The sequence below is a fragment of the Mya arenaria genome, chromosome 7 (genome assembly GCF_026914265.1).
Source record: "Mya arenaria isolate MELC-2E11 chromosome 7, ASM2691426v1".
Taxonomy (NCBI): domain Eukaryota; kingdom Metazoa; phylum Mollusca; class Bivalvia; order Myida; family Myidae; genus Mya; species Mya arenaria.
In genome coordinates this window covers 43685040-43757128 of record NC_069128.1, presented here as the reverse complement: position 1 = coordinate 43757128, position 72089 = coordinate 43685040, and the positions used below count along the sequence as shown (strand labels likewise).

Here is a 72089-nt window from a genome sequence, read left to right as displayed (position 1 = left end):
CGACATTACAATTGTGAAAATGAGAAAGTACGATGGCGTTTTCAACATCGTACTGTCGCGTTTCACTATTGTAGTTTAATGATTTCACGATCTCATCATCGTACTATCGAGTATCGCGTTTCAGATTAACACATTCATAGGCGATGGCGCAAACGGCATTCCGTTTGTTACACTGTTATACAAGAATACGTTTAAATTATATGTGGTAAAGTTATATGATGTTACCTTAATTTCACTTGTGATACTATTTTACGAGATTACCTTTTATTTGCATTTGACTGGGTTTTACGTGATTACAATCAATTTGCATTTGGCATTGTTTTAAGATATTGACTTCAAATCGCTTGTGATACTGTTTTATAGAATTACCTTTAATTCGCATGTTTTAAGACGTCAGTACACATAAACGATGTAATATAATAAAGAGTAAATCAGATTTGGGTATTATAATTATAGAACTAACTGCATGTTATGGTTCTTGTGCGTATTCACTGTATCAGAAGGTTTTTCGAAATTTTCAATTCATGCTATTCATTAGTTGTCAATGACGTTTTGGGGAAACAAGGTATTCAAGATGTGGTTAATTACGTGTTTTGTAAAAAAAAACAATCGCGTTAATTCTTAGTTTTACAGACTGACATGAAAACGATTCTCTGCCTTATACATAAATATATCTTTATTTGTCAAAATAATTTAATTACTGAATGACGGGGACAACCCCAGAACAGAAGTGACTGTTTCGGCGTTAAAATATTTGAAAGTATTCAACAGCATCTGCATATTTCTTTTTTTTAAATGTTGTTAAAATTAATGACATAAAATTAAATAAGGCCTACTCTGTTCTTTCGTTCCCAACGATTTAATTAAAAAATATTTCAGATATATGTTTTAAATACAATGTAGCGATTTAATCATGAAACACTAGGGCCGAGCTACGTACTAATATTTCATGTTAAAGTTTAACATTTTGAGTTAGATGTTACTGTCAAAGTGTATAATGTACAGACGTGAAGGAATGCAATGGTAAACATAATAATCTTAAGTAAAATCTTTTACATAATTTTAATAACACATTATTTTTTTTGTACATACTCATGACCGTTAGATCAGATTCTAAATATTTGTCAATATACCGTGGGCCGATCTTTAAGTGCACTTGAGCCTCCATAGAATACTAGATCCGTGTTCGTACATAAAATGACCTGGTAAGTGACGTATTTAATGGATAGTTTGCAGGTTGCGATCGTTAAAACATGTGTTTATGCTTTCATAACAACTGTGAACGGTAAATGTTCAAATTAACAATATATGTTCTGTCATGCTATATTCTGTTCTGCTATTATAAAGTAATAAAAGTAATAATATAGACGCACGTGTTTGTATACGTCGATTTGAATATGTTGACCAAAGGTCATGTGTCTGGAATTTTGCACATTTACATGATTTGATTAGTTAATAGTTATTCTTGCTTAAAAAATTCACCAATACAAATATTCAGTTTTAACAATTGACAGTCAAACACTCAAGTCTGTTGAAAAAAATGTTTGGGGGATGGGAGAAGTATTTACCTAGGTATTTCAGAAATAACACATCTCATGTCAAACAAAGAAGTATTTGTACCTGTGTATCGCTATGTCATTGTCCTCAATATAAAAGTATACAAAGTAAGAGCTTTACAAACTAAGACTGAATGTTTTGGCCTTCATCTTTAAAAGTGGCATATAGTAATTTTACGGTCAACAGTGCATGGTAAATCAGTAAAATCCCCTCAGAATGGGATCCCTTGGTTCTTTTAGGGTTTCACTGTAAATCACCGATACACGGAGTACAACTTTCCTGGTTTAATTCAGTACTGAGTAAACCAACGACCCAAAGACCTTACGTTTCGTGAGCGACCTAACCACTAGGTCACAGACACGATTTCAATGAATGTCATCGCTTGTGGATTTGGCTTGGGCGCATCCATTGTGCTCCACTCCCTCCACTAAAATCATCCATATTAGCTTTCAATGTCAAGATGGGAGAACAGAGAAATAAAATAAGCTGATAAAGCAACATGACAAACTGGGAATTGTTAAAAAGGTAAAGGGGGCAACCCTTCCAACATTTTAAACCATTTAATTATTGGTTCTGAGGGCGGGTATATGTCAAAAGGTTTTGTCCCTAAGTTACGCAACCTCTAGCGTCCATACCTGGCTCCAACCATCGATTGTTGAGTCATAACTGCCTAAAACCTAAATAAGGCTTTATGGTATCAGACATCGGAATAAACAGTTTTGGTTAAAATTTGGTGAACGTTCTCTTTAAACAACGTAGTAAAGATTTTATTAACAAAGTTATGATCAATTTGGTAGCTGGCAAACTTTTTTTGTTAAAGGATTAAATCACAATTTACGCCTTAAACAGTTTTTTCCCGTTATGCGTCTAAAAGCACTAATATAATAACCATTTGACTCTTTGATACCAAAATTGTAGACAAAACTAACAATTTTAAGAAAAAATCCTGGTGACAGTGGAGAGCGAACCCATGCCGGTAGAGTTAAAAAAGTCATTTGGATTAATATATTTACTGAAAACATAATAGCTAACCTGACATTGGTCATCTTAAAAAAGCTTTATATATCTTTAAAACAAGTAGGGGTTATGAAAATTCAAGGTCAAGTTGTCACTAAAGCATGTAAAGCAATCTATATTTTCTGATTTACATGATGTACTTTTAAAAAAAAGAAAATATATAATAACACGTAATACAAAGCATTTTTACAATTAACATTAAGTTTGCAAACAAAGTAAAGAAATGACTACCTTCAGGGTTTATATTATGAAACGGTTTCTGGCAGCGCTTCCAAAACAAAATTGTACATTGTAAGATCAGATAAGACAATATAAAATTTTAACTGCATAGCAGTACGTTTGTTTTCTATAAAATAGTTTGTCACGCTATATTAACCTCGCAACTAGTTACTAGTATCACCTAACGAAATGTTTATTACAGTATTACGAGTTGACATAGATGATAAAACTATAGTACATCTAAATCTCAGTTTAGGTGAATTACAACTGAAGTAAAAAGTAGTTTATGTTTGCTAATGTAAAAACATCGTTCCTAGAGAATTGACGTTTTGTTTAAGTCATATACAAATGAATACATGCACTGCATATAGTATAACAAATTATGTATACATAAAACACATTGTTCAATAAATATCTTTGAAAATGTTGATACTTATAATATGATTGTCCTTAGCTTGTTTGTAACATAACAAATCTACAACTTTTCATCTAGTGTAATGCTACCACAAGTTTCACTTTAACACGAAATCTCTCTTTATCTAATTGTACTAATACAATGCAAACTTCAGGGCCAAGTCTTATGGTCACACAATTGAACAAAAACTCTGAATAGGCAAACAGCTAGGTCCTAAAATACACTAGATACACAAAACGTACAATCAACACGTTTTGACCTTACATGCACTAAACACTTTTAACAAAAAGAATATCACCACAGAAACAGTTAAATCACCCTAGAAACAATTCACACAAATCAAAATATTTGTATAAATTATTCTAGGTTACACACGTAATGGATTAATATTCATTTAAACTATTTCAAAACCAAGTATTTGAAAAAGAAATCCACTACATACGACCTCGAACAACAGACAGACGACCGTGAACATCTCTTTTCAATATTCAAGTTCTGCATTCGCCTCTGTTATTAACTAGTCTGCAAACTCAGCTATCATCGTACTTATGAACTGCGTGCAGCTTCGAGCAAAAATAAAAATAAGGTAATGAAACATTTTATTATACCGCAATAATTAAACAAATGTTTATCAATAGTATTTATCATCTTTGTTGCATTCACTCAAATTGTCAAACAATATGAAATCAAAGCTATTACATCAATTTTGAAATATTGAGACATGGAGACATAACACAATAGAACAGTGGTAAACAAAACGGGAAACAAAATTGTGTCAAGATATTATTAATTGTAAAGGATACAATGAATTTTCTTTTATCAATGTAATATTATACCTATTCTGATTGTGTTTTGATACACTTCAAAAATAATTGTTCACATGTACATTGTATACTCAAACCAAAACAGGAACTATTGTGACATGGAAACACAATATACCTTTTCATTTATTTTCTTAGAAATGATAAAAATAATGATAAAACCCCCCTGTTTTTATACTTTTACAAAGAAATACAATTAAGTGAAGTATAGCCATTTTATTATTATTATTATTATTATTATTATTATTATTATTATTATTATTATTATTATTATTATTATTATTATTATTATTATCAATAAGGGTTTTAAGATGTAAACTGGACACAATAGTTCATCGTATTTATGGAAACCAATCATGCCGCTATGAATATTTTAATTTAACAATTATTTTATCCTAGTAGACATAATATTAAAAATTTATCTCAACACTGGCACAAAAGCGAACTCGATACATGTGAGAATGACACCAGATTGGCATTAGTGGTAAGACTTTTGACAACATAAGACTAAATAATGTTACAGACCATCAACAGCGAAAGTCTCTTCCAGCCTGCCCGTCTCAACTACGTTCGCCGCTGTGATGCCTTTGGATGCAAGCACCACTTCCAACGACTGTTTGTATTGAGAATAACGACACCGCCCTCTATAAGTAGAAGTTAACTACAACACTACAGACATAGCATATTTATAGGCACGCAACTTCTGAAGTCACCAAACTCTGTCCGCCTAATAAAAGACGAGCAGATCACATTTGTTTGATACTTCCGTTAAAAATATAATCATTATATTTAATTTTTTGCTGTAGTGTTCAACAATAATAAATATCACAGCAATTGTGACAGTAAAAATATGCTGGTCAGCATTTTTTATTTTCAAGGATTTCCAAGCAAAACTTACATTAAATATGTATTTATTTTCGTCAACATTTCAATTAAGAGCATGAATTAATTATGTTCGGATTCATTCAAAACACTTTTAAAGCGACCGAAATGAAGACAATATAGTTTTCTCAACAAAATGGTGAAGGAGTGGTATTGCATTTAATAAAAGGTTCCATGGTACTAATGACACTCGATAAATTATTTGCATGAAGACAACACGTAAGTCAAATGCTTTAATGTGTCTATAGATACAACAACACAATTTATGTTATTTGCAAAATATAAAGTACCATTTAGCAGACAATATATTATACCTTAACATACGGTATCCAAGCAATATAATTACTAAACAAGAGCACTGTACTTGGATGTTCAACGCTCATCCGTTTCACTTTGAGGTCACTAAATTAGAGGGGCATAACTCAAACACTATGTTGTGATGCGACTTCTAACACAAGCTCATACATTTTATGAGAGTATGTGTAAAGATGTTCTTGCTAAAAAAAATACGGTTGTCATGAATAACCAAGAATTAAATGTGCGTATCAAATAGTTAAAAACGCATTATGATACATGCATTTTGACATTTCTAACAAACATTGAATAAAAACAACAAAATATTGTGAACATTGCATTGCACTCAAAATATAGCATGAACACAAACACATTTGCGATATTTCATACATGATTATAAAATTGAATCAGCAATTTTGAACCAGTGGTATTGCTTTTTTGTCAAAAGTTCTTCTTTCTTAAGAAATAAAAAAAAACAATCTCCAATGTTCTAAATATATTGTATTATCCAATCGTGAACCTGATCCTAGAAGGTTAACCTGTGATTTGTGTTTTAAAGGTTTTGATAATTAAACTTATTGTGATAGGGTTGTCCAACGCAATTTCAACTAGAAGATGAAACAAACGAAAAAAGAATATTCATTTGAACTTCAATAACGAATCAAAATAACTTATTACTACTTATAGAGAATGAATTATTTTAAAGTCATAAATTGTGATATGTAAGGAATTTCAGCATATGTGTCTTTATGCATATATTTAGCTACGTTTCTTACTGTTTTTACAAATATTCACCCGACTGTTTATACATAGACGAACAAGCGTTAACGTACAATTTGACCAATTGAAAGAGCAATTTAAACGAGATATAAGACCTTCTGCGGAACACACCAAAAATAAGTCATGCATGCTAATTAATTCCCTGTATCGCATTTTATCTTTCTAGAAATATCATGCAAAAGCAACTGCTATTAAGGAATCACAATTTGAATAGCTGTATATCAATTTCCTATTACATTTAAAACTAATGTTTATATGTTAAGGATTTGACTGCAAACATTCAAGAATCCATGGCGTCAATTGAATGGCGTCATCACTGCCGTGCTTTACGTGCGCCTTTGTTTAATGTATAATGCAAATGTGAGTTCGCTGACTAAAACTGTCATTAAATACAGAACACATTTGGTGGAATGGGTATGCTTTTTTCACTGATACGTAGCTCGTAAATACTTTGAAACGAGCGGAAACTTCGTCATTATTGGTACTGTAGGAAAATCACTATATGATCCAACTGACGCTTCAGGCTGAATATTACGTAAATAATATCGACTTCATTTTATACAAGGACAACATAAATACCAAACTCATGGACGTCGACGTCGTGCTTTGTGTACACTATACATGGTTGTTTTTTAAACTTTAAACCCCTTTATAAACAAAAAAGTTGATGGAACTATGCATACATGTACTAGATAATTTGAGATTTGTTTTTGAATATAATAATTATATTGCTTGAATAATTTATATAAAAGTCCAAACTTAAATTAGTCTGATATCATCCGTATACTTTGCATCGTACACTTTCAATGCTTAATACAGAATATTAGATGAGTACGAGAATTATATTTGCATGTTTCAGAAAATCATATTTTACCTTTTACACTACTTGTCGTCGGTGAAATGACGATGAGTGGGGTATTTCAATTTATCATTCTATTGTTTTTTGCATTTCCCGGGAAGTTCGTATTAAAATGTGAGACAAATATGAAAGAAGATTTTTTTTTATTGAATACATGGTATAACATTGTCGTAAAGTTCGAACAATAGTTTCCGTCTAATGTTTTGTACAAAAGAAAATGTTTTGAAACAAAACGTTCGAAAATAGGGAGTGCCATTTCCCTAATAAGCGATTAGTTGTGTGGTTTTTTTCTAAAAATATTTTTATTGAAACATATGCAATCTGTCTTTACGATCAATGATTATTTTTCATGAGTTACAGATTATAAAGTGCCGTATTTTATAAAGGGAAGTTATTACAATTGCTTTAATAGTTCTTGAATTTGATTTTGTCACTCCTAAGTTTGAAGTTTTTTTTATCAAATCTGTATTTAACTGCAGATCTTTCACTCCTTATTTTCCTCATCTTCATACTTTCCTTAAATTATCCGACATGTATACCTAACTAATTTTACCTTTATTGAACTCCACCATTGGCCTATGGAAACTGTATATGCTATCAATATTGGCTTACCCAGACTACAACTTATAAACTGCTTAATATATGTGATGCATTTGATTACTGTACGCTAAAAAGTAATACTAGCCTAAAACTTTCATGCATGGATTCCTTAACGAAACGGCATTCAGAACACCTCCCCTACTTCACAACACTAAACACTGAACACACTTTGCTGATTCTTATTATACCTATAAGATTATTCTTACCCGTGAGTATACACTGAATCATCATACAATGAGACGCCATTCAAAACAACTTTTCCTTCCTTCCCCAACATGAACATCAACCCTCTCCTAAATGCTGCCTTTAACATTCTACATAGCAGCTCGCCCTCATAGTCCAACCTCAAGCATCCTTTGAACGTGCAGCCTGTTATCGGGTTTCCCGGGGACGGATGGTGCATCTGCAAGTAGGGAAGACAAACGTTGTATAAGACGTGATGAAACGGATATAACTACTTAGTACAAATATAACATACAATGTATTGGACAGGAAAATGAATACATGGTACAAAGATACATTAGTACTTTGATATTAATTTAAGCATCCTTGATATGTCTGTTCTTAATGTATGCTTTTCCGTGTATAATAATCACTATACTGTACAACAAAGGCAGGTGGAATAATATTAATGGTTTAATAAATGACATTTAAGCAAAGGCACAGGCATTGTTATTTATATTTAAATAGGTTTTATTTATACGGAATACATTGTGATATCTACAAGTTTATTTGTTTTCAAAAAAGTACACGCAAAAATGTTCATATTACGTTACTGCATACAGGCTATATTTGGTGAATTCAATTACTTAAAACAAGGCAAATGTTATGTTGCATTACTAAGCTGTTTAATGGACGCTTATATAATATATAAGTATAATAAAATCGCCCATTCTTTGAACGTAGCATATTATCTTGTTCTGTGGTGATTTATTTTTATAAAATCCCGATTTTGGGATATATTTTAACCAAATAAAAAAAAACACAACTATATTTGATAAGTGTGCTGGTGTGTAAATCATTTTACCACAATAGTACATATATCGATTAACTTCTATAGGACAATAGATAGTATGTGAATAAATACAACCCAACGTACTTGAACATATGTATATATATATATATATATATATATATATATATATATATATATATATATATATATATATATATACCGATATGGACGTTAAAATGGGCAGTTGTCCTTGGACCGACGATATGGGATGATGGCTTTCCAGATATCTGTAGATGATATATTGTGCATATATATATGCATTTTAAGTACCGTAAACAATATATACTAATATAGTTTGATTCTGCGAAGAACAAATGTAATGGGTTGATTTGACGGGCAGATGACCCAATACACTATCCTGCCCACTTTCGCTCTGCAGTGTGGGCTGATACAATATATATAGTTCGTTCTAATGCAGGGTCGTAGCTAGGGCATAAAATACTTGTAGGCCCGATGATGCTATGTGAGTTTGGGGACTTTTATATGCACATTTCACACACTCAATTATACTTGCAATGATTACAATCATATCAAGCAATACACCCTGCAGGTAGTTTAATAATAAACACCAAATTGCTTTCCTTAAAATAAAACAATCTTTTGAAGTGTTTGATCGAGTAGCTATTATTTTTTGTTGCATTTTTGGAGTTATTCAAATGTGTCATTGCCCATTAAAGTTGTAGGCCTGGGCCTACAAGGCCTTTATGTAGCTACACCACTGGTAAAAATGTCTAACCCTTCTCCAAACCTTCTTAAACATCTGATAATGGATTACTTGCCAGACAGGCAGTGTGTTAGATGAGATACAGCGACAGGCAGACATTTATTCGTGTCGGCCTGTTCAAATGTCGAATAACTTTAAGACTAAGGACGGCATTCTCGAAAATTTCAGTAACTGCAATTATATTCGCCTGTATGTTAGTAAGCATCTCGATCATTATACTAATCACTAAAACTTACAATGCCGTCACGATTGATTGTCTAACGGTTCTTAACCAAAATCCGTTCTGAGAACCTTCCAAACGAAAGTTTTTTTCATACTTTTTTTTCTGAGTCGATCGACGACTTGGCTAACTTTTGAATATCTGTTTAAAGTTCATTCAGATTATGTGCCTATGTTATGTCCCACGTGGAGAAGGGGTTGGGGCACCAGCAACAAAATAAAGATAAAATGATCAACGAACACAGTTATTCAAAATCAATTCTGGCACAAAGCATGTATACTGAGCTTGAACTCGTTTTTTTTTGTGCGTGTTGCAATGGGGAAAACGGCATATTGTGCATCTAAATTTCTAAAAATGCATTACTAAGTTACAAAATAAACAGAAAAAAAGAAATCTATCACTACCAGTAGATTCACGCACAGAGTACCGGGAAACGGGGTAATGTGCAGTGGGGTCGCGACAGTATCAATTAAAGACACGAAAAGATAAGCTTTGTAACGCGGTTTGGTAAATTTCTGATACACACTGTACAATGGAGACGTTGTTCACTCAGTCTGCTACAGTATTGTTTTCTTTCAACAAAGTTCGTGGACATATATATTCACCACATGCATATTTTCATAGATACTTGCACACATAATGCTTTAAACAATTTGTATTCATTTGTAAAAAAAATAATTAATGTTCAACTAGTTACAACCTTGCTTTTCCGGTCACCATAGCAACCCGCTTGGGCTTTAGCGGCGCAGGTCAAATAATAGCCTTACTGTTACTTATATTTTCAACAGTATACATTCCATAATTACTTTTTGAATTAAGTCCATTTCAGAGTGTTTTCGTTCTGATAAACACGCAAGCTTATTATGTACTCTACACTTAGCAATCATGTTTTATTTTGTTGATAAACTCATTGAAAATACTCTTGTGCGTGAAGACAAAGACGGAAATTTGACATCACGCCAAATTTTATTTGGACACACACCATCTCTATGCATGTATTTCTCCCTAAAAAGCAAACCATCTTCATATTATATCATATTTGTAATATTTGTTCATGTACGTTTGTGTCTTGGCCATATCAATATTTATGCAATGTGTAAATCACAGGCATCTGGATCATTGTTTGTCACTTAAATGTTGTTTAAAACCATTTTGGGTACATACAATGAGATAAACAACACATCTGAAGATATTTAGTCTCTTTGATATACAAAAAAGAAACAAGGTATGTAACTCAAACTTACCCGAGTTCACGGTAGAGTCCAGTTTTATGCAAATTTCTCAACCAACATATAAACAATCCATTTTTAGATAAGTGATATGGAAAGAAGAGTCAATTACCTTTAAAATGGTGTGCGATATGTTGGTAAAACTATATTGTCTTTAGACAAACAAGCATGATTCAATGTCCAATTCTCGTGTTTTTCTTTAGTCGGACAGAGTACAGCAAATTCAAAACTTTCTTTTTTGTATATCAAAGAGACTAAATATCTTCAGATGTGTTGTTTATCTCATTGTATATACCCCAAATGGTTTTCAACAACATTTAAGTGACAAACAATGATCCAGATGCCTGTGGTGTAAATGGCCAAAGGCAAGATGCCGATTTGCCAATAGAAACTTGTAACTTGTATTGAAAACGATATATTGAATATATATTGCGGGGATGATCGCATTGTCGTGTTTGCATCTTTTTCATAATCTGACATATTATATATAATAATTACGGAGGTGATGCCAACGACGCCACGGACGCCAAACAAAGCGATCGTATTGGCGACCAGTTCGTGACATACTACGGGCCACCGAAGATAACAAATTATTTGTAACCTACACTTGAGGTCTAAGTATGTTTAAATAACATTTCAATGCATCACTTTTAAATGTCACTTCCCCTATCATAGCACGTTGAGTTTGGGCCTGATACAGTGAAAGATGAGTCATCTCTGACTGTAATGGACGGTGAAAGTGGTGGCTCTTCTGCTGCACTGTATGGTTTACCGGTATTTCGACGACAAACTACGCATGAACGGAGAACACTCTTTACGTAATGACGTATGCTTGAAATCCGGTTTTTAAGGCGTAAGCGCGTAACGGTATGTGCGAGACGGCATTGAGCTACTGACGATGACCATTCAACACAATCAGTTTAGTAAAATGTTGTTGTTTTTGTGGCAACAGGTAAGGAAATCATGTTGATTTGTGTAGCCTGTCCATATATTTCAAATGAAGCATACATCGTTACAGGTTGTGTCAATTGTAAGCCTTGTAGGTTCTACAATTATTTCACGGCCTGTCTTCATCTATTGTCAATAGGTTTTGCGATAACTGGAACAATCAAGACCCGGATAGGTAATCTTTCGCTTAAGAAGCATTGACGGGAACCGTTGCGGTTTGAAGATGTTCTGGCGATGGACAGGATTACCAAACGTCGAAGTATGAATGACATCAACTCCTTCAGTCTTGAATTGTTGCTTGCATGCCATTTCAGACGTAATGAACGAACGTTGGTCACCTTCACCCATCTATATGTTGGCATCGATCACAAACGATTCCTAACTCACTTTCATTACTGCTGTTTTCAGCAAAACGTCGGACTTGGGCTGATTCGACGAGGAATGCAAGGTAGACGTTTAATTGTTTGCACTAACATATGGGGACTGGTCGTTTTAAGTAACCGTTCCTGTAGATGTCGCTGTAGCGGTCTTCTCACAGATGCTTGTATGGTGTTTTCCATTGCACTGGCGACATCTCTATCGAGACTGACAGCTGACTGAATGTGACGATTGCTCATACAGTTAAAACATGGACCCTTAGATTTCACAATGAATTTACGTTCGATTACCGACGTGATGGTTTTGCACTCATTGTCGTGAGGAAAATCGCTGAAAATGCATTTCTTCCTTTCGTTGTTTCCGACTTTCCGGTTACCGTCTGATTCACTTCCATTACGTTTCGTTGTGTGAAACACTGCAGTCAGGATGAAAGGTTCTCTTTCGTTGTGTGTCTGTCCCGCTTCGGTAATTTCAATTTACCGGTAGATGGCGTGGCGCAGCTTCTGTAACTCCCATTGCGAATTCCCCTGCTCTCGTGTGAGACTTCTTGGGTTGCCGGGCGGCAATTTCCTGAAAATTAGAGGCGCTAGCATATCGTCGTATGTGTCCTGACACTTACCAAGCAACTGCAGTCCCCGTATGTGCGTCTCCATTTTGTCGTGGAAATTGTGTATGCTTGAGACACAATTGTCAGGGGCTGGTAAATCAATGATAGATTGCATATATATGTCGATAGCCTTGTGCGATTGGCCATATCTCTGTTTCATGAACTCGATAGCGCCAGCATAGTTGGCATTTGTCAGTGGAAATCAAGGTAGAGCTGATGCGGCGGAACCATGAAGTTACCAGCGTAAGTAAGTAAACTACCAAACACCGGGTATAGATGAATTGCAATGTGTTCATGTCTCATACGAGTCCCAGAAAGTTTGCCTCTGGGTTAAATCTTCATTAAATGTAGGTAGGATTAGTTTCGGGAGGTTGTGGTTTGAATAGAAAATTTATTTTTTTACTTGCAGTATTCGTGTCATCCGAACCTGGTAATGTTAGGGTGTGTTGAGGTCGGTCTGGTTGTAACTGTAGGTATTCACGTCTCTTCTGGGTTCGCTTTTTGCAGTGATCCGAGCTTTAGGTCCAGGTCCTTTTGTCCATGGCATATTCTTCTTCTTCCACCAGCTCCACTGTAGTGTCTTCTACATTCCGTGTTTGACATTTTTTTATTAAGAGAACGAATTGTTGCTGCTATTTCTTTGAAATGATGATAAGCGCCGCCGTTTTCGATGGTAGTAGCTGGTCGATGTTTTCAAGTTGCAAAAGTGGAAGAAAACAAGCGCCGAAGTCCAATCCGTCCATGATGTGACCCAAGTACACGATCACCAGACTGTTAGTCAGACATACTTCCCACTATGCTGATCGGACTGCCTCTTCTCCTCTGTTGAAGAATATCCTCTTGGAATCTGTCCGTAAGCGACGATTAGGTCTACATTGTACCATATGATCTTGAAAAAATGAGCCAACAATGAATGGTGTTGATGACTATGGATTGTAAACACTGTTTCTGGTATATCAAACACCAGTTTGAAAGAGTAGACAAAATCACTTAGGTTTGTTTTGGAAACATTTTTGTCTGCGTTTAACAGTCCTTATCAAGTACACTTACGAATAGTTCAAAGATCGGGCAGTCTTTTGACGACCAACCAGATTGGAATAACAAGTTCAATCCCAACACATGCAAAAACAATTTGTAGGATTCAATGGACACACAATCAGGTACAAAAGTGTACCAAACATTGAATACAGGTAATAACTAGAGCTCTTTCGTAACGCGATCAAAGATGGTGTCAGGTGTGTGAATCCCACATAATATTCATAGCTCACGCCTTCCAGTACTTCGATTATCCTATAGGCTGTATATTAAAACATTTCCTATAGGTTAAATAGTAAAAAAATAACTAAGCCCCAAAACTGTTGGAGAAAACTAGTCGCATCGTGAATTAATGCCTTTAAAATCATCTTTGTTATCTTTTTTACTCTTGCAAAACTGAAGTTATCAATAAATTAAAAACAAACGCCGCAATGCAACGAAACGAGTTTTCGTTGATTGAAAGAAAAACTTCAGCCTGTGTCCGTTTTTCTATTTTTAGTAAGTGACCTTGACCATAGGGACCTCGAACGCAATCCCATGAAAGGAATCCATAAACCCTTCCTTAATACCAAGTTTGGTCAAGATATGTGGACCCTAACCAAAGTTTATCAGTTTCAACCGTTTTATTTTTTTATTTTTAGTAACAGTGACCTTGACCCTAAGCCCAAAACGAAATCTCATGAAAGGTTTCCATAAACTCTTCATATAGACCAAGTTTGGTCAAAATATATCAACCCTAACTAAAGTTATCCAGTTTCAACCGTTTTTTTTTTGTAACAGTGACCTTGACCCTAGGGACCAAAAACGCAATCCCATGAAAGGTATCCGTAAAATCTTCCTATAGACCAAGTTTGGTCAAGATATATCAACCCTAACTAAAGTTACTTAGTTTCAACCATTTTTCTATTTCATAGTAACAGTGACCTTGACCCTAGGGACCCCAAACTCAATCCCATGAAAGGTATGTGAAACCCTGGTTAAAAACTGTCTTCAATTAGGACTCAACGACCAGCGCACCAAGTTTCATTGCAATCCGCTCAGCTGACAGGAGTGAAAACAATATAGTGTCAGCGCCTTGACTGACACCAAAATAATAACAGACAAGTGTATTATGAATAAACAATTTATTTCACCGAGTAGCAGATACCAAACAAACAGAATATACATTCTTACATAAAATTTACAATGGGATCAAGCCTGATGTTGATACAGTAAGCTGAGAGTTTCTATATACCGGTCATTGCTAATATGTTGTAAATCACATGACCTTAATATTATGTTGATTTTAATTATCGTTATTAAATGTTCACCAATATCAAAGGAATAAAAGTATTTCTCTTTTCTAAACACAATGTGTAAATTGCAAGTCTTATTAGAAAATAAGTTGTAACACCAATTGCCCAAAATCATGTGAACACATTCATTTTCACATTTAAGTTGTTACAAATACATAAACTTGAATTGAATTATAGCAAATTGAAGCGCTTGAGCAATATTAATATAATTATTGTTGATATTAGTGATAGCTTATATTCTCACAAATATAACAAGAGCTGTCACAGAGACAGCGCAACTCGACTATTCCGCCGCTTTTTGGTGTATGGATTGAAAAGTTTTGGCAAAACATGCATGGATCACTGTTAGATTAGATTTCAATGCAATACATGATGTGCTGAGATATTTACATAATTTGAATGGAAAATATTTGAGGTGGTACGCAAACTTTAATGTAAATTTTAAGTCGAAAAAGGGGCATAATTTTGTTAAAATGCTTGATAGAGTTTCCTCCTCCTGTGTACAGGTTGGGGGCATGATGGTGAACAAGCGTGCAAAGATTCCAAGCCAGATGTCAATGGACTTTGAAAATATTTGAGGTGGTACGCAAACTTTAACATAAATTGTAAGTAGAAGGGGCATGATTTTGTCAAAATACTTGATAGAGTTACCTCCTCCTGTGTACAGGTTGGGGGCATGATGGTGAACAAGTGTGCAAAGTTTCAAAGCCAGATGTCAATGGACTTTGAAAATATTTGAGGTGGTACACAAACTTTAACATAAATTGTAAGTTGAAAAAGGGGCATAATTTTGTCAAAATGCTTGATAGAGTTATCTCCTCCTGTGTACAGGTTGGGGGCATGATGGTGAACAAGTGTGCAAAGTTTCAAAGCCAGATGTCAATGGACTTTGAAAATATTTGTGGTGGTACACAAACTTTAACATAAATTCTAAGTTGAAAAGGGGCATAATTTTGTCAAAATGCTTGATAGAGTTACCTCCTCCTCCTGTGTACAGGTTGGGGGCATGATTGTGAACAAGTGTGCAAAGTTTCAAAGCCAGATGTCAAATGACTTTGAAAATATTTGAGGTGGTACGCAAACTTGAACGTAAGTTCTCAGTAAAAAAGGGGCATAATTTTGTCAAAATGCTTGATAGAGTTACCTCCTCCTATGTACAGGTTGGGGGCATGATGTGGAAGAAGTGTGCGAAGTTTCAAAGCCATATGTCAATATTTGACTCATACAAAATCTTTAACATAAGTGGTTATGCCGACGTCGACGCTCGGGTGACTAGGATAGCTCTCCTTATTCTTCGAATAGTCGAGCTAAAAAACCTGCAAAATGTGTAGAAGAAAAAACACTACTATTTAAACAAATGGTGTTGTTGGTTTTTAAACTGCCGGACTTGCTACCAAGAAAAATATGCTTTTTAATAGGAATGAAAAACAAACCTTAGAAAGACCAAAACAATTCAGCCCAATACAAGGGGAAATTTGAAAATGTGTCACATATCAACATATGATATATCCAGTGTTCTTTAAATAGAAGTTGTATGTTGTAAAATAATAAACATTTGAACGAACAAACCATTATGTACTTTTTTAAAGAGCATTCTAATTAGGAGCAGTTCCTTTTTTTAAAGAAAACATCAACAAATCCAGGTTTTGTTTGTTTTAAACAAAGAAATATATATGATATATTACATATGTACTAAAAGGTTTGCTGTTAAATAACAATATCAAAACATATTTTTTAACACACAACATTTCAAACAAATATTCAAAACACTAATAAAAGTCAGGAATCTTCCCATCTTTAAAATAAAATAAAAAAATATTGCATTAAGAGCAGATGCTTAATATATGGGAACTTAAGAAGACAGGTTGTGGGCAGATGACAAGTACATATATAATAATAATATATGAAAATATAGCATTTAGGGCAGATGGGAAATATATAGAGTTTAATGTGATATCTGCAGTATTTCAAATAACTCAGAAGAAAAAACTGTATCAAAGTCATCATTTCAATGCAGAGATACTTTTCAATAATTTTAGCTGAAAATATTCCATTCTTGTTGTTTAATGTTTAAAATACTGCCCTCTGTATAAACATTTGGTCATATACAGATTTAACAATTAATAGTCATGTAACAAGATAGAATAATAAAATTTGTAAACCTCAAATGTTTATGCAATTTTTATTCTGAAATTTAATATTTTACAACCAAATATTTCTAATTAAAAATTAGGTAACAAAACAGCTTCCATTTTTTAAAACAAGCGTGACATTAAACTTGGAAACATTGGCTTATATTTGCTACACATTTTTGTGTGAAGATGAACATTTTGACGAGGTTATTTTAAAATCCGTCCATGCATAACAAAGACAAAAAAGAAGGGTAAAATTATGATGTTGACCTAGAACTGAGAGACCTGGTAGATATATGTGTATACATTTAGGCTATAATGATCATTGCACCAAGTTACTTTAACATTCCTCCATGCATGACAAATTAAATGATTGGACAAGCAAAAGTTGTTTAATGTTTTAGGGGAAAAGAAAATTGTCCAAAATTAATTAAAAGTTGGTCCATGCACCAAGACGTTCATCGGACAAGAATGGACCGAGGGACAGTTTGAATACTATAAGCTACATAAGGGGGCAAGAAAAAACAAACTAATGGACAGGAACTACCAGTCTATAGACCATAGTCAATAAAAACCCTCCAAAGTCTCTTTCTCCCTTAGGGCTATTCCAGTAAAACATATGTCCCACCCCAGGAAGGCACTTTCAAAATGGACCATCCCCCTTCAGAAGTTTATTTGATGAGAAAAGAACCCCCTTTAGAATATTTTCTGAGCAAATTCGGACCCCCTTGAGAAGTTTATTTTTTTATACGTCTATATGCAAAGATTATTTGCAATTACTCTTTTGTAACTCTTTGATCAGGTGAGCTATATAGGACCTTATAGCTCACCCTAGTTTCTAAGCCAATCATCACCCAGAGATTTTCAAATCTTTGCTTGAATAGGTTTCATATAAGATCACATCTGCACCCAATAAGTTAATTATTATAACTAGGTCAACAGACATGGCGCGCGCCAAATGAACTTCGAGCAGCCAATGGGCACGCTGTATACGGCCTTGTTCGATGATTGGCTTAGAAACTAGGGTGAACTATAAGTCGGTTACAGCTCATGTAATGGAAAATAACAAAACTTATTACTGGGCTTTGCTTGTAATACATTTTGTTATTTTCCATTAATAAATTTGGTTATTTTCCATTATATGGACTATAACCTACACACCACGGTTCTCTTGTTTCTTCATATGTTGCTATAAGTGCATATTAAGCAACATGAGGCTGAAACTTTCACCCATGTAATTATATACAACCTAAAAATACCTTGTGGTCGAAATGTTAAGGGGACGAAACATTCGGATTTATAACATTTACGCAATACGTACAAATTATGATTTCTAATAAAATTCTAGACAACTGTTGTCAATTTCAGGGGTCGACACTAACCATTTTTCCAAGGGATCCCGAAGGGACACCAACATTTGAAATCAGGTGTCCCTTCCTGAAATTAGGAGTCCCTTCCACTTTTTACATTTTTTCATTGTTGAGCCTGTTTTAATATTAAATTCAACATCCTTTTACTTTTCAATTTGTAATGCAAGTATAAACCACCATAATTATTATACATGTTTTCAGCAGCATGTAATGACAGGTTAGTAGCACTGAATGGCAGTGAGGTATATTTTGGTCTCTAAGTTGGTAGATTGGGTTCAAAAGCGGGAGAATGTCTAAGTCCCTTTTGTTTTCAGTCAAAAACAGAGATGGATACAATGTAAACAAAAACTTGATGTTGTTACTATTTTTAGATTTTTGGAAAATACGCATAAAATACATCATGGTTCAGGGTCTTGTCAAATGTCGGTGCTTTTCATTAAGAAACTGTAGGAATATTACATCTGGCTTGTGAAAACTCCAATCAATATTTAGTAGAGCTGTTGATAAATCAATCAGACTGCCCAACAGTCGTAGTGCATACTGGAAGAGCAGACGACCAAAAATTGTGTATACATGTTAATTTTCGCGCCAAAAAGTCATAAAATTTTATAAATTTATTGAATTAATGAATAAAACCCTGCAAATTTTATTTCTATTATTTTTTATCAAGGCATAAAATATATGTCTTTAAAATTAACAAAGAATATTGATAAGTTGAAATGCCAATTAACAAAGAATGCTGAATGTAGGATGCAGTTCTTTTGTGTCGTAAATGTTACTGTAAATACTCAAAGGTCGCATCATATTATATAAAAGGTATCATCAGAGTTGGCATCTTTTTGGGCGGTTCTGACACATAAGCAAAACAATTCCACATAAGTATTTTACCGATAATAAATCTCTGTCAGCTCTGACCTTGTTTAAAATGTAAACAACAAAACGGAAGCGTTAACCTGCATGCGCCTGTGAAATGACCTGTTTATTTATAGATTCATGACGTAACTATAGTCATTTAGTCAGCTATACTTTCGCTTTGATGAGTCCGATAATGATAATTAATAATATTGTTTTGACATGTGCTGTCAAGAAATTTAGGGAGCCCGAATTTAGGTAATAAACTAATTAAATGCTACTTATTTATTGATATTTAGCGTTTATCAGTCAGAAATTTAAGTGTCCCGACGGAATACCGGACTTCGAAGTTCAGGTGTCCCTCCTGAAAAACTGGTGTCCTCGGGATCCCGGGACCCCGTTAGTGTCGAACACTGCAATTTGGTATACTTACCACGAAACGTATCCACACATGCGGCGCAACTATTGGTTTCTAGCCAATTTTGTAGGTTGGTCTTCGACCACGACTTTACAAATTCTGGCGCCTCCGCCATCTTGTTGTCAAGGGACGCAACTTCTTCTGATTTCCGGTACCGCGGAACCGACTCGTAATATCGCGAAAATTTGTATCCAAACCAATTCTGTACACGACGTTCGGTAAAATATGTTATATGGATAAAAAAAACGGTATTTTACCATCGGGCAGTGAATATAAATGAGCAGATACGGTCAGAAGCAAAAAAGAAAATGACGCCCCCCTATAGAAGCGAAATTGGACTTATCACCACCCCCTACAGTAGCAAATTAAGAAAAAGACCTACCCCCTACAGAATTTCTTTATTTTGCCGTCCTGGGGTGGGACATATGTTTAACTGGAATAGCCCTTAGAAAATGAGCAACAAAATAAACAATGTCCATTCTGTTAGTCAATGACAACATATTCAACAGAAAATTTAAGAGAAACAAGCATATATTCAAAATCAGCAATATTGGTAGCCTTTGATCATAAACTGTGACCTCGACTTTGAACCCAAGACCAAGGCTTAAACATGACACAACCTCAAAAAAAGTCTACAACTGTACAGATTTATATGCAGGGAGCATAAAAATGTCATTTTTTTTTTCGGCAAAGTAATACTCCTAACAAGAGCTCCACAAATTGGGGAAATATATGCCCAAATTTATTTCAGATCCTTCAGGGTGTTTAATATGTCCCGGACAAAGAACCATAAGGTTTGATCTTGATCTTTGAGGTACAGGCCTGCACAGAGCCACAAAAGTATGATATTGTTGGTGCAGACAGACAAATGACTGAGACCATAACATACAATGACCCTTAAACGTTTGGAAGGGCTACAACACAGGATTCTCTAACATTTTGAGCGTTAACAAGATCCAAGTAACATTGCCATTATCCCCTGCCTAACCCCGTAAGACATAAATGTTTAATAGTTCAGTCTGAAAATAAAAATTAATTATGTGATGAACTTAAAAACAACAACAAAAAAACAAAGGCAACACATGCAAGGCAATGATAAAAATACAATGACAGCTAATGTGAAGAACCCTATTCTCTGAACTTCTCATTTCTGTGATCTTTCAGTCCATAAAGTTTTTAGGTCAGCATCATGAAGGACGGACAGAGACCATTACCCAACCAGTTGGCAGGGGGATAACAAAAGCTTTTTCATAGAAGTGTTTACATTACTTGTTTTCCTTTTATTACATTGTGAACTCTAGTTCTTATCTGCGCAATTCCTCTTTCTGGCAGCCGTTTTGCAGCCACTTTTAGTTGAACACTAGTTGGCATAATTTTATCATCAAGGCAATTTTTAAAACACTGTTTGAAAATGATGTTTTCTTCCTCTGACCATCTCCTTTTTCGCATTTTTAATTCTTCTCCACTTGATTCCTCAGATCCTTTTTCGAGAGTGTATGTGGGATCGTGAAGAGAGTCATCACTATCCATGTCTGCATGGCTATCTACATATAAACAGAAACATATCATTAACACTAAAAAAGGAATTTTCTGACAAACTTGACCTCTTTTTCAAAGGGTTTACTTATATACGTCTATGTAATGTATTAGGTGATACTTCAAATATCAAAGACCTTGGCTATGTAGTTTCAGACAAAGTATTTTAAGTAAAGGGATATAATTCCAAAGTAAAGCAAGTAAAGTGATTGGTATTGTACACAACACTTTGTCTTAATGTATTCTTTCCATGTGTCAAGACTCTAGCATTAAAAAGAAAATCATGAGAAATATGCATATGCTCAAGCTTGATTTAAAGAAGGTTATTGGCAAGTTCACAACACATTAAGGTCCTCTAAAAATTCATCAAAATGGAAAATGCTGACAATAAGCATATGGAGGCTTTTAAAGTAATCATCATTAATTTCAAGTTTCACTGGAGTATGACCAGCAGTTTAGGAGAAGAAGCTTGAAAACAATTTGTTGACATCCATCCTGAGAGACAGACAGCCAGCACAACATGAAAATGGCTCCCTACCTATTATGTGGAGGGAGACATAATTACTCAAAGGTAATGAATATACAGGGCAGAAAATAGGATATGAATCACACCATAATGAATCCTGTTCATAGACGGGCATATACAAATTAATAACTGTTACCCCTTGATGAAGATTCCTTCTGGGCAGGCATTACATGTTGTATTCTTTGGCGTTTTTGACAAAGCCGTGCAACTGGTAATTCTTCAACTGATGATTCTCTGGCTAGATAAAAGAAATACAACACTTTTTGTTAATAAATATTATGAATGTTTACATACATATAGATAAATAATGAAAAAATGTAGGAATATTCTGAAGGAATCTTCCTATATTTACAGTAGCTTAACAAAAATACTCACTTACTTTTACAGGATATACCAATACTGCAATACATATATCAGGGCTATTCCATTTAAACAAATAATCCACGAGGGAAGGCACTTTTAAAATATACCACCCCCTACAAATGCAAATTTACCCTTTCGGGGTCCACATTGGCAAAAAGACACCCACCCATATACCATTTAAATAATTGCCTCCCTCGTGGGTTATATGTTTTACTGTAATAGCCCTCAGATATTTTTAAAAAAACTTTCCACCCCAATTTAATTAGAACAATCAGCCTACTTACACATTTTAACAAGTAATTACAAATAAAAAAAGAAAGTATTATAGCATTCTGACATTCAAACCGTAAGAATGTTAAATACATTTTATTTACAAAACCAATGCATGCACTCCAATGTATGCCTTCGAGGCTTGTGCTGTACAACCATGTGAGATGATAGTGAAAAATCATTTGACTTGAAAACAAAATATGAGAAGGTAAGAATGATTCTTGTACACTGTACTTCAGAATGGTTCTTATACACTGTACTTCCTGGCAATTTTCTGTCAAATGTGTAAAGGGTACAGAAAAATCCCTTTTGTTGTTCTCTATTTACTTTTATGCTCTGGACAAGACATTTAATGAAGTAATTCAAGAGATAAGCATTGTAAAATTACTGGTCTCTCAAAATCTTATGCCAAAGTGCGAAGTTTCAAAAAGTAACACTCACAGTATTTAGAGTTATTTTTACATAGAGTGAGTTCAGTAAGGCTTATAATTCAAAGATAAGCAAGGCAAACTAATGAGCATTATACATTGCACTTCCTCTCAGTTTCCTCTATCACTATCTGAAACTTAAACAAAATCCCTTCACATGTGTAAGTGCTATGCTCCAGACAAAGTGTGTATCCAAAACAAAAGATGCAAGGATGGAATGCACCGAACTTGTGAAAGGTAATTATTATTACCTCTTGAGCAAATTTCCTTCCTAGCAGCCTTCACACGCCATTTTCTCTGGGGTCTTTGGTAAGGAGGTTTTTCTGGTGGTTCGTCATTTGATGAGTCAATGGCTATAAAATACATATAACACTTTCTGATCATATTATTGCTTGAAACATGCACTATAGTTCTATGTAATATACAAAAAAAGCTTTACCTTCTTAAAAAGGTTAAAAATAAAAGGTTGCAAAAGTTAGCTACTAAAGCCACAAAAGTGTACTCCAGACATTGATTTCAAAGTTCCAAGTGACAACTGCAAATGGTGTGTTGTTATAATGATGCATGAAAAAGATCTCAAATTTATAATAATTAGTGCTTCACAACATAGCCCAAGTTCTAGCTCTAACAGATCTGTTCAGACTTTCTAACATCACTGGTTGGACATAGTTGCTTGCACAAGTATCAGACATGCTCACTCAGAGGGGCATCAAGGGTCTTCCGCTACCAGAAGGTTCGGTCAAACTCTGCTGTGCTCAATATGCGCAAGACAGAAACATGAACAACAACATGAGATGTACGTAAAATGTATGCCCCAACACTATTTGCAGCCTGTCTCATACGCTGAGATATTTTGTATACAAACATTTTTATCAAGTTTAGTGAAGTTCCAACTAAAAATGCGTTAGAGAGAATAAAAGGCTTAATTGGCTCAACAGTTCAAGGGCTATAATCCAGGAGTGCCTATAGCTATTTCCCTAGCTATTAAACTTGACTGAAATTATATGCCTACAAATATTTTATATGGAGAATATCAGACTGAAATGTAAGTTGGAGGGTAGACAAACTAACTTGGAAAATTTCAAGGACCATCATTAAGGAGTGCCTGCAGCAGTTTGCTTGTTCTCTCTTGACCAAGACATAATCCCACAATCATTTTAACTAAGTCTGGTGAAGATCAGACTGAAAATATTTGAGCCAGTGACCAGACAAGGCTAGTTTGGACAAATGTGTACAATTTAAGGGCTTTTATCCTGGAGTGCCTGTAGAGATTTCCCTGGTTATCCAACTTGATTAAGATATTATGCTAACAAACATTTTCTACACGTTTGGTGATGATTGGGACTAAAAATAAGGGAGTTAAGAGAGCAAAATTGGCCAAATTTGGATAAATCAAGGGCCATAATCCTGGGAAGACGTAAGTGATTTTGCTGATTATCAGATAATATACCCACAAAGGTTTTCACTAAGATTGGTGAAGATTGAACTGAAAAATATATACCACTGCAAGTTTAATGAATGTAGGTCAAACCTAGTTATTGAGTGGACAACATTTGGTCCATCAACAAAAAGACCAACTGATCAACTGATCAACCGACATTTGCAAAGCAATGCATCCCTTCTTCAAAGGGGGGCATAATAACTTTTAAGTATAGGAATGTATTAAAGGTTATTGAAATGTACCATTTTCTTCTTGAACTATTTCTTGGTTGAGTGAATCATCCCCCACTTCGTCCTTTCTGTCAGATCCATCAGCTAATGGCATATCTAATAAAAAAGAACATTTAACCAATACTTCACATGATTGAATCAACTCAATACACTCTATAGTAAATATGTACATGTAGAATGACTTTTATGTCACACATTCCAGTAAATGTACAGAAAATTGGCTCATTATATTATTTCATTACCAAATACATACTTGGAATCAGAAAAGCATACAGCAGATCATGCTATCACTTATTTTATACAAAGATCACCAGAAGTATAGTTAAAACTGCATTTTTGTGCAAACCCCAGACAGATCTTGAAAATTTGTAATCAAAACTTCATATTTAAATTTTATGAAATTAAATTGACAGAACAATGTTGAATATTAACTTCTTCATGTATCCCTACATTTTTTTGTAAAAATGAGCTTTTTGATGTGAGTTAGATTTACTGTACTGCATGTACAATCTGACATTAAGAAAAAAGAATAGTTTTATCAATTTTCATACTGTTTCTAAAGAAATATGATGCTGTCTTCGTTGTGACAGGACAAGACAAACTGTGAACATATACACTTAATTACCATTGATGTCTCCGGCCAGAGCATCGTCTATTGAATCGTCTGTTTTTGCCTCCTCATCATCATCATCCTCATCATTATCGGATTCATCATTATCTGAATTATAAGAGTACAATAATTTAGCTCTTTGTAAAATAATTTGCTCATTCTGAGACATCTACCTTTTTATCATAACATATGCCACAAAAGGGCAAATCTGTATGCTCCTGCCGCCCGATGATCAATGGCCATCTCAACCTGATCTGATGATAGCAGCAACTTGATAACTTTCACTATAACTTTGTGAAAAATTTACAGACATAAGTGAATTGTTTAATGGTTCATAATCAAGATAAAAAGACTATATTTAATCATTTTCGAAACCATGTAATTTGCCAATAATACAGTGTTATGCCATTTTATGGACAGCAAACAAAACACAGCAGTTGTTAAACAGCAGTTCAGCTTACACACTGGGTTGAATTTACAATATTGTCTAATTTATTTAAATTTTCATACCATCAAATTGTAAGGCTGCAAGAGATTTCCCTTTATATTTTGAAAGTTTCCCACTTTCTGCTGCTATCAGCAGCTTTGAAACCTTTCCGATTTCTATAGCTGCTTCTTGCAGCCTGTAAAAATCTTTATGTGTTTTGACTGTGTGCCCCAAATGGCTGGACACCCATTGGACCTCGCCATCATTGAGATCCATCAGCTGAAAGAAATAAGTATGAGCTGTTTATAAGAACAAGGGGCCTAATACTTTACTGGCCCTATGTATTTTAATAATTAATTTCCTACATGCATTTCTATAGGAAGTATAGTTTCACAAGCATCAAATATTGAAGCTTGGGGCACACAGAAAAGAATAGAATAGAATAGAATAGAACAGAAAAGAATATTTTTTAGTTTTTTTCCTATATTTGCCAATATGAAACTTGTGACCCTAAAAGGCAGGGCGGTTTTTAACCCAAACGGGCAATGTTTAAACAATCTTTGTACAGGTATATTACATAATCCTACATGCAAAATATCAGAGCTTTGGACTGTACAGTTTCATAGTTCTAAGAAGACTGTCATATTGTTTTCTTTGTACATTTCCACTAGAAAAAAATGACCCTCTGTATAGGGCCATTTTTAACCCCAGTGGCGTTAGTCTACATACTAATTATCAGAGCTATGGGCTGTGCAGTTTCAGTAAGATTTTCCTATACATTTCAATAGACATAAGTCACTGTGGTGTGGCCATTTTTGATCCCCAGGAGCGTAGCAAATTCTGAGCAATCATGGTAAATGTCCATTAGCTGAGTCTCCATATCAACTATCAAACCTCTGTGCCCCACAGTTTTAAAGCAGATTTAAAAGGTTTTCCTATATATTTCCATAGGAAACATGATTCCTGGGGTTGGACCATTTGTGTATAACTCTGATTACATGGGTCTACATGAAATTATCAGAGCTCTGAGCCATGCTGTTTCAGAGGAGAAGATGTTTCAAGATTGATATGTGACACATTAAGGGACTGAGTAAAGATATGCAAGGAACACACCTGACATACTGTTGCGATGTACTTCCTCAAAGAGTTGCAGTTTATCAACTCGGGTTTACTGCACTGGGCCTGTACTGCCTGGTCACGCAGACTTGTCCAGGTACTTAGGTGTCCATCTAATTGGTTGGCAAACACATACTTGTTTGTATCTAGAATGCCACAAGCTGCTCTGGTGGCTATGAGTAGATTAATGGCGTCTACCATGTCTCGGTTCAGAAGAGTCGCCACCTTTTTGTCTTGCTTTCCTTGGGTATGGACCATATCCATCCTGAAATACAGAAATCAAAAGACCATGCTATTAAGAACCACCAATGATAGCCAAATAGATTTTTTTCTTTTTGTTTGTTTTAATGCATTTGATCATATGCGCTTATGATTGGGCCTAAAAAATTAAATTGTTTGGTTAGGGTAACATCCTTTTAAAAAATAGGTAGGGTAGGTAGGCTTTTTTTTTTATTTTTTTTTTTTATAAGGCTTTATATAAGAATGTAATTTTCATCATTGGAGAATGGTGTTATATTCTGTATAAGCATTTAAGGTTTTAAACTACATATTGAAAAGCAATTATAAAATATATATATTTTTTATTATTATTTTTTTTTTTTTTTCAAATTGACAATTAAAACGGTAGGGTCGGCGCCTTTTATGTAGGTATTGTCAGGTTACCCGAACCAAATGTATTTTTTTTGCAGGCCTTGGCAAATTATTTTCACATGTTCAGAATTCATGACTTTTAGATCAACATTTGTTCGCGTCAGAAAAATTCCTCTCCCCACCTTGTGAAAATTTGGAAAACCAGACTCCAGCCTCAAATCCTTTTGCCCCTATGAATTTCATTGAATGATAGTCAATTAATTATACATGAAACATGATTGTTTCATACACCGGACAGTCCAACTGATGATTAAAAAAATGTTACTTCAAACAATCATATCTTGTAAAGCAAGGCCTGTCAACCAAGTGCATTAATTTATCCCGAGTGAAGTACTAACATTCCAGTAATACAAACCAAATCAACTAACCAACCTGATGAGAGGTCTTCTACACAATTACAGCAAACACACTGCACTAAGAGGTCCTTCCTTTCTAACATCTTTATACATCTTGAAAGTTTCTAGAAATATCACTTGTATCTACATGGCAATAACACCACAAATCTGTTTAAATGAATGTGTCTTTTATAAAAATACACCCAAAAGGGCCATCGTTAAAAGTGCAAGGCAAAGTATAACCACACAAATACTAACTATAACCAAAAGGTAATCCATTTTAAGTCCTTTTTAAAAGTCTCTAGTTATTTAAATAGCTCCACCACTGTGCTATTTTTAGTAACTTCCATTGAAAAAATAGAATGCCCAATAATGTAATAAAGCTAAGTATTAAAAAACAAACACCAATTATAGTTAAAGCATCCATTTTTTTCTCCCACTTCCTGTCATATGTTTGCCCACAACACAAAAAAATAAAACATCCCACAATGTGCATATATATATATATATATATATATATATATTAACTCTTCCACTGATCATGGCATATGTTGTACTAAATAGTGCCTTTGTTTACAAATGTTGGTGTTTGTCTAAAAAATATATATTTTGGTGAAAATTAAGTCATATGGTAAATATGGTTTGTTTGTTTGTATGTGGTTTAATGCCGTCACTTTTTACGCCATTTCAAAGGAAGTCAAGTCTCTCAAGGATCTACCTGGGTACCATATAAATTGCTTTTCCACATGCATCAGAGGTGGAAGGCAACTGACTTTAGTACATGCCTTTGGTCAACTTACCTCAAAGTCTGTGTTGGTCGCCCTTGGATTGAAACCATAAACACAGTGAAGATAAACAACTGATTACCTAGAGAACATCTTCTTTTCCAGCGGAGAAAGACTGCCAAGTATCTCTTTGTTTGTAGTCTCTTCCCAGTAAGGCCGACTCTGATATGCACTAATCAGTAACTTGGATGCTTCAGCACCTCGGCGCTTGTTCAGTAACAGGATTCTGACCATAGTGACCTCTGCCAATTCACGCCAAACTTTATATGCAGGTGAACTTTGTAGCTTTTCTGCAAGTGCAGACATTCTTGATGACAAATGATTTTTCAATTTCACAAGGTCATCTGTCAATGGTATCACTTGGCCCTTGTTAAACTTGTTTGTTTTCAGGGTACTTAAGGCAACACTTGATATCTTATCATTCCACTCTCGTCTGTAAAGCTTGCAAAATGTCTCTGCTTGATTACAGCTTGCTTCATCATCCATTCTCAAGGCCATACCACATTTGATTTCTGCAGCTTTAATCAGGTTGTGTCCCAATCTTAATGCAAGTCCAGGTTTCTTCATTCTCACTACTTTTTCCTCGTTTTCATATGTCCCACACAAGTTCCGCACCCCTTCCACCACAGTATCAAATCCATTTCCAGAAATCAAATCAAATAATTGTTCGGTCTTATCATTCTTAGTTGTATTGATCTGCATCTTTAAGCGAGTGAGCTGACGAATTCGCTGAGAAATATCGTTCTTTCTTCTGTCACCAAGCTTTTCAAGCAAAACTGTGCCAAACTTAATAACAAGTGTATCATTCACAATCTCACATTTTATGCTATCAGATCTTGTATTTAATCTGTCTAACAACTTCAAACCATCACCTGTCCCTGGATCAGAAGAAACTGACGATCTTAGCAACACCCTTGATTCTGCCTGAACAGATGCCGACTTACCAACTTGTCCTACTTTAAGTTGACAATTCTTTTCATGTCTCCAAAGATCTTTACCAAGATAGAAGCCATAGCATGAAACACATGGCAGGTATTTTTTTGCAACAATTGGACCTTTATTTGGTCTTCTTGCAACAATGATATCATTACCTTTTTTTTCTAATACTGAAAGATTGTATTTAAAATTTCCAAGGTTTTTCAATCTGAGGAATATATTGTCCCTTTTTTTTTCATCTGACGTACCCACTGCCTTAGCAACATCCATTTCGTTTGGGTGAACAAGCTGCAAGTGCTCTGTTATTCTGTGTGTGTACACATTTCCACAATAATAACAAGCAAGCAGTTTGTCATATATCCGCTTCTTCTGCACCTCTGTAAATATATAAACAGGCAAAATGCAAATTATAAACTTTTTTTCCTTCCTGAATAAGTTTAATTTGAATTTCAGCATTCTTTCAGTTCATGTTGTTTATCAATTATCATTAATACAGTACAAAACCAGTACTGGGTGTATTAACTTGCTTATCACATTTGTGATGTTGCTACAAGATTGACATCAACCACCTAAGTATATCCTGAATTGTCTTTGGCTATCCAATTACAAACACATCTCAGTGTGACAACCTTTACAATAGACATCTTATATGCAGAAGTGAGCAGAGCTTGAAAACAACCAACAATCCGTAGCAATTGCAGCTCTTTTGTCTAAGAAACATAAACTCTGTGGTTTATAAATATGATACTGAACAATTTTACATTGCTTATCAATAATGCATTGACACAACAACTAATAACCTACCATTAATTTTTGCCTCCATATAGGCCGACTCTTCACTGCTTGAGTGTGGCTCCACTGGCAACTCCTTGCATGTCACCTGCACCTGTTCTGGCACAGCTGGTACATCTTTGCTGGTGTATGTCACTGCTGGCTCCCTGTTTGCTTCGAGTAATTTTTCATATTTCTCCTGAAACACAAATACTTCAGTTCAAATGTTATTGGACCAAAAACTACATTGCAGGAACCATTATTATTTTCTCATAGAATTAAACAAGATGTGTTTGTAAAACACTCTGCTCCTGGTGATCTTGGCCATTGACCTAGTATTTTTACTAAAAAGACCCATATTTATACTTATCGGAGATATCGTTCATACAAATAACCCCATCAACAGAAACTATTCCATTTGTGTGAGGAAAAATGAACATTTTATAAATACATCAGTTTTTCCAATAACATCTGTCCAAGAGACTAGTTTTTGACCCTAGATGACACACTTTATCATCTAAGATGTTATGTTCACAAATATTTTGAAAGTTAATTAAAATATAACAAGAGCTGTCACAGTATGTGACGAATGCCCCTATTGTGATATTGACCTATGAACAAGGTCAGTACAAAAAAAGTTAAAGATCAAACAAATACATATGGCAAGTTATTTTAAATTGCCTCTGAACATAAAAAAATACCACCCATACTTGACAACTTACATTCTTATGTCCTTATATTCAGCATTCCATTGTGAGCAAAAACTAAGTGTATCTTTCAACTTAGAGGTAGGGACATGGGTCTTGCACGTGACAAGTCATCTTGGTATGTCGAACACATGTGGCAAGTTATTTTAAAATCTGTCCATACAAGAAAAAGTTACAGCCCGGACACAACAACCAACACTCTGTGTCCTTATATGCAGCACTACATTGTCAATAAACACCTAAGTGTGACCTTGACCTTAGAGGTAGGGACACGGGTCTTGCACGCAACACGTCACCTTGGTATGTCGTACACGTGGCAAGTTATTTTAAAATCTGTCCATACAATAAAAAGTTACAGCCCGGACACAACAACAAATACTCTGTGTACTTATATGCAGCACTACTTTGTCAATAAACACCTAAGTGTGACCTTGACCTTAGAGGTAGGGACACGGGTCTTGCACGCAACACGTCGCCTTGATATGTCGTACACAATGGGGCAAGTTATTTTAAATTCTGTCCATACAGGGAAAGTTACAGCCCAGACACGACAACCTATACTCATGTCCTTATATGCAGCATTCCATTGTGAATAAACACTAAGTGTGACCTTGACCTAAGATGTAGGGACACGGGTTTTGCACGCGGCACGTCGTCTTGGTATGCCTAACACATGTGGCAAGTTATTTTATAATCTGTCCATACAAGGGAAAGTTACAGCCCGGACACGAGTTATTGAGCCGGACACACGGACGGACGGACGGTGCGATTTTAATATGCCCACCTTCAGGGGAAAAAAAAGAAGAAAAATATGGTAGATATTAAATTCATGATTGGGATGTTTGTTTATAAAGGAGCAATGGAATTTAGTTGTTGACCGATATTGATAGGTTTGGTAAGCATAGACTTTTTTTATGACATCGGGGAAAATATATCCTAAGATTTGACCTAGTGACCTAGTTTTTAAACTGAGGTGACCCATATTCACAAATGTTTAAGACAACATGTACAAAAATATTTTGACCAAGTTTCATAAAGGTTTGACTTTTTTTTTTTATGGCCATGGAATCTTTCTCCTAAGATTTGACCTTGTGACCTACATTTTGACCAGGGATGACCCATATTAACTTTCAAGATATTATGCAGGCAAATATTCTGACCAAGTTTCATAAAGAATTGACAAAAATTGTTGAATTTATGAAGTGAAAATATTTTTCCTAAGATTTTACCTAGTGACCTAGATTTTGACCACACATGACCCGGATTCAAATTTGACCTAGAGATTATTAAAATAAACATAATGACCATCTTTCATGAAGATACAGTTATAAATGTGACCTCTAGAGTGTTAACAAGCTTTTCCTTAAATTTGACCTGGTGACCTAGTTTTTGACCGCACATGAACCTGATTCAAACTTGGCCTAGAGCTAATCAATATAAACATTCTGACTAAGTTTCATGTAGAGTGCTAACAAGCTTTTCCTATGATTTGACCTAATGACCTATTTTTTGACTGCACATGACCCAGATTTAAACTTGACTTAGAGATTATTAATATAAACATTCTGACCAACTTTCATGAAGAAACATTTATAATTGTGACCTCTAGATTGTTAACAAGCTTTTCCATCAATTTGACCTGATGACCTAGTTTTTGACCGCACATGACCAAGTTTCGAACTTGGCCTAGAGCTATTCAATATATATAATCTGACTAAGTTTCATGAACATACAGTCATAAATGTGACCTCTAGAGTGCTAACAAGCTTTTCCTATGATTTGACCTGGTGACCTAGTTTTGGAGTGCACATGACCCAGATTAATACTTGATTTAAAGATTATTAATATAAACATTCTGTTCAACTTTCATGAAGATACAGTCATAAATGTGACCTCTAGAGTGTTATTAAGCTTTTCCTTCAATTTGACCTTGTGACCTAGTTTTTGACCACACATGACCCAAATTTGAACTTGACCTAGAATTTAAATATTAACATTCTGACAAAGCTTCCTGAAGATACAGTCATAAATGTGATCTCTATAGTGTTAACAGGCTTTTTCTTTGATTTGACCTGGTGACCTAGTTTTCAACCCCAGATGACCCAATATCAAACTCGTCCAAGATTTTATTGAGGGTAACATTCTGACCAAGTTTCATAAGATTGTGCCCAAATTGTGACCTCTAGAGTGTTAACAGTGAAATTGTTGACGACGGACTACGACGGACACAGGGCGATCACAATAGCTCACCTTGAACACTTTGTGCATAAATATGTCATAGTATATAAACAGATGGCATTCAGGGCAGATGGTACACATTATATATATATAGGAACATGGGAAGACAGGTTATGGGCAGTCGACAAATATATACCACTATATGAACAGATGGCATTCAGGGCAGATGGTACACAAATACATACATACAGACAGACAGACATTTTTTTATTGAGACTTGTACAATGTACATCGTCTACATAAACATATATATATATATATATATATATATATATATATATATATAGGAACATGGGAAGACAGGTTGTGGGCAGATGACGAATATATAATAGTATATGAACAGATGACATCGAGGGTGTTCTCTGGCAAAACCAGTCTTAATGACATCATTGTTAAGTCACGCAATGACATTCAAAATAACATCAGTAGTAACATGTTGAAAACCAATTTCTATGAATACTTTAACATGTTGTTGATTATGTGGGAAAAAATGTATAGAACAATCTAATGTTTAGTTACAAATACTGAATGTAATGGTTTGTTGATATTTCCATAAAAAATAAAGTAGCATAAAATAAGTACTCCTACATCAAATAACAACATCTAGATGCCTATGTGAATTAGTCTTTTTTACTTTGTAATACATGTTGCTTTTGACTTAGAATCCAATAACAATTGTCAGAATATACAATTAATTTGGTACCAATCAAACTGGAACCTACTGAATTATAAGGAAGGAAAAAATATCGAAACTTTGTTGTCAATACTGGTTTTGTCAGATAATGGCTCATATATAGGAACATGGGAAGATCGGTTGTGGGCAGATGACAAATACTTAATAGTATATGAACAGATGGCATTCAGGGCAGATGGTATATATATATATATTTAAAAATGTATATATATGGGAACATGGGAAGACAGGTTGTGGGCAGATGACAAGATTATAACTAGAACTGTCACAGAAGGTGACTTTATACCGCCACAGAACCACATTGATCACTTTAATCAGATTTGTAAAGTATTTGTTAATCAAAAGAAATCCTAACAATCTCTAGACTTCAAAAGCAGTGATCATAAATATTTTTCAGAATTTACAAACTCAGCAGGAAAACAATGTTATTACCTTCAACCTTGCATACTTCTTTTTCACACTGCTCAATTCATCACCCGAATCACTGGCTGGAAATACATGTAGATACGGACTGCTTATACTATATTAGATATTATTATTTTTATAACTTTGCCTTTTACATACCCCACACTATGATTTGATTAAAATAAACTAATAACTAAATGTAAAAGGTGTCTTGGTCTGGACTTTGGGTGGTCTTTGTTAACAAGCAAAATTCATAAATATTGAGGTCAATATACCCTAAATAAATTGCATCTCTGAGCCACCAAAGAATCTACTGTCAGCTATACATTCTGTAATGATTGTGGAGACTTCAACAAAATTCATATTTATTTAAACTTCTCAAATGTATGTACCTTTCCTTTTCCTTTGCACAGAAACACTGGCAGCAGATTTAGCAACCACAGTATGGTCCTCACCAAGGACTTGGTCTAAAACACAATATCATATAAATAAAAGTAGTGAATGGAGACAAAAACTTGTTTCAATTATGAAATAAAATGCCTGATTTTGTCGACAATGCCATAAGAGTCCACCACTTTTTGTTGCATGAAATCTTAAACACTCCGATACTTTGATTTTGAAGCAATTTGTTTTACAAAGTTCACAGTATATACATATATTGTCATAGAAACAGGACTGTTTTTCATACCAAAACTATCAATAACAACCTAATCACTTTCTTTAAGGCTTTTATTTTTTTAATTTTCTGATGGACTTCCGTTACTTTAAGTAACAAAAAATTGGTGAAACTGTGATTGCATGGTGAACAAAACTAGGGCCTTTTTTACATTCAGACTCAAAAGTGATAACAAGCTTGGTGATTGGCTTACATAATGGTGCCATTCAGATTACACAATTCTCATAAAACTGGATCTACATCTACGTAGGTAATAGTAAACTAACTATATTGTGAAAACCAGACTTATACAAAATTTATGAAAAGTGATTGAAACCATTCCTTAGTAAAAATTAAAACAAAGTAATATCACACAAACTTAATATACTTTTGATCGAGCAGATTAGAATACAAATTTCAATTGTATTTGTATAAAATAATTCATGCAATAAATCACTGGGGTTTCCAATTACACCCTAACAATCTCTATCTGCCTTCTGAGAAATCAAAAAAATCTGCCAAAATAATTATCTTATTACCTTCTTTCAACTGCTGCAGCATGGGAAAGTCGTCAGTTTCAAAGCCATCATCACAAGAACTACTGTCTACTCGATCATCAGTACATGGATCTGCGTTATCCTCCCAGAACAGACTTTCAACTATATCAGGAAATGTCACTTGGTCTTCAACAGCTGTAACTGGAGAGGATTGTTCCACATTGGTTTCAAGTGTGTCACCATCAGTGCTGGAAGTCTGATGTACGGTGTTTGTGTTAGACGCATCAGGTGTGTTATCTTGGAAGGAAGGACTTTCAACTCTGGCTGTACATGTCAGTTGGTCTTCAACAGCTGTAACTGGAGAGGATTGTTCAACATTGGTCTCAAGTGTGTCCCCTTCAGTGCTGGAAGTCTGATGTACGGTGTTTGTGTTAGACGCATCAGGTGTGTTATCTTGGAAGGAAGGACTTTCAACTATATCAGGAAATGTTACTTGCTTTTCAACAGCTGTAACTGAAGAGGATTGTTCCACATTGGTCTCAAGTGTGTCACCATCCGTGCTGGAAGTCTGATGTACGGTGTTTGTGTTAGACGCATCAGGTGTGTTATCTTGGAAGGAAGGACTTTCAACTCTGGCTGTACATGTCAGTTGGTCTTCAACAGCTGTAACTGGAGAGGATTGTTCAACATTGGTCTCAAGTGTGTCCCCTTCAGTGCTGGAAGTCTGATGTACGGTGTTTGTGTTAGACGCATCAGGTGTGTTATCTTGGAAGGAAGGACTTTCAACTATATCAGGAAATGTTACTTGCTTTTCAACAGCTGTAACTGGAGAGGATTGTTCCACATTGGTCTCAAGTGTGTCACCATCGGTGCTGGAAATCTGATGTACGGTGTTTGTGTTAGACGCATCAGGTGTGTTATCTTGGAAGGAAGGACTTTCAACTCTGGCTGTACATGTCAGTTGGTCTTCAACAGCTGTAACTGGAGAGGATTGTTCCACATTGGTCTCAAGTGTGTCCCCTTCAGTGCTGGAAGTCTGATGTACGGTGTTTGTGTTAGACGCATCAGGTGTGTTAGCTTGGAAGGAAGGACTTTCAACTCTGGCTGTACATGTCAGTTGGTCTTCAACAGCTGTAACTGGAGAGGATTGTTCCACATTGGTCTCAAGTGTGTCACCATCAGTGCTGGAAATCTGATGTACGGTGTTTGTGTCAGACGCATCAGGTGTGTTATCTTGGAAGGAAGGACTTTCAACTATATCAGGAAATGTCACTTGGTCTTCAACAGCTGTAACTGGAGAGGATTGTTCCACATTGGTCTCAAGTGTGTCCCCTTCAGTGCTGGAAGTCTGATGTACGGTGTTTGTGTCAGACGCATCAGGTGTGTTAGCTTGGAAGGAAGGACTTTCAACTCTGGCTGTACATGTCAGTTGGTCTTCAACAGCTGTAACTGGAGAGGATTGTTCCACATTGGTCTCATCTGAGTCACTGTTGATACTGTGACCTGAAATCAAACAACAAATATGATGAGCTTTATAATAGACCATTAAAACAGTGAAAATCCCGACTTGCCCTAAAACTTTAACAAGACGCCGACGTCAGGGCAAGTAGTATAGCCCTCCTTATTCTTCGAATAGTCAAGCTAAAAAACAGCTGTGACAGCAACCCAAGTTGGTTAGAAAAGTGTCATAAGTGTAAATGAACAAGGGAGAATAATTATGAGGATTCAATAGGGATATTTTTACTATGAATGCATGAACATGCCATAAAATGGACTTTGATAAGGTACATGGACGTGTTTCAACAATACAAAGCAAATATTGTGCGCATTTTTTTCCCTTTAAAGAAAGCACCCTCCCCTTTTTCATTTCTGGCTTAAACACTATCCGTGTAAGTTTAGTTTAAATCCATTCATAATTTCTAAACTCATAGAGAAATACCCCTTGTATTTATTGATAATCATTATAAAGGCAATAACCTTGACCTTTGCACTAAGAAGCCAAATGTTGTGCACGTCATAACACAATGTCGACATTCTAATGGTGAAGAACACAACTTTCCAGTTTTTAAGGAGAGGATACATTATTCAACAGGACCTACTTCTGATCACTTCTAATAAAGTTTAGGTACAGCAGCCCTAAGTATAGCATAGTCTTGTATTACAGAATTGTCAAAGTTCATGTTAAAGTTGCACTTTCACAGATTGAATGTTTTGACAACTTTTTTTTTTGTCTTGGAATGAGCCAATTTTTGCGAAAATCCATGGAAACCAGTTATATAAGACTGCTGACAAAATTAGATCGCAGATTTTTATATTTAAGTTCAAAAATTGATGTTTTGTGCAATTTTCATTAACCGTTAGTAACGGTTTAAGCGGTAAAACATTAATTTTCGAACAGGGGCCGTATTCAATAAGCATCTTAGTAACAATTTTCAACTTAGTGAAAAATTGCCTTTTTTCTAATTTGAATTATAAGAAAACGAACAATGTTTGTACACCAAAAGTATGAAAATAAGCAAGAAAATGGTCTAAACAATATATGCATTATATGAATAAATCGGATGAAAAGTAGTGGGTATTTAAAATAATCGATGTCAAATATTACAAAATTCTCACTAAGTTGAAAATATTCACTAAGATGCTTATTGAATGAGCTCCTAAGTTCCAACCACTGCATCAATGGGGAACAACTACTAACTATGGGTTAGATTTAAGATGGATAAAACTGTTCCAGATCTTACAAAAAGTTCAAAACTGTATTCCAAAAATCATAGAAACAATGGCATCTGAAAATAATTACAGTTAAGTTCCCCCATTTAGACCACCTTAACATTGAGACAATCCTTGATTTCAAAACCAAAAAAAAATGAGTATTTTCTTAATAAAATGGTCTCAGTAATGAGGCCAGTTCACCAAGGCCTAAAAAAAATAATTTTTGATTAGGGTTACATCCTCTTCAAAAATAGGTAGGCTTTTTTATTTTATTTTTTTATTAGACTTTATATAAGAACGTCATTATCATCATTGGAGAATGGTGTTAAAGTTATCGTCTATATAAGCATTTAAGGTTTTAAACTACATATTGAAAAGCACCAAAAAAAAAAGATTTTTTTTTTTTTTTTTTTTCATTTTTTTTTCCAACTGACTATAAAAACGGAAGGGTCGGCGCCTATTCCGTAGGTAGGGTCGGGTAACCCGAACCAAATGTACTTTTTTTTTGAGGCCTAATCAAACTTTAATCTAGTATGAATGGTAATCTTATTGTTGGAACTAATAACAAAACTAGATAATGCTCAACAATTCAGTGTTTGTCCCAAACTAAACTAACAAAAGGGACACCGGAACAAACAAGTCAGTCAATCATTGAAAACAACCTTCTGGCTTTGCTTTATGACCTGAACATCTGTTAAAAGCTTTGAAACTATCTGATGCATTTATTTGCAGGTAAAACTTGAACACAATTTGGTAAAACCTGCCCTATGACCTAACTTTTATCACCCCCAATAGCAATGTGCATTTTTTAAAAGCCGAGCTCTGATAGTTACCAAACTATAACAGATGTTGTCGAGCCATCTTGAAACCAAAAATGCTGATTGGAATATATCTTAACTAAATTTTAACAGTCAAGCTAAATTGCTTTGATTGAAAAATATTTGTTCCTACTGTCATAGAATACATCTATATACCAGACATTTTTTATTTAAATTTACAGCATTTCTTTCTAAAATGTTCTAGATTCAATCATACATTAAAAAAAATGCATGAGCAAGAGGGCCATGGGGACCCTTTAAATATCAATAATCCATTTAAAAGAAAGGTGTTTAAGTGAAACTTTTATTGTTTACATAAATGATATAACAATTCACTTTAAATGATTTTAGGAAGCATTCAAGCTTCCAGCAAGTTAAACCTTTCGTAGTAAGATTTTATTTAAAGTAAGTGGATACAAATATTTTTCATTGGCAAACAATGAAATGAACAGTATAAACACAATTTTATACCCTGTTCATGCTGATACTGAAATATAAAACAAATGCATGCATACTTACTTTTGTTAGGGATATGTAAAGTGTCAATCAATTGCACATTATTATGCAGAATATATGTAGCAATTACAAACAAGATATATGTTTGTCAACCGATATGCCCCCTGAGCGCAATGTTGTAAAGAATATTTGGACAATTGAATGGAATATGCATGGACCAAAATGACAGCTGATTTGGCATTGACATTGAATACCTTTGAGGCAGTTTTTAGATTATGACCATTCAAAGTATGGGTATAGTAGGTACAGTTTTTGATCATGTTCAAATGATAACTGATCTTGCAGATAAACATGATCCTCTAACCAGCAGGAAATATGTAAACATAATGTAATTTTAATGACCAATATGAGTTGTGACAATGACCTTCAATCTCAATATGAATAGGGGTCATCTACTGGTCACCCCAAATCTATATGTCCAGTTTGAGGGCCATAGGTGCAGGCATTGTCGAGCTATCACAGACATGATTTTTGTGTTCAAGGTCACTGTGACTCTGTCAGGTCCAAACATCATGGCAAGTTTGATGACCATATGTCCAGGAATTGTTGAGTTATCATTCAGACTAGCTTTAACAATTTTTCCCATATAAAGGTCACTCTGACCTTGACCTTTGACCTGACGACACCTAAAATAAATAGGGGTCATCTACTGGTCAGGCCCAACCTTCATGTCAAGTTTGCTGAAAATCACTCAGACAAACATTGGTCTATGACGGACTGACATGTGCAAATCAAAATACCCCTCCTCTTCGAAGGGGGGCATAATATATATATTTCAGCATATTCATGTACTGGGAAAGATCATGAATTTTGTGTACAGACAGGCAGACGAACAAACAAACATACTTATTACTACTGCTTATAGTTTACTTTTGCAGGGTCCTTATAATAGCTAGTTGATTGATGCCTATGAATCAGATGAGTAAACTAACTGAACCATTAGCTAAATGTTAGATACAGAGTTACAAAATTTTACTTAAATTGCAAAATTATGGTAATTTGTAAAAATTGGAATCATTAGTTTGTGTTCAAATATCAAGGTGTCTTTCAAATACATGAATATCCGGTCTTTGCAAACAAGTTAATCCTGAGCTAGCACTCACCTGTGTCCAGGGGTATTCCTTTAATCCATAATCGTAAAGTAGCTCTTCACAGATGTCCCTGAAAAACACATTAAAGGGGCTGTACTCCATATGATAAAATAGCACAAAAAGAGAAAATTGTCGAAAACTGACATAAACTTGGCATCGATGTGTACAATGCATTGAAACTAAGAACTGAAGTACCACATAGTTTACAATTTATTTAAGTTTAGCAGTTATTTCGTATTTTTCCATTTAAAAAGATTACTGAGTATGTCTACAAGGTAGAATTCATTTCTTATCCGTGATTGGCTAGTCGGTGTTATCACGTGATATTACTGAGGTAGGTGTATAGCTTAATTATGTCACCCAATTAGAGTAAGTTGTCGTAGCTCAGTGGATACGATGCTGGACAGCAATTTTGGCGACACGGGTTCGAACCCGGTCTCTGACACATTTTTTTTTACGTTTTGGTTACTTTTTTACAATTATGATATCAAAGCGTAACACATTCTGTTAGAAAATTGTCCTGAGATTTGTTACAGAAAAAAAACTTTTTTTGGTGTTCAGTCCCTTTAAGGTATTAAATTTGATGGTGAAAAAAGGTCAATAGCTCCAAGAAAAGGTGTAACAGATATTTACGAAGGAAGATGGTTCATCAGTGAAAGTTTGAGGCAAACCCTTCAACACAAGAATGAGGAGTATGACAGACAAACTTTTGGGACATACAGTCATACAAAGTGGGGGCATTAAAAGTTATGGCTGATAAGATTTTGCATTCCGACAAGAGAGCTGTCACAGTGCCAATTATAGCAAAAAGGCTATGACAATATCTCTAACTTTTCTCTTTTAAACACTGACAAGTTGAAAATAGTGTGTTACTGACTGAAATATATGTATTGTTTATCGCACGTTAAGCCTTATTAAATTTCTAGGTCTTATGTTCTGAAAGGTCCCCAAAATACGCCTGCAAATAGTGCGTGCGTGTTTTGTTTAAGTTTATTTCTATATAATTGTTCATCCATATTCTTTTGACTTTTTTGCTGAGATCAAGGTGTACTCAGCATTAACTTAATACATCAGAAATACCTTTGTGCAAACAGGATCAACTGCCCACTAACTTCCTTCATCACAGCATTCAGTTCTTTTTTATGACCATGGTTTACCAGTCTTCCAAGTCTTCCACTTTCTTCAGAAGCATCTACGCTACAAACAAAAAACATATTTTTTCTCACTGAAACTGGACACCTTCTGCGATATCATACTACATAATGTATTTAACACAGATAGGCGGCATATTTGGAGCACTATAATCTATGAGTTATAACTTGTTTAATTTTAGAAGAAGCAATGCTATAGATACAAAATGTATTACATTAAACCGATTGAAGGAATACAAAACTGGTAGATTTAGTAAGTTAACAATAGCCTTATCATATATTATGCACAAAAACAGAGGTTCGAACCATGGTGTTGCACAAAACACGCAGTGTACCGTGGTATTTTTTCCGTGGTACCAATCTCTATTATGAACACATAGCTATTAATATTATGTATGACCACTTAAGCCCAGATAAACACCAAATGTATGACAAAATCTGAAATCACAATACAAAATTTTGTCAGACTTACCATAACTGCTTGCCTTTGGATATGAAAAAGAAACGGAAGCCTGTTGAGTTTTTTGCTTCCCTTCTATCACCTTCTTCACCTGTTATAAGTTCACCTGTGTAGTGGAGAAGGAAATCTCCATTTTTCCTGTCTACTATGGTCTTTATACCTCGTCCTGAAAATGATAATATATTAGATAACTTTAAAGATACTCTATGATAAAAATGCGCAGTTCTAAGGCATGTTAATTGAATAAAACATAAACAGTGTAATAAAAAAGGTGATTTTTTGATGATAAGTTTAAAAAAAAATAAACTTCAAGGAGCGATATGAAAAAATGACAGCTTTAACCAACTGTGCTATTCTGCATTGTAATGGAATATGAGATAACTATGGTTATACTCATACAAATCACTCACAATTCTGATGAGAAAAGGGCCAAACAAACAAGAGCTGTATTATAAGTTGACTTTTAACTCAGAATGCATAAACTCCATAACATACAGTAAAAGATACTACTGAAGTAGATATTTCTTCCAGACACACCCTGAATCTACATTTCAGGAAACAATTGAGCTTTCTGTTCTTTTCAAATCCTTTGAGAACGCTACTTTAGTGGGCAGATATATTCTGCCCACAAGGTGATAACTAACTGCTATGCTATCATCAAACTCTCTTTTAAAAAGGGAAAAAATGGTATTTTTTTCTTAAAAAAAGTCACATTCAGGAACAACAGTGTTGTTATTGTTGAAACACTTCACAGGTGGAGATATAGTCGTCAGAACTTGACATACATACAAATATCAATCTGAAAATCATTACTATTTAAATCTAATGTACCTGTTTCCAAGCTTTTAATTAAACAAAAAATGACTGAGATGTCATTAAAGAAGAGGGGGTTGATGGAGAGGAACCTTATGCAATTACATGTACCTTATCAATTTAATTATGAATTTATTAATCATAACATACAATGTACTATGCGTAATGGCCTAATGGTTTCCTGTAATGAAGATGTTGTTTGAGTCTAGAAAATGTATACATATGTGTATACCAAGGATAATTTTACTTTAGAGGGCAGATTTTTCTGCCCATGAGGTTGTCTGTAATAGGCATTCATGGTTTGTCTCAAAGTTATGAATTCAGCACTAGTACACTCACAAAATGCAAGTGATAATTGGAAATTGGGTTTAAAGGTACTTTTTTGAGCAAAATTTTGCGACTGAAAGCCCTCAATTTATAGCAACCTTCACTTTTCCTACTTTATTTCTCGTAATACACATAAAATTATGATATTTACCTAAGCGTGTTGCATTAAGCGCACTCAGTAGACATTTTTTTGTGTTCAGACTTTAGGTGGCAGTATTTGGCTCATATATTTCCAATGTTGAGGTGCAGTCCACTATCATGATATGCCCATAAACGGTTTGTTCACGCATCAATATTTGAAATGGAAAACTTCTGATGGCGATGATTAAATTAATCAGACATAAAAGCCTAAATTAAATAATCTGTCCATATAAACTAACTTAACGGGAGAAAAAGTCCACATGAAATTAACCATCAATACAGACTACGCTGGAAACGTCTGCAAGACATTTTGTGCGGCTGCATATCAAACTTCCTCAATACATGTATCTAATTTAAAAGGTGAATTATTATGACATAGAAATCATTGTTGTTGTTTTGATCATACATATTACCTAACAAAATAAGGGGTGAACAAAACTTTTGTGAGACAACTTCAGATTTTGCACACAAAAATTTGCTAGTACATTTTTTTTCTAAATTCAAGCCCTGTTAAGTGGGCAGATTCAGTCTTCCCATAATGGCTGTTTGGAATATATAGGTTTAGTAATTGTGTGAAAGCTATAAACTATATGGGAAGCTTTACTTCAATCTGCCTATAATTGTTGTCATAGCTACCTGCCAAAACTAACATTACAGCCACTTTTTTAATCACAAATTATTACTTACCAAATTAAAGAGTCACCTAATTTGACAATACACATTTTATTCAGCAAATACATATTTATCATATCAGTAACCAAAACCAAGGTATACATTTCAAAAACATTTCTTTCACAAAAATTGTGTAAAAAATAATTTAAGCTCTGACCAGTTTATTGTCAAGATACATGTATTTTTGTGTTTATATCACTGAATAAGCTATTTTATTGGCAGCATATTAAGCAAACCTCGCTGTTAGCTTAGGGCAAAGTTGTTCAGTTTTCCTCGACACAAATCAGTGAAAATTGAGTGCTGTTAATGGATTAATCAATTTTTGAACTTAAATATAAAAATCCTCGATCTAATTTTTTGTCAGCAGTCTTATATAACTGGTATCCATGGATTTTCGCAAAAATTGGCTCATTCCAAGACAAAAAATAAAAACGTGGTCAAAACGTTCAATCTGTGAGAGTGCAGCTTTAACGGAATGTGTTCTTAAGAAAAAGCCAACTTAGTCATGTTGAAAACTGCCATTTTTGGACCTGGGAACCTTGTAAGTGTATTTTGAATATACTGTCAGTATACTACTAGTACTACTAGTAGTATTACTACAGTATAATCATTTTTGAGTTTTAAACATTTATTGGTGTCATAATTCACAAATATACAGTACACCAAATAAAACCACGTGCAGGCCAGTTTTGGTAATGCACCAGTCAATTGTAACCATGGCCCCCCAGGTCCGGAGATAGCCAGGGAAATGGGCCGTGTTTTTACCTTCCAGGTGGCCCAGCAGTGCCTGTAACTGCAGTTTTGTCTTCACGCCAATTATAGCGGGGAATTGGCATTATCTAGGGTTCCCTTGTTAGGGGGCATTTGGCTGGGGTTTACTGGCATATCGTCCCCGCAGGACGGAGATTTTGCCAGGGATTTGCTGTCAAAGTCCCCGCTATTCCCCGGACCTGGGAGGGCCGTGGTTACAAATGACTGGTGCATAATGAACAAGAGTGTACCAGTAGGCGAGTAGTTCTCGGACACTTTTAGAGGTTTTATGGATCAAGTATTCTTATTTTAAAAGATATATGATATTCCAATGTTTATAACAAACTTCAGCTCTTCTTCTGTTGAAATAATGCAAAATCAAGTGTAATTGAACAATTTAAGTCCATTCTCATAGGCTCCGAATGTGGTGCTCAAAAGGGGCTAAATTTTAGTTTGACAGAAGAAGTTCTCGGACACTCCCTTAGATGATCAACAAAACCGGGAAACATGCGCTGAAGTGATTTTTTTATTTAAAATATTTAAAAGTGGAATTTTCAAACCAGTAAGTAATATATGTCTTATTATTTTTCATTAAAAACCAATCTAATTGTACATAATTATATACATAGACCATGAAGCTCATAAAACTGAAATAAATGATTTCTATTTTTAGCACATATGTGTAATGTAAACTCCTGACTTAAGATGAATATTTTCTAGTCCAAATAATTGTATGTTGACAGATCTTTTTTAGATTTTTGATATGGCAAATCCTTCACGAACAAATTGGTTACTAAAGTATCAAAAGTGGGTAGTTGTTCCGATCAGGATTCCGGGTTAAAGCATATAGCGTCTATAAAATATCACAAAAACAAGAAATATTACCAGATAATGTTATTTTATATTAGTTCCGTACACAAAAAATTAATATCCAACTTATAATTATGAGTTTGACGGCTTTTCTTCATTTCATTCTGTCAAAACATAACGATATATACATGAAGGGCACCTGCAAGGCTCTAGGGCACAGTTTTAAATCGCTCGGAACATTTCGGCCATGGCCGAGTTGTTACGATTGTATAACGAGGTCTATCTCGAAGCTTTGTTGGAGGAGGCCGAGTTATTACGATTGTATCGAGTTGTTCCCCTTCGCATAATTGTTGTCTGTGTCAGTCAACTTTCATTTTATTGGAAAGGTAAACAACTTGTTTTAATGCATTAAATATTTGTTTAGTGCAAAATAACCTTTCACTTACATGGTGAAATATGAATATAACTCTTTATGATCAATTTCAACCATAAAATACTTCATTTAAAACAATTTCAATATTTTTAAAACACCCCCGTTTTTTGGGCTACCAGACAAATCGGCCCCTTACCAAATCGGCCCCTAGCTCAAACGGTTACCTTTTCGGCCCCTTACCAAATCGTCCCCATCCCGTAGACGTTTCGGCCCCTGATTACCGAGACGTTTCGGCCCTTATTTTAATTTTATTTTTTATATCTAAATACATTGTTTAAGTAAAAAACATGTAATTTCATTTTAATTTTTTTTAATAGACAAAGCTATATACATGCATACAAAGGTATAGATAAAAATAGTTTTAAAGAAAATATCTGTACACTTGAAATCATATTTTTATTTTATTTCTAATTATAAGTAAAAAACATGTAATTTCATTTTTTTTTATTTTAAGAGACAAAGCTATATACATGCATACAAAGATATAGATAAAAATAGATTTAAAGAAAATATCTGTACACTTGAAAACATGTAAAGATTTATTCACGAGATATTTTTATAAGACGAAATAGAGTTGAAGAAGAAATGTTTAAACTTCATTTTTTTTAAATAATCTTTAAATATTATACATAACTATGTTGCTAATATTATGTATAATGACATGTCCATTGTCTAACATCAGTCTTCACCAAACACCTATCGCCCGCCGTAGATGGCACCAACATTTTTCAGGACTCCTCGCAGGTGACCTTATGCGAATCGTATGAGTCCCACTCATCCATGATCCTGGCGTTGATGTCCCTGTAACGCTTCTCGATATAAGTTATAAAATTTATGAAATTCAGTTATTTATATTCAAATCAGGTAAGGATAAAAAAATAATCTTATATTGAATACGTATGCAAAACCATCCTGGCTTAAACGGTGTTTTTAGACAGACGGTCTTATGGCGAATTGTCACATTCCACAGAGGTATCAGGCGTTGGAATTGTGACACTTTGTGTTAACCAGCTTATAAATACGTCTACAAGGTTTGTTCCGACTTTCCCAACCGCTAATTCTCACACTTAAAGATTAATACCAATTATCTCTTCGCACCTCAAACAGAATATTATTTCACTTTCTTGATAGTTCAAATGCATTTTAAAAAGAGTAAAACAATATATCCGTACTACGGATATATTGTTTTACTCTTTTTAAAATGCATTTGAACTATCAAGTTGTATCTTGTTTGCAATTCATATCTATAAAACAAACATTATTTCCTAATTATGTTTAGATAAAACACTAATTGTCAAAAATAATAATTAATAATTATTCTGGAGCAATAGTATACCACATAGATAACAAATTAATGGTTGAAATGTAAAGGCATTTTTAAAAAACGCAACACGTTTAAAACAAGTGGTACCCACTTTTAGAAACGATTTAATATATATACTTACGTTGTTTATATTACTCAAATCTTCTTTAATCAACTCTAAATAACATTAACAAATTAAAGAAAATTATTCATTCACACGTCTTTGAATGTCTTTTTCACACCCACAACACTAACAGTTTGCCTTGCAAAAAAAGAACGCATGGTTCAAAGACAATTTTTCTTTGAAGTCTTCAATGATCAATTAATAATTAACAGTTATAACAATAGATTTTCTAACATTTTATATTAAAAATCAGGGTTAATAGTTATTTAGATTTTAATTATATTTTTATATCAGTCATATCAATGTTTTTCATGCATATCTGTCTATTTGTAAATTTAAAGATTTTATTTACAACTTATTTACAGATCTCATTGACATTTATAAGACGACCTACAATGTTTTTCTTTATACCCAAGATAAAAAATAAAATAAAATTAAGGGGCCGAAATGTCTCTGTTGAAAATCACTAAGGGGCCGAAACGTCTCGAGTCATTTTAATTAAGGGGACGAAATGGCAGGGCTGAAACGTCTTAGGGGCCGATTTGGTAGTAGGCCGATTTGGTAAGGGGCCGATTTGTCTTGCTCCCGTTTTTTGCACATTCCCGTTTAGACGTTAGGGATTGGAAGAATCCCGTATAACACGTCTATTATTTTAGACTAGAATATTTTCGTAAATGCAGAATGTCGTCTGCGTCAAAAAAGGAAGTATACCAGTACCGAACTAATAGTTTAACCTAACTGTTGCCCGTATTTTAAGTTGTGCTTTTTGAGCATGCGCACTAAAATCGTGATTCCCAGCGGAGGTAAAATGTGATTTTGGAAACTTTTGGAATTTAACGTCTTATAATCCTTACCTAATGAAAATATTTGGTACCTGCTGAAACTTTTCAAACACCTGATTGATTGAAATCAGGTGCTTGATATGTAACTTCCAAAATGAGGCGAAAATCGTGAGTGTCCGAGAACTACTAGTGTCCGAGAACTACTCGCCTACTGGTAAATTACTAAATATTCAGCCCCGTTTTGAATACGATCTCCTTTCTTTTTGCCTTAAAATAGACAGTAACATCAAAGCGACTTATTTCGACTACGGTACGAAATGACATGCCTCAAAACAGGCCCTAATGCGAGATGGCGAGGCTACGATGACCAGATCCCGCCCGGCTCACACAGCCTACAATAACTTTACCTTTGAAGCCGAAATCTTTCACTGTATAACCATCTTGGTCTTTGTCCAACTTGATAAAATAGAGCGCCTTGTCTATTGGTTTAAGCCGTGCAGTAGGTCGCATGATGCCAGTTTACCGTAGTACACGAATACTTAGTACACGCTGCTCCAGAAAATAATACGGAAGTACTTGGAAAAGACATGCGCAGTGAAGCGTAACTACTCGGTGATTTCCGACAACTTCGGAAATAGAAATCGCCTATCCATAATCGCCGAGGTGATCCAGTTGTGAATCTATCGCGCAACCAAGACTAAGGGAAGCAAGTAGTACACGTTATTTTCATCCCACAACTCCAGCAGAGTGAAAGTGGGCAGACCCGCTTTACTCAAAATTTTACGCAACAAGTCATTTGCATTCAAATTAGACCACCGTATATATGGGCAGATTCCCATCTGCCCACTTCCCATTCATCTGCCCGTTACGTGGGTTAAATTACCATTGATCCACCCACATGCACGGTCATACAAAACTATATATATATATATATATATATATATATATATATATATATATATATATATATATATATATATATATATATATGTGTATATATATATATATATATATATATATATATATATAAACATGATTGCAAACTAATATTTTGAAATGAGTATAATGTAATTTCGGAATTCAAATTTGTACCTTTACATAAGAACGGAACGTTATGGATTTTTAAAATAAACGTTGGTATTAAAATCGTTAATATGACGTTTGTGCTGCTAGGAAATATAGCGAATGATTTTAATCTGTTTCTTTCTGCAAAAAAAGATAATATATTGATGAGCTAAGTTAACTCTTATTTTCCTGTTTTTGTATTTAAAAAGTTATATTTCAATCAGTTTGTCAAATAAATTTTTATATTAATACCTTGTTAAGTTTTAAGGATGTATACTTACATGCATTATGGAGTATCATGACGAACTATTTTACGTATATGCAAGTAAAATATGACAGTTTGAGTTCTAGGGGCGATCCAGAGTTACGTGGACTTTTTCTATACTTTCCGTCCAAATATTTTACGAATTCATCAACATCTTATTCAAAGTGTTTTGCATAGACTATATAAAATAAGTCTGTACATTTAATGTGTATTGAATATTAACAGTTTTAGAAATATCTGGAAATTAAGGACGGTGCACCGTCACAGATGTTCATTTACAAACATTTTAAAACAATGTATCATTCACATCATGATTTCTTCCACGTTTATCAATAATATTCAGCAAAATACCGTCACATATTACGCTGACGTCATACATAATATACTGTTTAAAAGTCGTCACTCTCTGACTTGACTACAAGCACTACCATACTACCATTCCAATATCATTTTAAACTTCTAGCACTGTATAATGATATCAGGTCTTTTTGCGCTTAGTTTGATAAAATAATCAAAATAACCTTTCATTTCAAAAAAAGAAATAAATATTTTCAGGACAAATCTAGTACAACATTCTTTACCAAACAACGTACAACTTAAATTAACAGCCATTTTCAAACAATAAGTTAGTTACAAAACTTATCTTATTGCTACAATGTATCGATTATTCGACGTGTATTCATTGTCAAGCAACTTTAATTAAGGGAGAAAAGACATGATTTTAATGGATATGTATAACTATTGCTCGGCTATTTTAGTAGAAACAATAACACAGGAACCAAGATACATTTCTGTTAATTGTATTGCTTACAGGAGTAGGAAAAATGCCATTTATGTAGCTTGTACATCGTATAGCATTCAAATACATATGTTATTTCGAGTGGCATTCAAACTGTTTTTGTTTTATTTTACTTGTGCAAAAAGACATTTTACAATCTACTATATAAATGCGGATTACAACATGGTATGTGAACATTTAATGCATGTTGATGTCGCCGCGGCAAACATAAAATTGGTGTACTGTATAATTTATATATTCATCCTTTGAGACAATAAATACATAACATAAATTGAATACCTATATTGCTAACACTATTTGAATTTCGACTATTGGGCTTGTCAATTTCGTTTCAACAGAATTCTTGCAAACACATGCTAGCCGTTAAACCAATTTAAATTTATCTTACTACACACTTGTGTCACTTTTAAGTTTATGCAATAATTGCTTTATGTTATGAGCTTTTGGCATATAATACCACATCCCATGCATTGCACTGGCAGTTATCAACAGACGTGTTATTAGCATATCATACCACATCCCATACATGCACTGGTAGCTATCAACAGACGTGATACTAGCATATCATACCACATCCAAATGCATGTACTGGTAGCTATACACAGACGTGTTACTATCATATCATTCAACATCTCATGCATGCACTGGTAGCTATCAACAGACGAGTTACTAGCAAGTTATACCAGATCCCATGCATGCACTGGTAGCTATCATTAGACGTGTTACTAGCATACCATACCACATCCCATGCATGCATTGGTAGCAATCATTAGACGTGTCACTAGCATATCATACCACATCCCATGCATGCACTGGCAGCTATCATTAAACGTGTTACTAGCATATCATACCACATCCCATGCATGCACTGGTAGCTATCATTAGACGCGTTACTAGCATATCATACCACATCCCATGCATTGCACTGGCAGCTATCAACAGACGGGTTACTAGCATATCATACCACATCCACTGGTAACTATCAACAGACGTGTTACTAGAATATCATACCACATCCCATACATGCACTGGTAGCTATCAACAGACGTGTTACTAGCATATCATATCACATTCCATACATGAACTGGTAGCTTTCAACAGACGTGTTACTAGCATATCATACCACATCCCATACATGCACTGGTAGCTATCAACAGACGTGCTACTAGCATATCATACCACATCCCATACATGCACTGGTAGCTATCAACAGACGTGTAACTAGCATATCATAGCACATTCCATGCATGAACTGGTGGCTATCAACAGACTTGTAACTAGCATATCATACCACATCCCATACATGAACTGGTAGCTATCAACAGACGTGTTACTAGCATATCATACCACATCCCATGTATGTACTGGTAGCTATCAACAGACGTGTTACTAGCATATCATACCACATCCCATACATGCACTGGTAGCTACCAACAGACGTGTTACTAGCATATCATACCACATCCCATACATGCACTGGTAGCTATCAACAGACCTGTTACTAGCATATCATACCACATCCCATGTATGTACTGGTAGCTATCAACAGACGTGTTACTAGCATATCATACCACATCCCATGCATGTACTGGTAGCTATCAACAGACGTGTTACTATCATATTATACCACATCCCTTGCATGCACTGGTAGCTATCAACAGACGTGTTACTAGCATATCATACCACATCCCATACATGCACTGGTAGCTATCAACAGACGTGTTACTAGCATATCATACGACATCTCATGCATTGCACTGAAAGCTATCAACAGACGGGTTACTAGCATATCATACCACATCCCATGCATGCACTGGGAGCTATCAACAGACGTGTTACTAACATATCATACCACATCCCATACGTGCACTGGTAGCTATCAACAGACGTGTTACTAGCATGTCATACCACATCCCATGTATGTACTGGCAGCTATCAACAGACGTGTTACTAGCATATCATACCACATCCGATACATGCACGGGTAGCTATCAACAGGCGTGTAACTAGCATACCATAAAACACCCAATGCATGCACTGGTAGCTTTTAACAGACGTGTTACTACCGTATCATACCACATCCCATGCATGCACTGGTAGCTATACACGGACGTGTTACTAGCATATCATACAACAACTCGTGCATGCACTGGTAGCTATCAACAGGCGTGTTACCAGCATATCATACCACATCCCATGTATGTACTGGTAGCTATCAACAGATTTGTTACTAGCTCACCACACCACATCCCATGCAAGCATTGGTAGCTATCAACAGACGTGTGGTTTGCATTTCAGTTAATTGTAGGACTAATTTCCACGTAAATCCGTAGAACAAAGTCAGACAGCTTGAAAACATAGTGAATACGCGCTCTAGCATCGGATTTATATTCGAACAATAGTTTTCGTCCAATTTTTTTTCAGCAACCAAAATTCGAGCGTTAAGCTTCAACAAAGCGTTTGAAAAATGGGACAGCCAATTTCACTTTATACGGTAAGTTGTGTTTTGTTTCAAAAATAAAATTATGCACGTATGCATCTTTCGATCAATTTCTTTTCAGTAAACTTTAATATTGAAAAAGTGCTATATTTTGTTTTGTTCTTAGAAAACCAATGACGTCAAATTTACTGATTTTTTAAGTAGCTCTCAACGTGGATTTTTTCACTACTTAGTTTTCTTTGAAAATATAAAATTGACATTTCAACTTCTCCTATTTCACTGATAAAACTACATATTTCACGGAAATGCATATTTGTTATTTATACAATATATAAAAGTCTACAATTCACGCTGTTAAATAATCGCAGTTAATTCAGCAAGATGTACTCATACCAAGTTTGTAAGTGTTGGACATATTTTGTCCAATAACATAAAGTCAACTTTATTTTGGAAGAAAATTAGTACGTTATCTTTTTCGTGTCCGTACGCTTGTTAATCAATCGGAAATATATTACAACATTGAATGCAAAAGATGCGATATGTTTTGTAACTATAACTGTAAAGATGAAAACAACAATGATTGAATTGTGATAATTCATATAAGCTTTTATTGTCAATATTCCATTTGTCACCTCTTCAAGTTAATGCCCAACCGTCTTCGTTTCAAAAGGAGTTTTGGATCGTTATATCTTCACAAAAGTTTGAAAATTTCATTTTTGTATTAAACCCTGACCAGGTTTACCTTTGGTAGGTTCTGGAAGGCAATATGATCGTAAATAACTGAACAACTAACCGCATCAATTTTAATAAGGCTGTATGAGGCTCAAAATCATTTGTGTTTATTTGTATGTCTTAAACTATAATATTGATATTTTGATATTTGGCAATTGCAATGCATTTATTTTGGAAGGGGGATATCTATATGATAAAAAGAAAAGTGACTTTCTGATTTCCAACGACAAAGGAAATATAAGTACAATGACGTATGCTGTTTTTGTGATTGCTATATTCTGGTTTACGTGAACATCAAATAGAGGGATATTTTTCATTGTTAATGTGATACACCTATGTGATAAGGCTAAGTACAAAAATTAATTTTCAATTTGAAAGCAGAGTACCTGGCTTCATCTATGATATAATATACATTAAAGAATGGATTCACTTCAAACTGCTATTTACTGTGTAAAGTCATTTGTTCATTTATCATCATTTTATAATGAAACTTGACTGCTCTCTTGTCATTAAATAATGGCATTGATTTGTGATATTTAGCGCATCAGCACAACGGGTGATACAGGCAGGTTTGTTTTTTTCTATTTCTTACCGGAAAACACGAATGCTAAAATCAATCTGACACTTATCAATTTATACCAGTACCTTGTATTCGATTCCTCCAGGACATATTCTTTTAGGGTTACAAAAAACACTCTTAGAAACCTATACTTGTGTAAACTATGACGACTCTCGACATACCACATCGACCGAAACATATGTTTGCGATCACCAAAAATGTTTCTAAAGCATTTAATGTTTACTTCCTGAAAACACTTAAAGTACCGTAATGTGTATCGTAAATGGTTATTGCAATTAAGTTTAATGACTGCAATGCCACACATTTTAGTAGGTGTTATGAGCTTTACTGGACCAAATTGTATACCGACCGAGATAATTGCGTGTAAATACACAACTATATCCGTTGGAATGCCAGGTTAAGGTTATATATATATATATAATGGTTTGACCTTTACCCCTGACCTGTGAAGGCCTATAATAGTCAATGTATTATGAGGCAAGACCAAGCCGAGGTTCGTATTAATTGTCAAATTAGTGTGCTGTGTTGACTAACAAAGACTTATGCTTTCTATAGTTTTACTGTTCATATGGTTCATATATAAGAAGGATTCCAGAAGGATTCAATACAGATGAATCTGATGATTCTACACACTGAAGTATAAAATAAACAGTATTAAGTAATATGCAAATCACATTTAGTTATAATAAATAAAATGTTAAAGAATATATTTATCTCATACAATATCGTAAAGTGCTTAGTGGCCCGTATTAACAAACAACTATTGAGATAAAGACATTCAAAAGAAAGGTTAAACACATGACAACAATAACAAAACATACATGACATCTGCAGCTACATTCAATAAACTTACAAGTTTATGAAACTGAGTGTTCTCACTGGCAACCTCTGTATCTCTCACCTCACATCCGTGATAACTATGAAACTGGTTACTTCTTTAAACAAGTATGCAAACAGTGAAACACATGCAAAGGGTTGCCTAAAAAGAGCTGCTATCTTGAAATACTGATAAAGAAAGAGAATTTACTAAACCTTTCAAAAATACAAAATGCACAACCAATATTGCAATTAAAAGAATAACTCCCTAGAATTCAATTAATACATACCTAACATCGAAATGCTCTATGGAAATGACTCTAGATCTCAGTTAAAACCAAAGAAGTAAAATGTGCCAAAACCCTGCAGATTGCTATTCTCACAACATCAAATATCAATCAAGGGAATCAGACAACACAAAATATGAGAAATGCAGCAGACAACACTTTTAAAGAATGTTGGAATATTCACAGGGCTACATATATATACATATATATATATATATATATATATATATATATATATATATATATATATATATATATATATATATATATATATATATATATACTTATTAATTGACATTAATTGGATTTGAAAAAGCTCGTAACTATGACTTTCATAACTCAGTTTGCCGATTTAACGACATTTATGTACATTGATCTGCTCCAACTGTTCTGGTCTGTTTTCGATTACGTTGCAGTTTGACGGAAGTTCTGGATTAATTTCACTGCGTAAGTGCAAGTTTTTTCAGATTTTTTTCTATATCAATTTTCTTTCTTTAATTTGTGAAAAATAACTTTTGAAAATAAATAAATTAAGCGTTTTATGAGTCGAGTATAAATCCGTAAATGGCAAACAATGCACACCACGTTGATTTACGTGCTCACTTATGTGATAATATATTGTAAGCATATCCAACTTTTGTGTAAGTATATATTAGCATGAAACACATTATTTATAAAAAAAGACATTTACATAAATGTATTACCATCTGAATGCCATCCGGGAATGTAAAATCCAACACGATGATACGCTTAGCGCAATCTCTAGTGTTTTCTATGCTGGTCTTGACCTCAACTGTTCCATTGGGTTGAGTCCCTTAGAAACCAAATAACAGTTATTAATTTCCGTTCAATAACAGATTTAATCACGCATTGTGATTCCAAAAATCCTATCAACAACATACTAAATAGGCTAGAATGGAACGCATCTATTATTGCTTTAAACATTGATAGCATTATCTAATTAAAGAGCTACACGTACCAGCTTACATTTCCCTAATTATTAGAGAAAATATTTAAAACCACTTCAAGCATAATAAAGCAATTTAATTTTATTAAATTTACAATAATCAAGATTGAAATTCCTTGCCAATTACTGATGTTTAAGTACCTGTATAGTACGAGGTCATTTAAGGGTAACTTACAATTCAAGTGTTCCTTAACGTGTGGAAACTTCGCCTGGAATATTGCTCTTTCCTAAAAACATATAACTAATCAATGACTTTAATTATTTATGGTTGATTTATCAACGCATTTCGAGTGATATACACAACGTAACAAACAGAGCATGACTATATATTTTACCAATAGACGTTAAGCCATCGCTGTTTCGTATATTATTACATTAATCAATCGTATAAGAATAATTCGTTATAGTCAAAGAGACAAATATAGCATACATCATTAACACATTATTTTTTGGTTTCAATTAGAACCTGACGCTACACATACAATGAAATCGGTCTGGCGTAATACAGTTCACCAACCTGCATAATAAAACTAAAGTAAGTCGGTATGGCCCAATACATTTCAAAAACCGACATAATAAAACTTACGTAAGACATTCTACGAATCAGGTACATGATAGCTAATCTAACATCCAATTTGGATATCTTAAATAAAGCACGTTTATCAAAGTAAGAATTAACTATAAGGTACCGTGTATAAAACAAGTCCTATCATGTTAACCTTACACATAGTAATATACTGAGGTCATACCGCAGTTTCAGCATAATTACATAAACTTGTTATTCAAAATTCTAAAACGCAATTGCGCATGTAAAATGTACAAATAAGATAAACGTGTTATGTTATGACTCAGGGATATCCATATCATATGACCTAGATAGAGTGCTTGTAAATGGGTTATAAATCAGCTCACGGGAGGAAACTAGTGTGTATGTAATTAAATGGATATCCTAAGTAGTCTGCCTTGTAATCATTGTATTATTTTCAATTACTGTTCTCACGTTCGAATAAGTATAAAAAGTACCGTTTACGTGGGGTTGTAAGTGATTCATTTTCCCAATGCGTTCGTTTAAACTTAATTTACATACTATAAGATATACTGACTGCCAATTGATTTATTAGTATATAATATACACTTATAATGCAAATATATTCAAAACTTATTAGTCATATTGATAGTGGAGGTTCAGTGGTATTTACATTGGTCGTTTGTTTCAATGAAAGCACTGTTCTTGATTAGCATGCTTAGTTCGTGTATCATTTTTTATATATTTTATTTTGCATTTAGAGCTCGAAGCTATTTTACTGTTGACAAAAGGAAATCCAAAACTGGGACAAATTAAAATTTAAACTTTGACCCATAACTGTTTACACTCATAAGGACACATATCATTGACGTGAATATATGAAACTTCAGTGTATGTGCGTTTGCAGTATTTTATTTAAAAACGGTCATACAGTTAAGTCTCCCTGCACCAAGCACCAAACTAATACTGAAGCAGCACGACTTGTCTGCTTATTAAACTTGAACACTGAAGCAATACGACTTGTCTGCGTATTAAACTTGTAAACTGAAGCAACACGACTTGTCTGATTATCAAGCTTGTACACTGAAGCAACACGACTTGTCTGCTAAATCAAGCTTGTACACTGAAGCAACACGACTTGTCTGCTTATCAAACTTGTACACTGAAGCAACACGACTTGTCTGCTTATCAAGCTTGTACACTGAAGCAACACGACTTGTCTGCTTATCAAACTTGTACACTGAAGCAACACGACTTGTCTGCTTATCAAACTTGTACACTGAAGCAACACGACTTGTCTGCTTATCAAACTTGTAAACTGAAGCAACACGACTTGTCTGCTTATCAAGCTTGTACACTGAAGCAACACGACTTGTCTGCTTATCAAACTTGTACACTGAAACAACACGACTTGTCTGCTTATCAAACTTGTAAACTGAAGCAACACGACTTGTCTGCTTATACAACTTGTACACTGAAGCAACACGACTTGTCTGCTTATCAAACTTGTACACTGAAACAACACGACTTGTCTGCTTATCAAACTTGTACACTGAAACAACACGACTTGTCTGCTTATCAAACTTGTAAACTGAAGCAACACGAATTGTCTGCTTTTTAAACTTGTATACTGAAACAACACGACTTGTCTGGTTATCAAACTCGTAAACTGAAGCAACACGACTTGTCTGTTTATCAAACTCGTAAACTGAAGCAACACGACTTGTCTGGTTATCAAACTCGTAAACTGAAACAACACGACTTGTCTGCTTATCAAACTCGTAAACTGAAGCAACACTACTTGTCTGCTTATCAAACTTGTAAACTGAAGCAACACGACTTGTCTGCTTATCAAACTTGTACACTGAAACAACACGACCTGTCTGCTTTTTAAACTTGTATACTGAAACAACACGACTTGTCTGGTTATCAAACTCGTAAACTGAAGCAACACGACTTGTCTGGTTATCAAACTCGTAAACTGAAGCCACATGACTTGTCTGCTTATCAAACTTGTACACTGAAGCAACACGACTTGTCTGCCTATCAAACTTGTAAACTGAAGCAACACGACTTGTCTGCTTATCAGACTTGTACACTGAAGCAACACGACTTGTCTGCTTGTTAAACTTGTACACTGAAACAACACGACTTGTCTGCTTATCAAACTTGTACACTGAAGCAACACGACTTGTCTGGTTATCAAACTCGTAAACTGAAGCAACACGACTTGTCTGGTTATCAAACTCGTAAACTGAAGCAACATGACTTGTCTGCTTATCAAACTTGTACACTGAAGCAGCACGACTGGTCTGCTTATCAAACTTGTACACTGAAGCAACACGACTGGTCTGCTTATCAAACTTGTACACTGAAGCAACATGACTTGTCTGCTTATCAAACTTGTACACTGAAGCAGCACGACTTGTTTGCTTATTAAACTTGTATACTGAAGCAGCACGACTGGTCTGCTTATCAAACTTGTACACTGAAGCAACACGACTTGTCTGCTTATCAAACTTGTACACTGAAGCAACACGACTTGTCTGCTTATTTAACTTCTACACTGAAACGGATCTTGAACCTCAAAACGAAAGAAGGCGGAACACATAAACTAACCTTATTTTAAAATTTATTTCATTCCTTTACACCTGCGTATCTTTCAACACTTATTCAATCACAAGTTTGAGATACAAACTCCTACAATCTTATAAACTACCTTCGAACTATTGCTTGTAAAACACTTTTACTATCGGCTTTCTTTTCTGGATGTAAATCTTTGGCATTATGTTAACATACAATCACATTATTTGAAACGTTATGTCGTGGATTCTTTAACTTTCAGTTTGTTTGTTTATGTTTCCCAGGCAATGTTTTATGAAACCAACTCCGTTTATTTTTAACATACGCATGGAAATCCTTGTCTCCTGATTAATAAAAAGAGTGTACTCAAAAACAACAACGCACTTGAAATCAACTAGTAATTAGACTTAGGGCTATTTTTACTACCTATCGTCACTATTGAAATATGTACTGTAACCTTATCATCTTAGTTGAATTGAACATTCTTGAAATCAAATATGTTCGTTTCTTTCGCACTTATTGAAAACTTACTGTCCAACTGGCTTCAACTATATATTGGGCATAACAACAGGGTCAGTGCACCAGAGAAAACATTATTCGGCAGGTTCTCGGTTCCTATTGTAAATTTTAAAAAACATGAATAGTATATATAATTTCATGCATTGCTCGATTCCTCAACAGTACTTACTAAGTTTTACTAGTTGACATCGACGGAAAGATGAGTGCAGCTTATACAGTTTTATACTGACGTTGATACAATCCGTTTTATATCATGATTTATAACCTAGACCTCCTATATTAGATTCCTTACGACAAGATGCACATTGGCGGTTGTTTGTGCTTGTAAAGGTGTATATTAAAAAAACACAGTGCAGACTTGTCAATCAGTCGAGAAACAAATGAACCATGTACGACATGGGATTCATCTTTATGACAAACAAGTGTAAATTGAGACAATTAAGGTCAAGTATTTAGTATGTCCGACTTTATTTTCCGATTATGATGTTAACTTACATTACAGACATGGTATAATAGACAGACATCGTGTAATACAAGGCATATTTCACATCAATTTTTACAACACAGTATGCCAATGGCTACATTCAGGAATAATAATTATAAGACAGATAATATACAATACATTGAATACCATATCATGATACTATACAGCTTTAACTGAAAAACTTGCATGGCTTCCAAAACAAAATTGAAGATGACATAACAAGATTCAGTAATTTAGTATATGACATATAAATGTACAGTCCGTCATTGGTCATAACCATCAACTAAGCAAAATATATCGCTGGGAGTTTATCTTAATCCTGATCTTAAAAAAATGAATATTATCAAAAAATACATTCAATGTTTTTTCGGTCCGTTTGATATAATATTATTATGATGGTAGCATACATCATTCTTTAATCAAATGGAATTAAACACAAGGCTTTAAGTTGGCAAATACAAAATAAATGGTCACATAAAATGCCCACTAATTGAATAGGTAACCATTCAATATCGGATCATATTCAATGGATCACTTGTCAAGAATAATTGTATGAACTTAAGTTTTTCTTCTGAATTCAAATCATTTTAAACTGCAAAGCAGAACGTTTTGAATAACATAACTAGTCCCGTCTCATTTACATTTACCTTGAAATAATCTACTAGTATGTACTGTCTAACGTATTCTTTTACTGTAGCACAATCACATACATTTAAGAGCGATGAAAAGGTAATAACTATATTGAATTTAAGATTAAACCACTCTGATGTATATGTAATTATGGCGTAGAGAACGTTGTTATAAAGTCTTAATTAAAAGCGACAAACATGTTGATAACTGCAATGCACTTAATAATAAATATATATTTGAAACATAGATGAACACATTGTTCAACAGAAATTCCTTTGTTTATGTTGACAATAATATCGCTCTTAGCTAAGTTGTAACCTTACAAAATGTGCTTGTACTGGATTACTTGCATCAAACACAAACCGCCTTTGGATACAATTGTAATACAATTTGAGAAACTGTAGGCTCAACTTAAGTTGTCAAATATTGAAGCAACAACGGTCTTAAGAGTTAAACAACTAGGGCTCAAAATACACCACAAGATTAACACATAACGTACATACAACACAGTTTGACCATATATGCATTAAAACGCTTTATTTATAGATGTTGTGGGAACCGAATTGGAACTGATAGTGAAAGACGAGATCACTGCCCTTGTAAGCATTTGTCTACACGCAAAGCCTCATAAAAACTAGTTGATTAAATCACAATATGGCACAATTAAATACATAAGAACGCAATACTCTTACTTAAAATGGAAATAAAAACAATCGTCACAAACGCACTTTTTGAGGTACTATTTAACATCGACATGATCTAAAATTAATACACGAGTAAGCAACATCGCTCGAGGTTTTTGGTGAAATGTACAGATATGCGTCATGCGATATGTTATCAGTTTTTCAACATATTTATAATTATAGGTATAAAAGAAAAAGTCAAATCATGTTTTAAACATAGTGGATTAAACATTTCATTAAAATTTATTAGATTGACATACCACATTCAAACTTATAAAACTATTGTATGAACAAAATGTCATCGAAATTGCTGATATAATATGATTATCATTATATGTACATTAAATGTACGTTCTACTTTATCCAGCAAAACACTCCAGAATATAGCTTCTATTGATCTTCGTATATTTGTAAGCTCGGTAACAACAACATTTTCTGTTCCACGTATGAGTACAACATCTCATTAAAACATCCTTTACAACACGCTTAATTATTTTAACAGGAAATCTTTGAGAAAAATGATATCCATAACAGACGACCACGTACAATAGATTGTCGATAATATATCATCGACATTCGCCTCCATGTCTACACATCTGCTCACATCTTATTTAAGAATGCAGCGGCGAAGCTTCGAGAAAGCGTGGACCTGAAGTTATAAACCATATTTAATGAAAACATTTACCAAATTTAAACATATGTATATGCACAATGCCCATCATGATACTGAAAAGCACATTAAAAAGTGCAGAATTATATGTAAACCAAGCCACTACATCATGAGATTTAACGATAAACTTTAAAAAAAAAAATATCAATGTATCTAGATCTATAATATTTATTACACTTTATAACATAATACTTTTCATGCAAATTGTAAAAACACAATATCCTCCTATTAAATCGATATCTAAAATATAATATATAATACACATTATTATGTTTCCATAAAGAATAACATGTCAGTAAGTAATGATTATTTATAATGATATCAAGTTATTAAAACTATCCTATGTATACTGGACATAGTAATTCGTGGTCATTATGAAGAATTCAGTTTAACGATTATTATATGAGCATTTCAAAACTAAGTTCACTAAAGGCACAAAAACAAAGTCAATGATCAGGAGAAATGTTTCAGATTGGCATGACATGTTATAAACATTCAATAAACAATACCAGCATGCATTGTTTTGAATATATGACATTATCATTTGGATTGAGTATTACATTAACATAACACCAAAGCAAGTTACCGACCGTCAACTGTCAAGGTCTCGTACAGCTCCTCAGTCTGATCTATATCCGCCTCTGTGATACCTTTGGCTGATAGCTCCGATTTCAATGCCCGTATGTAATTAACGTAACCCGATGGTAACACCACCCTAAAAATAGAATTTAACTACATATTACATGTATTCAACGTAATGCGAAGGAAATCCGCAACTTTGAAAGATTCACCGTAGACTATAACTATACAGACACTGTTTATTTTATAGGTAATAACTGAGGTCACGCTTATGTAGTAAGGATTCGCGAGTTACAATATTAGTTGGATAGTAAAAAAATATAATATAAATACATGTTACTTATACTTACAAAGTATTAAATGATACTTTGAACTTTGTTTCAAATGCAATGCATAAATAAAAAAAAAACTGGTTATTCTGTACACATATAGCTGATACTGACCTTTAAAACTGTCTTCATATTACATTACATATAAGAATACAATTCAATTATAGTGTAATCAAAAGATTAATTAAACTGTATAAATCATTAACTTTTACTGGGGCATTTGGACGAAAGAGCTACATTGCGGTTTATTTATTTCAAAACTTCTTAAATTCAGTGCTACATTGTTCAACAATGCTAAATTTCACAGTAACTGTGACAGTGCAATAAAGGATATTTTTTTCAATTTAGTGTAAGATCGTAATATATTTCATGAGCTTCTTTTTAAAAACATATTTTTAAAAGTGCCGATCAAACGGTGAAACTATACTATTTCTTTGATCAAGCGTGATTTTGAAGATCATGCTACAATAAAATTAAATAAAGTTTTTTTTCGTGCTTTAATTAGTATTTCTTTTTCTAAATAACTTTTTTAAAAACAATTTTTCCCCGCCGCTACCCAACGGACGCACTTAACGCATTTTTTATAGTTTATAATTCAGTCATTCTTGTTTTTGCAAACTTTTTTATGAACATTAATTTTTGAACGTTTATTAATGCATCAAATAATAACGATAGCAGTTTTAAATTAAAACAGGGCATTAGTACATAACAAAATTACTACGTGGCCATTTATTCAGCTAATTTGAAAGATCGTATTTAAAAAGATATTTGATAACATTGATATAACATCCTATTTATATTCGAGCTGTTGTTTTCGTCGGTTTTAATGAAAGCAAATGTTCGCACATTCAGCTTCAAGGTTCATGAAAAGTTTGAAAAACATTACTATTTTTCTAATAAACGATAAGTTGTTTATTGCCAAATATATATTTATTTAAACTTATGCAACCTCATGCAATCTTTAATTGTTTTGACAACATTTTGTGTTTCAAAGCTGACGTGATTAGTGTTGATCAAGAGGAAGTACCTACACTGTAACTGTAAAGAAGTTCTGAAAGTTGATAGTTTCACTCCTTATTTTTTTCACTGATATAACTTCGTATTGCATCGAAAGGCATAACATAAAGTAGTTTAATCCGCATTTATTTTCACACATGAGGTATGTTAAATATGAAATCTTTCGCCACCGTCTGAATTAATAGAGCTCTACGGTACGGTGACTTAACTGTACTGCATTTGTATTTTTTTTATATTTCACTCCATGAATAGTTTGCGTGAAGACAACCCATTGTTCAAATGCTATTTTGTTTCAATAGATGAAAAAAAAATATGCTGGTTTAAAAACATAAGCATCTTATCATTAAGTGCACATGGTATAAGTCATATAACATACGGACGGTATACAAGCAATATAATTATTTAACAAGAGTATCATAATGGGGTGCACAACGCTCGTCCGTTTGTGTTTACTGTATCAGGCGGCGTAACTTAGATATCTTTCAACTTCTTTGACAATTGGCCAGAATGATGTGTCAGGCATGTTTTTCTCATTTTTGCTAAAATGACTTATATCGGCGGCGTCGGTTAGTGCAAAAGACGCTATCTAACACCATACCCCTTTTTTACAATTTTGATTTGGCGTCACTCAACTGCCGTTTGTCATTATAAAGTAAAGAAAATTGTAAAGATGCCTTACTATAGTTATATAACTATTACAATATGTATTTTCAACAAATGTGTCTATTAGTTCATGTGCAGAAGATAAGCTGCGTGTCATTATATAATTGTGCACGTTAATTTACGCTCAACGACTGGCCTGTAGTGAAAAAAAACTTCCTTAGATGCCTTGCATTTCCTATATTTTTTTCTAACATTTTGTAGCCTGATATTTAGCCTTTCGTGTTATGTAATAACATATATGTGTTGTCGGGCTAATTAAGCAACCAATTTTAAACAATGTGTTCGGAAACGTTTGTTTAAATGTTGCTGACTTCAACGTTGTTTTGATGTACGTAGTATTTTGAAAACGGAATGCAAAGAAACCGTAATTTCGTCCAATAACTAAGAAAAAAGTCAAAATAATATTAAGCAAATGCAACGGAAATACGACTTTCTATAACAAAATGTGTTTTTGATGGATTTGCATTCATGTTTGATAAATCTATCGGTTGCATGAACGATGGCGATTATGCATATTCACGTGCATGCGTATTGGTAAAGGTAAGATTTATTATAATTTGAGATGATCATCTATACATAAACATGTTACATAACTTTATAAAGATATGTCATATACATGAAATCATCACCATTTAACATAACCAGAACTATCATCAAACGATGCTCCGAGTGGGGATCAAACTCGGGACCTTCTGATCAAGAGTCCGACACGTGCAATCAGAGTTAGCAAGTTCGCGTTTTGTCGAAACCGTGCACGTGCTTAATAAAACCGGAAACAGCGTCATAAAAATACAAATGCAGCTAACATGAATATTCGCAAAAAAATGGAAAGTTCACCAAAGAAAACACTAAGAAACAGGTGCAGAAGCTTGTACAGGTTCGTAAGAAATGCAAGCGTGACTTTCTGGATGGAAGACGAGTTGTTGAATAAAAGATTTTAATAGACCAAGTGCGCGGATGAGTTGTCGTTTACTAACATCTGAAAAAATACGTTCTCGGGAGTATTCTTCATAAAGAATGCATGCCGTGTCTGGCTGACAACACAGTGCCGACTGGAAAACGACACAAGGTATGTGATCACAAAACCGGAACCCGATGCTTTGCTGTAACTACAAAGTTAGCTGCAGGTAAATGGTTCTTTCAAAAATTACAAAAGTAAAGTTCAGTATGCATCAATATTAATATAATCTCAATGAATTTTACCCCTAAAAACTACCTAAATGACGTCAAATAGCTTGTATATATTGTTTGAAATGCTTCAATTCTTTCAGCCATGATCAACGCTGGCGTTGGGGAACAAGAAATGAATAATATTCTTGACTACATGAACCTTCCCCTTGTTAATAAGAAGACACTCAAGAACAGGGAGCGAAAAATCGACGAGAGCTTTGAGGTAGTTGCCGCCCAGTCATGTTCACGTGCAGTGGAATATGAAATTCGAAATTCTATTCAAACATCACAAATGAAATCTTATAAAGTTATGGTATACAAATAAACTATACTTAAATCAAGTAAAAGCTTTCCAATGACGGATATAATTAAACTGACAGTAGAACTATAGTTGTACAAGGAAATGCTTGTGACTCTTTGTTGACATATTTCTTCTGAATACATACAATCTAAACAGCGGAGTCTCCACTATGACAAATTAATGTATACACTCTATCCTCCGCCGGAAGTATCTTTCTTATTGTACTAAAATGTTATAATTAATGGAATTGTAGGGAAACAGATAAACAGTGGGTGGAGGTTTCGGCGGATGGCGGCTGGCAGAAACGAGGAACTGGTCACAGTAACAACAGGATTTCAGTTGTAATTCATATTGTAAGCTTGCAACAAGCGCAGTATGCTCCTCAAAAGGGGGGTGGGGGGCGCACCCTCCCCCCCCCCCGCTTAAACTCGTCCAATTTTACTTTTATTTCAATATAGAAGGAAAAAAATAATAGTACGCCCAAATTGTAGCATTTCGGACTAGATATTGTTAATGTTTTTAGAGGGAGTACACCCCACCCCCCGCACGCTAACTCTTTAAACCAAATAAATTTCGGTTCTGATGGAGGGACACAAGTTAAAAGTGAACGCTTCCTAACTTACGGCCCTCTAACGTCGAATCCTCGATTCGCCCTGCCATGGAATGTACATGCATGTCTGCCAAACATATTCATAAAGATATCAACCGAAACGTAAGATTATCTTCAGTGTCCATATTTTGATACTTTGCAAAATGTTTGTATAAATACAATTTTAGTCTAAATGATTCTTAAGTATATTTTGATGAAAAGAATTATTGAATTCATGCACTTTTGTAAACGTCTTTAATGCATTTATTCTTCGTTTCATCAGGGCACGTGACAATTGTCAGCAAATCTTCAAGAAAATGTTCGAGCATTGGCGTTGCTAAAAAAATGTAGATTTTGCAAGAATGCAATCAGAAGAAAAGTTCAAGCAACAAAGCACAAATGCGGGAAGAACTGGACGGGCTCGTCAAAAGCAATGGAGCATTCCTTATATAAAAATTCCTTCAGGGTTTAAAAAGAAAAGTCCTCGAGGTAAACGCATTAACAATGGACGACGACACGTCAACGTATACTAGAGTGAAACGATGCCCTTTTCCGTCCCTTCGAAAAATAGTGATATAAACCATGTTGTAAAAAACATGACCTATTTCCTTTACAAAGTAAAATCACACAACCAAAAAAGTAGGCAATGAAACAATTTCATTTATGAAGAAGTGCTTTTCTGTATCCTTAAACAAAGGTTATCCAGATAAACCTTACCGCCATAGTTCCACACAGCTACGGGGAACATGGCGGCTATGACTAGAAGTGTTGCCTTTCTGGGGATGAAAATTACCGTCATTCGAGTTTGCCGGGCGGCAGAAACCTTACGAATTGAGCAGTACGAGAGGAACTTAAATAGGTGATAGACACCTACACCATCGCAAAAATGACGGAAAAGCTGGCAATACTTTCAACAACGAGCACATGAACATGATGATATCAAGAAAAGCGCCTAAAGTGTCCCATTACTCCGAATCTGAGATCCTTGATTTTCGTGTTTCGGCGGCAGTAGCACAAACGAACGAAGGACACGTTTATATATTAAAGGTTTGTTTGTGTTAACAACTACGCCCTCATACCTACATATTTATAAAACAAATGAAAAAAATATTGCCATATTATATACAATGACGAAGACGATGATGATGATTATACTAATGATGATGATGATGATGATGATGATGATGATGATGATGAATGATTTCCTTTCAGGTGAACGATGCCCACTGTCTATCACCGGAACATATCACAATGAAACGTTGCGAGGAGTTAGATAAGGTCCAGCGTTCCACCATTCCGGAAGCGATTTACTATATGTAGTGCTAAAAACAGATTAGTAAAACCGGCAAAAACAATCGCGGCTTTATCATCATTTTTTCTGAGTTAAATATTGATTCAGGTTGTTTAACTGCTTCACATGTACAAAATAAAATAGTGTCTTGAAATGAATACGTAAATTTTTGTCAAAACATCACAACTGTTATACGTAAACCTTTTTTTTCTACAAATCGCTGTACAATTTACGCTCGCAATGGTATTGTTTAGTATATTTTCAATTATTATTATTATTATTATTATTATTATTATTATTATTATTATTATTATTAGTCAGTATATATTAACGTTTAACGTGATTGAAGATGCTAATTAGTTCATTATAAACAATAACGTCGACGTTCAACACTTATAATGACGTTGAAGACAATTAGGGTACGTTTAAAATCGAACAAAATGAATGTTAAAAATGCGAGTTATTCTGATATTTTAAATTTATCTTTATTTTGTGTGCAAATATCAAAATCAAAATAAATTATGCTTTTTGATGAAATTTAAATATGTTATGTCGTGTTTTTCGATGAAGCTAAAGAAATTACGGTGCCTTATAAGATAGCTGGTGTTTGCACTAAACTTCATCGGAAAGGTTTTTTATTTGACATAAATGATTAAAGGATGCTTAGCACTTAATGCTGACCAATATACAGAACATTTAGTAAATATTTCATTTTTGACGTCGAAATATTGTTGAGCAACGTATCCCACCATTGCACTCAATCTTATTATTTAGCATGAAAACAAACACAATTTTAAAGTCTCATATTATGAATATATAATTGAAAGTGGTATTTTTTATCAACAGGTCTTATTTTTTTTTTTAAAAAACAACCTCTTTCAATGTTTGAATACGTTCTGTATTATCAGATCCTGTACATGATCCTAGAAAGTAACCCTGTGATTTTGTTTTAAAATCTTGAATAATTCAATTTTTCTGATAGGGCTGTTCAATGCAATGAGAACTAGAAGATAAAAACAAACGAAAGAACAAAAAGAATATTTAAATGAACTTAAATAATGAATCACAGTAATCGCAAATGCACTACTTCTTATAGATCATGAACAATTATGGAGTCAAAAGGTGTGACATATAATACTTTTTTGTATCTGTGTCGTTCAGGACATATTTTACTCTATGTATCTTACTGTTTTACTGTCACCAGTTCTTTAAATATACTGAAACCTGTGCAATTAAATCAACGACTACGAAGTGGAGGACTGAAATATTCTACAGTCAGGCGAAACACCTGACTGTCTATAAAATGACGAACCAGCGTTAACGTACAATTTGACCAATTTAAAGACCTCCCGCGGAGAACGCAAAAATACGCAATTAACGCAGAAGTTACATTAATTTTTTCACTATTTCGCATTGTATCTTACTAGAAATATCACTGAGAAGCAACTGCTATTAAGGTAACACTATTTGTATAACTGTTTATGATTTCCAATTTCAATTCAAACTTATGTCTACATATTTATGATTTGACTGAAAACACTCTAGAATCTATGGTGTCAATCGTATGGCGACATCACTGCCGAGCTTAACGTGTGCCTTTGGATAATATATGATGCAAATGTTAGTTCACTGACTGAAACACTATATCAAATACAAAAAAAGAAAAGTTGATGGAATGGGTAACTATATGCTTTTCTCACTGACTCGTATCTCGTTAAGACGTATAAACGGGTTGAAAACACGTCAAGATTAGTAGTGCAAGAAAGACAGTTAATGATTAGACTAAGGTTACATACTGAATGTTACGTTACGAATATGGACCTAATTTTATACGAGGACAACATAAATACTCAGTCGTATGGACGGCGACGTTGTGTTCCGTGAATCGTTTATATGGTTGTTATTATACTATAAACACCAAAACATGTTGATTAAACGTTAATGTTCTAGATCATTTGCGCATTCTTTTGTATGAGTAAATATATAAAAAGTCCATTCATAACGTTAGTTTGTTATCATCCGCAAATTTCCCTACACACACTTTTCATGCTTAATAGTTAATAGTTGATGAGTAGTCATTTAGTACTACATTTATTAAAAGAGGTGCTATCAATAAGTGTTAAACACATCGTAACTATGCCTGTTATGAGCAATATGATATCAATACTTTTGATCGCCGTATTCTTGTAGAACTACATTGCCTACTTCACCACGCTTCTTCTGTGAAATAACGATTGGCGATGAATGGGGTATTTTAAATAAACAGTCAAATAGTTTTAAAACAAAAACTTTCAAGAATTAGAATTGCCATTTCCGTAATAAGCGATCAGTTTTTATTATTTCTAAGAAAATATGTATTCATCGTTATAATCAATTATTATTTGTCATAATTTAAAGGTTCAAAAGTGCCGTTTAATTTGGGTCAAAGGGACGTTAATACATTTGCAAGTAGTTCTTGAAGTTTTTATCTATATTTAACTCGACCACAGACCTATGAAAGCGGTATATGCTTTCAAAAATGGCTTACCATTACTACCACTTATAACATGCTTTATACATGTGATTATTATGATTACTGTACACTAAAAAGTAATACCTGCATAAAACGTTCACACATGATCTTATCGAAACAGCATTCAGAACACATTTCTTTACTTCACAACAAAAAACTTTAATACTCTCCTAAACATTCTAAGCTGACTCTTATTATACCTATAAGATTATTATTACGTGTAAATTTCCAATGGTCCATCATATAATGAGACGCCATCCAGGACAACTTTTCCTTCCATCCCACAGATGAACATCACCCCTCTCCTAAACGCCTCCTTTAACATCCTACATAGCAGCTTGCCCTCAGAGTTGGGAAACAAAAGTCCTGTGAACGTGCCGCCTTTTATCGGGTTTCTCGGGGACGGATGGCGCGTCTGAAAGTAGGGAAGACAAACGTTGTATCAGACGTGATTTAATGTACATATACAAAATAAACATGATTGCAACCTAATATTTTGAAATGAGCATGTTGTAATCGCGGAATCCAAATTGGTACCTTTATATAAGAACGGAATGTCATGTAAACTTTATATAAACTGTGATATAAACATCGTAAATATTATGCTTGTGCTGCTCAGAAATATAGCGAATACTTTTGTTGTGAATTCAGTCAAATATCTACTGCAATAAAGGATTATACATAGATGAGTTTAATAATTCCTATTTTCCCTTGTTTATACTTATAAGGTTATGTTTCCATAATTTTACCAAACAAAAATTGATATTCATACCGTGTTAGGTTTAAGGAATGTATATTTACATGCATTATTTAGTATTAGGACGAACGTTTTCTATGTATATGCAAGTGAAACATGACAGTTTAAATCTTCATAATCAGTATAATGTGTTTTATAAACATATTATGAGGAAAGCTAATAGATATCTAAATGACATTTAATTTATTAATGTTATTGCGACAATATATTAATATTGGTTACATTTACCATGGGCGCGAAAGTGAACAGGGTATATTTTCATATTATTTTTATATTTTTTATGTTTGTCTAACTTGTTTTATGTGTTATATAATTTAAATAACTACGTTTAAGTTTTTGTTTTTAATGAAAATATATTTTATAATTTAAACGAAGGCAAGATCTGTTTTAAATTCAATAAACAGCTACTACCGACAATTATTTGCAACTAAAACACATTATCACGCACGGAACAAAGATTCCTTTCTTCTACGCATATAGTATAATGTTCAGTTTAATAGGAATCATGTCATTCATTTAGTTTTGAGCATCGAAGTACATGCAAACCTATCATTCACCCATTGTATCGAGTGACATTAGAATTGGTTAATTATATTCTATGTAAAATACATTAATATTATCAACTATTTTAATGCGGATTTCAA

The 72089-nt window shown here is 34.2% G+C and overlaps 3 protein-coding genes across 8 annotated transcripts in view; all 3 read right to left on the bottom strand.

Moving 5' to 3' along the window:
• Positions 1-20144: 20144 nt before the first annotated feature.
• LOC128241165 (uncharacterized) lies at positions 20145-29614 on the bottom strand. The gene is made up of 8 exons (XM_052958131.1): positions 28468-29614; positions 26612-26879; positions 25582-25777; positions 25087-25179; positions 24474-24557; positions 23042-23143; positions 21866-21967; positions 20145-21211 (listed from the first exon to the last, which is right to left on the bottom strand). The coding sequence occupies exons 1-8, from the start codon at positions 29589-29591 to the stop codon at positions 20928-20930; spliced, it is 2253 nt and encodes a 750-aa protein (XP_052814091.1). The 5' UTR covers positions 29592-29614; the 3' UTR covers positions 20145-20927.
• Positions 29615-41495: 11881 nt separating this feature from the next.
• Positions 41496-48701, bottom strand: LOC128241164 (N-lysine methyltransferase KMT5A-B-like). The gene is made up of 3 exons (XM_052958130.1): positions 48599-48701; positions 42049-42202; positions 41496-41622 (listed from the first exon to the last, which is right to left on the bottom strand). The coding sequence occupies exons 1-3, from the start codon at positions 48699-48701 to the stop codon at positions 41496-41498; spliced, it is 384 nt and encodes a 127-aa protein (XP_052814090.1).
• An 11536-nt stretch (positions 48702-60237) lies between these two features.
• The window catches only part of LOC128241692 (uncharacterized), a 60951-nt gene continuing 49099 nt past the window's right edge, over positions 60238-72089 (bottom strand). For all 6 annotated transcript variants that reach the window (XM_052958729.1, XM_052958732.1, XM_052958727.1 and 3 more), the window contains exons 8-10: positions 70907-71103; positions 62828-62952; positions 60238-62216 (exon numbers count right to left, since the gene is read on the bottom strand). In XM_052958729.1, coding sequence (XP_052814689.1) covers positions 62179-62216; positions 62828-62952; positions 70907-71103 — 360 coding nt within the window. In that variant the 3' untranslated portion in view covers positions 60238-62178. The remainder of the gene's footprint in view (positions 62217-62827; positions 62953-70906; positions 71104-72089) is intronic.

What these genes read in the sequence shown, in the direction of transcription:
- LOC128241165 (XM_052958131.1), bottom strand. Translation starts at nt 29,591, where the DNA reads ATGGATGTTGCTAAGGCAGTGGGTACGTCAGATGAAAAAAAAAGGGAC. An exon ending in ACATCGCAACAGTATGTCAG is followed by an intron (nt 25,778 to 26,611) that starts GTGTGTTCCTTG and finishes TATTTCTTTCAG; the next exon opens with CTGATGGATCTCAATGATGG. An exon ending in GAAGGAAATTTGCTCAAGAG is followed by an intron (nt 21,968 to 23,041) that starts GTAATAATAATT and finishes TCTTTTATCTAG; the next exon opens with CCAGAGAATCATCAGTTGAA.
- LOC128241164 (XM_052958130.1), bottom strand. Translation starts at nt 48,701, where the DNA reads ATGCGACCTACTGCACGGCTTAAACCAATAGACAAGGCGCTCTATTTT. An exon ending in GAAAGATTTCGGCTTCAAAG is followed by an intron (nt 42,203 to 48,598) that starts GTAAAGTTATTG and finishes TATCATTTTCAG; the next exon opens with GACGAGGTATAAAGACCATA. An exon ending in TCCAAAGGCAAGCAGTTATG is followed by an intron (nt 41,623 to 42,048) that starts GTAAGTCTGACA and finishes TTTTGTTTGTAG; the next exon opens with CGTAGATGCTTCTGAAGAAA.